Consider the following 72,089-nt stretch of genomic DNA (forward strand, 5'->3'; position numbering starts at 1 on the left):
GTCTGTAACTCCAAAGTATCCTGGAAGGCTGGACACCTACCTATGAACGTAACTCTATAACTCCAAAGTATCCTGGAAGGTTGGACACTTATCTGTGAACGTAAGTCTGTAACTCCAAAGTATCCTGGAAGGTGGAACAATTATCTGTGAACGTAAGTTTGTAACTCCAAAGTATCCTGGAAGGTTGGACACTTATCTGTGAACGTAAGTCTGTAACTCCAAAGTATCCTGGAAGGTTGGACACCTACCTGTGAACGTAAGTCTATAACTCCAAAGTATTGTGGAAGGTTGGACACTTATATGTTAACGTAAGTCTGTAACTCCAAAGTATCCTGGAAGGCTGGACACCTACCTGTGAACGTAAGTCTATAACTCCAAAGTATCCTGGAAGGTTGGACACTTATCTGTGAACGTAAGTCTGTAACTCCAAAGTATCCTGGAAGGTTGGACACCTACCTGTGAACGTAAGTCTATAACTCCAAAGTATCCTCCTGTGAACGTAAGTCTGTAACTCCAAAGTGGAAGGTTGGACACTTATATGTTAACGTAAGTCTGTAACTCCAAAGTATCCTGGAAGGCTGGACACGTACCTGTGAACGTAAGTCTATAACTCCAAAGTATCCTGGAAGACTGGGCACTTATCTGTGAACGTAAGTCTGTAACTCCAAAGTATCCTGGAAGGTTGGACACCTACCTGTGAACGTAAGTCTATAACTCCAAAGTATCGTGGAAGGCTGGGCACTTATCTGTGAACGTAAGTCTGTAACTCCAATGTATCCTGGAAGGTTGGACAATTATCTGTGAACGTAAGTCTATAACTCCAAAGTATCCTGGAAGGCTGGGCACTTATCGATGAACGTAAGTCTGTAACTCCAAAGTATCCTGGAAGGTTGGACACCTATCTGTGAACGTAAGTCTATAACTCCAAAGTATCGTGGAAGGTTGGACACTTATCTGTTAACGTAAGTCTGTAACTCCAAAGTATCCTGAAAGGTTGGACACTTATCTGTTTAACGTAAGTCTATAACTCCGAAGTATCTTGGAAGGCTGGACACTGATCTTTTAACGTAAGTCTATAACTCCAAAGTATCCTGGAAGGTTGGACACTTATCTGTGAACGTAAGTCTATAACTCCAAAGTATCCTGGAAGGCTGGACACCTACCTATGAACGTAACTCTATAACTCCAAAGTATCCTGGAAGGTTGGACACTTATCTGTGAACGTAAGTCTGTAACTCCAAAGTATCCTGGAAGGCTGGACACCTACCTGTGAACGTAAGTCTGTAACTCCAAAGTATACTGGAAGGTTGGACACTTATCTGTGAACGTAAGTCTATAACTCCAAAGTATCCTGGAAGGCTGGACACTTATCTGTTAACGTAAGTCTGTAACTCCGAAGTATCGTGGAAGGTTGGACACCTACCTGTGAACGTAAGTCTGTAACTCCAAAGTATCCTGGAAGGTTGGACACTTATCTGTGAACGTAAGTCTATAACTCCAAAGTATCCTGGAAGGTTGGACACTTATCTGTGAACGTAAGTCTGTAACTCCAAAGTATCCTGGAAGGCTGGACACCTACCTGTGAACGTAAGTCTATAACTCCAAAGTATCCTGGAAGGTTGGACACTTATCTGTGAACGTAAGTCTATAACTCCAAAGTATCCTGGAAGGTTGGACACTTATCTGTGAACGTAAGTCTATAACTCCAAAGTATCCTGGAGGGTTGGACAATTATCTGTGAACGTAAGTCTGTAACTCCAAAGTATCCTGGAAAGTTGGACACTTATCTGTGAACGTAAGTCTGTAACTCCAAAGTATCCTGGAAGGTTGGACACTTTTCTGAGAACGTAAGTCTGAAACTCAAAAGTATACTGGAAGGCTGGGCACTTATCTGTGAACGTAAGTCTGTAACTCCAATGTATCCTGGAAGGTTGGACAATTATCTGTGAACGTAAGTCTATAACTCCAAAGTATCATGGGAGGCTGGACACTTATCTGTTAACGTAAGTCTGTAACTCCAAAGTATCCTGGAAGGTTGGACACCTACCTGTGAACGTAAGTCTGTAACTCCAAAGTATCCTGAAAGGTTGGACACGTATCTGTGAACGTAAGTCTGTAACTCCAAAGTATCCTGGAAGGTTGGACACTTATCTGTGAACGTAAGTCTGTAACTCCAAAGTATCCTGGAAGGTTGGACACCTACCTGTGAACGTAAGTCTGTAACTCCAAAGTATCCTGGAAGGCTGGACACCTACCTGTGCACGTAAGTCTATAACTCCAAAGTATCCTGGAAGGTTGGACACTTATCTGAGAAAGTAAGTCTGTAACTCCAAAGTATCCTGCAAGGTTGAACAATTATCTGTGAACGTAAGTCTGTAACTCCAAAGTATCCTGGAAGGTTGGACACGTATCTGTTAACGTAAGTCTGTAACTCCAAAGTATCCTGGAAGGCTGGACACCTACCTGTGAACGTAAGTCTATAACTCCAAAGTATCCTGGAAGACTGGGCACTTTTCTGTGAACGTAAGTCTATAACTCCAAAGTATCGTGAAAGGCTGGACACCTACCTGTGAACGTAAGTCTATAACTTCAAAGTATCCTGGAAGGTTGGACAATTATCTGAGAACGTAAGTCTGTAACTCCAAAGTATCCTGGAAGGTTGGACACTTATCTGTGAACGTAAGTCTGTAACTCCAAAGTATCCTGGAAGGCTGGACACCTACCTGTGAACGTAAGTCTATAACTCCAAAGTATCCTGGAAGGTTGGACAATTATCTGTGAACGTAAGTCTGTAACTCCAAAGTATCCTGGAAGGTTGGACACTTATCTGTGAACGTAAGTCTATAACTCCAAAGTATCGTGAAAGGCTGGACACCTACCTGTGAACGTAAGTCTATAACTTCAAAGTATCTTGGAAGGTTGGACAATTATCTGAGACCGTAAGTCTGTAACTCCAAAGTATCCTGGAAGGCTGGACACCTACCTGTGAACGTAAGTCTGTAACTCCAAAGTATCCTGAAAGGTTGGACACGTATCTGTGAACGTAAGTCTGTAACTCCAAAGTATCCTGCAAGGTTGAAAAATTATCTGTTAACGTAAGTCTGTAACTCCAAAGTATCTTGGAAGGTTGGACACTTATCTGTGAACGTAAGTCTATAACTCCAAAGTATTGTGGAAGGTTGGACACTTATCTGTTAACGTAAGTCTGTAACTCCAAAGTATCCTGGAAGGCTGGACACCTACCTGTGAACGTAAGTCTATAACTCCAAAGTATCCTGGAAGGTTGGACACCTACCTGTGAACGTAAGTCTATAACTCCAAAGTATCTTGGAAGGCTGGACACTTATCTGTTAACGTAAGTCTGTAACTCCAAAGTATCCTGGAAGGCTGGACGCCTACCTGTGAACGTAAGTCTATAACTCCAAAGTATACTGGAAGGTTTGACACTGATCTGTGAACGTAAGTCTATAACTCCAAAGTATCCTGGAAGGTTGGACACCTACCTGTGAACGTAAGTCTATAACTCCAAAGTATCTTGGAAGGCTGGACACCTACCTGTGAACGTAAATCTATAACTCCAAAGTATCCTGGAAGGTTGGACACTTATCTGAGAACGTAAGTCTATAACTCCGAAGTATCCTGGAAGGCTGGACACTGATCTGTTAACGTAAGTCTATAACTCCAAAGTATCGTGGAAGGTTGGACACTTATCTGTTAACGTAAGTCTGTAACTCCAAAGTATCCTGGAAGGCTGGACACCTACCTGTGAACGTAAGTCTATAACTCCAAAGTATCCTGGAAGGTTGGACACTTATCTGAGAAAGTAAGTCTGTAACTCCAAAGTATCCAGGAAGGCTGGGCACTTATCTGTGAACGTAAGTCTGTAACTCCGAAGTATACTGGAAGGTTGGACACCTACCTGCGAACGGAAATCTATAACTCCAAAGTTTCGTGGAAGGCTGGACACCTACCTGTGAACGTAAGTCTATAACTCCAAAGTATACTGGAAGGTTGGACACCTATCTGTGAACGTAAGTCTGTAACTCCAAAGTATCCTGGAAGGTTGAACAATTATCTGAGAACGTAAGTCTGTAACTCCAAAGTATCCTGGAGGGTTGGACACTTATCTATGAACGTAAGTCTGTAACTCCAAATATCCTGGAAGGCTGGACACCTACCTGTGCACATAAGTCTATAACTCCAAAGTATCCTGGAAGGTTGGACACTTATCTGAGAACGTAAGTCTGTAACTCCAAAGTAACCTGGAAGGCTGGTTACTTATCTGTGAACGTAAGTTTGTAACTCCAAAGTATCCTGGAAGGTTGGACACTTATCTGTGAACGTAAGTCTGTAACTCCAAAGTATCCTGGAAGGTTGGACACTTAACTGTGAACGTAAGTCTGTAACTCCAAAGTATCCTGGAAGGTTGGACACTTATCTGTGAACGTAAGTCTATAACTCCAAAGTATTCTGGAGGGTTGGACAATTATCTGTGAACGTAAGTCTGTAACTCCAAAGTATCCTGGAAGGCTGGACACTTATCTGTGAACGTAAGTCTGTAACTCTAAAGTATCCTGGAAAGTTGGACATTTATCTGTGAACGTAAGTCTGTAACTCCAAAGTACCCTGCAAGGTTGAACACTTATCTGTGAACATAAGTCTGTAACTCCAAAGTATCCTGGAAGGTTGGACACTTATCTGTGAACGTAAGTCTATAACTCCAAAGTATCCTGGAAGGCTGGACACCTACCTGTGAACGTAAGTCTATAACTCCAAAGTATCCTGGAAGGTTGGACACCTACCTGTGAACGTAAGTCTATAACTCCAAAGTATTGTGGAAGGTTGGACACTTATATGTTAACGTAAGTCTGTAACTCCAAAGTATCCTGGAAGGTTGGACACTTATCTGTGAACGTAAGTCTATAACTCCAAAGTATCCTGGAAGGCTGGACACCTACCTGTGAACGTAAGTCTATAACTCCAAAGTATCCTGGAAGGTTGGACACTTATCTGAGAACGTAAGTCTGTAACTCCAAAGTATCCTGGAAGGTTGGACACTTATCTGTTAACGTAAGTCTGTAACTCCAAAGTATCCTGGAAGGCTGGCCACCTACCTCTGAACGTATCTCTATAACTCCAAAGTATCCTGGAACACTGGGCACTTATCTGTGAACGTAAGTCTATAACTCCAAAGTATCGTGAAAGGTTGGACACTTATCTGTGAACGTAAGTCTGTAACTCCAAAGTATCCTGGAAGGTTGGACACCTACCTGTGAACGTAGGTCTATAACTTCAAAGTATTGTGGAATGCTGGACACCTACCTGTTAACGTAAGTCTGTAACTCCAAAGTATCCTGGAAGGTTGGACACTTATCTGTGAACGTAAGTCTATAACTCCAAAGTATCCTGTAGGGTTGGACAATTATCTGTGAACGTAAGTCTGTAACTCCAAAGTATCCTGGAAGGTTGGACACTTATCTGAGAACCTAAGTCTGTAACTCAAAAGTATCCTGGAAGGCTGGACACTTATCTGTGAACGTAAGTCTGAAACTCAAAAGTATACTGGAAGGCTGGGCACTTATCTGTGAACGTAAGTCTATAACTCCGAAGTATCTTGGAAGGCTGGACACTGATCTGTTAACGTAAGTCTATAACTCCAAAGTATCGTGGAAGGCTGGACACCTACCTGTGAACGTAACTATATAACTCCAAAGTATCCTGGAAGATTGGACACTTATCTGAGAACGTAATTCTGTAACTCCAAAGTATCCTCGAAGGCTGACACTTATCTGTGAACGTAATTCTGTAACTCCAAAGTATCCTGGAAGGTTGGACACTTATCTGTGAACGTAAGTCTGTAACTCCAAAGTATCCTGGAAGGTTGGACACCTACCTGTGAACGTAAGTCTGTAACTCCAAAGTATCCTGGAAGGTTGGACACTTATCTGTGAACGTAAGTCTGTAACTCCAAAGTATCCTGGAAGGCTGGACACTGATCTGTTAACGTAAGTCTATAACTCCGAAGTATCTTGGAAGGCTGGACACTGATCTTTTAACGTAAGTCTATAACTCCAAAGTATCCTGGGGGGTTGGACACTTATCTGTGAACGTAAGTCTATAACTCCAAAGTATCCTGGAAGGCTGGACACCTACCTGTGAACGTAAGTCTATAACTCCAAAGTATCCTGGAAGGTTGGACACTTATCTGAGAACGTAAGTCTGTAACTCCAAAGTATCCTGGAAGGTTGGACACTTATCTGTGAACGTAAGTCTGTAACTCCAAAGTATCCTGGAAGGCTGACACTGATCTGTGAACGTAAGTCTGTAACTCCAAAGTATCCTGGAAGGTTGGACACTTATCTGTGAACGTAAGTCTTTAACTCCAAAGTATCCTGGAAGGTTGGACACTTATCTGTGAACGTAAGTCTATAACTCCAATGTATCCTGGAAGTCTGGACACTGATCTGTTAATGTAAGTCTGTAACTCCAAAGTATCCTGGAAGGCTGGACACCTACCTGTGCACGTAAGTCTATAACTCCAAAGTATCCTGGAAGGTTGGACACTTATCTGTGAACGTAAGTCTGTAACTCCAAAGTATCCTGGAAGGTTGGACACTTATCTGTGAACGTAAGTCTGTAACTCCAAAGTATCCTGGAAGGCTGGACACCTACCTGTGAACGTAAGTCTATAACTCCAAAGTATCCTGGAAGGTTGGACACTTATCTGTGAACGTAAGTCTGTAACTCCAAAGTATCCTGGAAGGCTGGGCACTTATCTGTGAACGTAAGTCTGTAACTCCAAAGTATCCTGGAAGGCTGGACACCTACCTGTGAACGTAAGTCTATAACTCCAAAGTATCCTGGAAGGCTGGACACTTATCTGTTAACGTAAGTCTGTAACTCCAAAGTATCCTGGAAGGCTGGACACCTACCTGTGAACGTAAGTCTATAACTCCAAAGTATACTAGAAGGTTTGACACTGATCTGTGAACGTAAGTCTATAACTCCAAAGTATCCTGGAAGGTTGGACACTTATCTGAGAACGTAAGTCTGTAACTCAAAAGTATCCTGGAAGGCTGGGCACTTATCTGTGAACGTAAGTCTGTAACTCCAAAGTATCCTGGAAGGCTGAACACGTACCTGTGAACGTAAGTCTATAACTCCAAAGTATCCTGGAAGGTTGGACACTTATCTGTGAACGTAAGTCTATAACTCCAAAGTATCCTGGAAGGTTGGACACTTATCTGTGAACGTAAGTCTGTAACTCCAAAGTATCCTGGAAGGCTGGACATCTACCTGTGAACGTAACTATATAACTCCAAAGTATCCTGGAAGATTGGACAATTATCTGTGAACGTAAGTCTGTAACTCCAAAGTATCCTGGAAAGTTGGACACTTATCTGTGAACGTAAGTCTGTAATTCCAAAGTATCCTGGAAGGTTGGACACCTACCTGTGAAAGGAAGTCTATAACTCCAAAGTATCCTGGAAGGTTGGACACTTATCTGTGAACGTAAGTCTGTAACTCCAAAGTATCCTGGAAGGTTGGACACCTACCTGTGAATGTAAGTCTGTAACTCCAAAGTATCCTGAAAGGTTGGACACGTATCTGTGAATGTAAGTCTGTAACTCCAAAGTATCCTGCAAGGTTGGACAATTATCTGTGAACGTAAGTCTGTAACTCCAAAGTATCCTGGAAGGTTTGTCTACACCTGTGCAGTATTGTGGAAGGCACGAGTCATACCTGTAAAGTATTCTGGAAGACGCGGCATCTACCTAAGACGGTAAGTGTGTAACTGTGAAGTATCCTATAAGGCAAGGATACAATTTGTTATCGCTGATGAATCTGAGATGACATGCAGTTTACTTTAAAAAAGTAGGTAGTGTGATTGTATCTCTGAAGGCACAAATATGTACATTTTTGGGTAACACCTCTTCAAAGCTATTTCAATAATAAAATATAGAACAAAGATGTTTCAAATTTTGCCACACTACATTCTCTTGTATGTGTAATCAAATGAAATATCTTTCACTTCCTTTTGCAGCTGTGAAGTGCATTCTTCCCGAATTGTCAGAGAACACCAGAGTTCTCACATCGAGTAGAATTTATTCTCCTGGGGATACAATTTCCTTTGGCTGCGCAGTTGGTCACAGAATGTACACAAGTCATTCCACTGTGCTCTGCCAGTCGGATGGAACATTCTCGAGAAGCATACCTTCTTGTGACCTCCAAACATGCAAGACAGCACCTCGTGTTGACATGGCGTCACCAAAAGAAGAACTAACCGAATATTCAATAGGACACATCCTAACCTATGAATGTGACTTTGCCTACGCACTCTCTGATAAAAATCCCTCTGGCACGGTCCGTTGTCTTCCTTCTGGAGAATGGGAAGAAAATCTCCCCGTTTGTAATATTTTAAAATGTCAAGATCCCCCGGATGTCATAAATGGTAATGCAATTTGGACATCTAGAACATTTCTTAGTAAAGCAGAGTATATTTGTGATCCAGGTTATACTACAATAGGATCAGATAATATCGCAGAATGTATGGAAACAAGGCTGTGGGAACCATCTCCACCAGAGTGTATACCTGTAGACTGTGGTGTACCAGACAGTGTGCTAAATAGTATAGTGAAGGCGGACAGTTATACATATCGGTCCATAATTACATACCAGTGTAAAGGTGGATTTGAAATAATTGGTAATGCTCAACGATCTTGTCTTCAGAATGGGTCTTGGAGTGAAGGGATTCCTATATGTAGTCCCGTCTCGTGTGGTACGCCAGCTGACATCGAAAATGGACGATTCATCGGCAACGAATTTAGGTATGGTAGCACAGTAAGATACTTTTGTGATGACGGTTACCTTATAAGCGGAGTGGAGGAAAGGGTGTGTGAACAAAACGGACGCTGGACTAGCCAAATGCCAAACTGTAGAAGACGTGAATGTGTCAAGCCACCTTTCATTCTAAACGGCTTCTTCGCAAATAGTGCCTTTTATTTTGGCGATGAGGTGGTGTATGACTGTAATGTCGGATATTACATTGAAGGTAATGCCACTCTTGCTTGTAAAGCTAATGGATCATGGGCACCTTCTCCGCCGTCTTGTTCTACTGTTGAATGTCCAGCATTACGAAACATACCCAATGGATTAGTCAACATGCTTGGTCGAACATTTACAAGCAAAGCAGAATATTCCTGTAATCAAGGCTACGATTTAGAAGGAGAATCCGTCAGGATATGTAAGCCAGAAGGGTTTTGGTCTGGTAATACCCCATCTTGTCAAGCAGGTAGCTGTTCTCCTCCCATCTCGATTCAGAATGGAAATGTAGATTTCAAAGAATTAAAACTAGGTTCCGTGTCGACATATGAATGCAATCTTGGCTATGAACTAGAAGGAAATGAGGTTCGTAGGTGTATGCCTACTTTATCTTGGTTTGGTACAGATCCTGTTTGTAATCCCGTTAGATGTAGTGATCCCCCGAATATTGACAACGGAGGACAATCAACCAATGGATCGACGTTTAATTCAGTGGCTTCATATTTTTGCGAGACAGGATATATATTGAAGGGTTCAGCTTCACTGCGGTGTTCAGCCTCTACAGAATGGACGGGATTAATACCTTCTTGTGATATCATACGGTGTGAATCACCCTCTACTGTTACATCCAATGGCCGCATGCATGGTACAGATTTTACTTACAACAGTACCATACATTATGAATGTGATGTCGGGTATATCTTGGTGGGTGCCGCTAATAGAACGTGTCTGTCTACCGGGGAATGGGATACATCCATACCTTTATGTGAAATAGTTAATTGTAACAGGGCTTTCCTCTCGAATGGATTTCCAAGTACATTTCAAACAGAGTATGGCTCCATTGTATCGTTTACGTGTAGATCTGGCTATGTCCTGTTCGGGTCTTCAGAAAGAACTTGTCTCGAAAGTGGAAGATGGAGCGGCCCATCTCCGGTCTGTGTTATCTGCGACCCGCCGCCAGCAGTTGACTTTGCCAATTTTACTGTTTCCAGTGATGGTGTTGTTACCTACGAGTGCAATACAGGATATGACATTACTGGGCGAAGCAAATTGGATTGTCGAATTGATGGCATATATCCTGATAGACCGCCCAGATGCACCCCCAAAATATGCTCTAGCATAGAAGAGGACGAAATATTTCAAAATGGAAGCATCAAGTTGGATGGAAAAATAGTAGGGTCGACTGCACGGTTCGAGTGTGATGAAGGATTTATATTAGTTGGGAGCGACACAAGGCTGTGTTTATCAGATGGACGATGGAGCGGAACCATGCCATTTTGTAATATTATTCGATGCGCAGGCTCTTTTTCCATACAAAATGGCGATATCGAAAATGAATTTGACAACGTTTTTGAAACGGTATTATTGTTTAGGTGTAACGAAGGCTTTGTTATGGTAGGTGATGCGGCTATCAGTTGTCTGTCAAACGGGACATGGAACGGTACACAGCCTTCATGTAGTCAGATAGAGTGTGAAACTCCAAACGATATATTGAATGGCGTAGTCGATTTTACTTCCCTTGCGTATGGCAATATTGCTACATATACATGTGAAGCAGGCTTTGAAGCCAATGGGACTTTGACTCGAATATGTGATTCGAGCGGAAATTGGTCAGGTGTTGCACCAACCTGTACCGCTATTGCCTGTCTCCCGCCACAACCAATCGAAAACGGAGAAATACTCGGCAATGTTTACAATCTTGGAAGTCAGATCCGATATCGCTGTAAATCGGGATATATTCTCGACTCGGTCTCCTTCCGACTGTGTATGTACAGCAAGATGTGGTCGGGTCCTGAACCAAACTGCAATAAAGTACGATGTATACCACCACGTACACCTGCTAATGCTAGAATCGTTAGTGCACGACAGCCAAACTATTTCTTCGGGGACACTATCCAAATAGAATGCAATGAAGGTTTCGAACTATCAAGAGGACGTCCTATTAGAAAATGTGAGGCAACAAGAAAGTGGTCACGCCCGATTCCTCGTTGTAAAATTATAATGTGTGATGATATACCAGCAAAGCCCAATACAATGACCAGTCTTTTAAATGGAACAACAACTTATAACAGTATGGTTGAAATACGATGCAACGAGGGTTTCAAAAGCATTGGCGGATCGGTCGTTACTGCCTCGTGTGGACTGAACGGCAGGTGGTCAACAATCCATATTGAATGTTCCCGAGCAGAATGTGAAGAAGCTCCAGTAATCGACAATGCAAGGGTTAATGGTGATAGTTTCCTCTATGGTGACACTCTCACTGTCGAGTGTGCGGAAGGGTATGCTATTAGTGGCGATACTCAATTGACATGCCAAGGGGACGGCTCGTGGTCGTCCTCAGCATTCCCGGTTTGTTCAATAATATCATGTGGAAATCCAGGGGAGTTCGAAAATGGACAGATAGAAGGTTCTCAATTCAACTTCAACCAAGAAATAATTTATGCATGTGGATATGGATATGAACTCGTCGGATCGGGAAGACGAATTTGTCGGCAGAACGGATCGTGGAGTGGCTCTTCACCAACATGTCGATTGATAACATGTACAGTTCCCTCTATTTGGAAAGGGTCGGCTTCCATAGCTAAAACCCAGTTTGTCGTTGATGACGTTGTATCGTATATTTGTGATGAAGGATACGTCATGGTTGGAAATACGGATCTTGTATGCACCACAGATGGATCGTGGAATGGCACACTACCCCAGTGTGATAGAATTACCTGTCCAAAGCCAAAGAGTATATTCAACGGTGAAGTGATGAACAACGCTCTTGTCTACAATAGCCGCGCAATTTACACATGCTATGAAGGATTTGAATTGAAAGGTGAACGAGATTTGACATGCGTAGAAAATGGAAAATGGAGTGATGAGTATCCTGTCTGTAATCCTGTAAACTGTGGTGAGCCCACATTTGTTGCTAATTCAGGTCGTCTTGGCGACTTGTACACGTATGGTAACCTACTGACCTATTTCTGTGAGGACGGGTACACATTAGTTGGAGATGACGTACTCGTGTGCTTGGAGGACGCCACATGGTCAAGTTTCCCTCCTCAATGCGAGCCGATATCTTGTGGCTCTCCACCGCAGATACCGGATGCTATTCGCAATGGTGACGATTTCAGCTTTAAAAATAGCGTGTACTACACATGTGAGACCGGATACGAACTACATGGGAATAATGTGCTCCGTTGTGCTGCGAACAGTTTGTGGGAGGGCAACATGCCTATCTGTTCACCTGTAGATTGTGGTCCACCGCCAGTTTTGCCACACTTTAACACCATCTTTACGACCACCACCTTCGACAGCGTCGTCACCTTCTACTGTATCTCAGGTTTCATATTGAGAGGAGATCCCATGGTGAAGTGTTCCGCAGAAGGGACATGGAATTTCGACCACCATCTTTCTTGTATCGCAGTGGATTGCGGTCCTCCTCCACAGTTTCCGAATGCAGCAGCGTCTACGTTGTCTACGAGCTATCCCTCCGAGGCAACTTATTCCTGCGATGCTGGATTTGTCATGTCCGGAAATGATGTCATGCGTTGTGATGAAACTGGAAATTGGATAGGATTGTCTCCACGTTGTGATAAAAACAGCTGCGGTCCACCGAAAATACATAGTAACGTAATCGTAGTTGGCAGTGATCATTTCTTGGGCGGGACAGTGACGTTTTCCTGTCCCGTAGGTTACCTTATAAGTGGAGAAACGAATGCAAGCTGCATGTCCTCCGGGGAATGGAGCAGCGCTTCACCGGAATGCCAAAGTAAGAATATGCAATAAAGTTGAATGTTTCCGTAAGATTATCATGTTTTATCCATGTATAGGTGTTTACTTTTCACAAAGCAACACAGTAAATACATTACCTTCTTTTGCTTTTGGATGTAATGTCCAAAGTTTTACTTCATTTGAATTGTCGTTCCGTGACGTGTTGCCATTAATGAACTAGCATAATATCTTTCAGTTATTTCATGTGGAGACTTTCCGGTGTTTGATTCCAACCTCATCATTAAGACCGGGAAGAAAGATAAATACGTGTATGGTGACAGCATTGAGTTTATTTGTAATGAGGGCTATGTAATCACTGAAACATCGTCCTCCCAGTGCATGTCCAATGGAAGATGGAGTGCAGTGAATCCAACATGTATTGTGGGTAAGGTCAAGCCTTTACATTCCTAATACAAAGTAGAAAGTAGAAAGATGTATCAATATTCTCACATTATTTTTACATGCATGCTGTAATAAATTAAAAAAAAGAATTTCTGGTAAGGTTTTGTGGTGTATTTTATACAATTGATAAATTATCCCATTACGTTTGTGAGATATCTGATACATAGTATTTTTACGATGCAGTATGTGTAAAATGATATATCCGCAGAATAACAGTCAATGAATCATCTGATGTCGAAAAATCAGCAAGAGATTTACATATGAAGTGTTGGTTCGTCCAGAACTTTATTACATCTAAATTTTCGAAACATAAAAAAATGGCTAATAGATGATTAACATTCATACAGATATATATATACACACACTGTTGTAAATATATCAAATGTAATCGTTCTTAAAAAGTATTTTATGCGTATCATATAGCAAATGAATGCCAACGTTTTTTTTTTAATTTCTATTATATATTCACGAACATTCAATAACATATCATATTCAAATGCGTCTTAACAATCATATTCTTAAGATGTTAAATGAAAATTACAGCTTTCATTTTTATACAACATATACGTGTGTAGGGTATCCTTTTGTATCTTGCTGTAGTTAGACAAGGCATTTTATTCACACCAGAGAAGCCTTTGTTTTAGGAATACTTATTTGATTTGTCACATTTATTATAAGACTTAATGAAGTGATATTTTTCTCACTGCAGTAAGTGTTGAAGCCTGTCCTGAACAAGGTAATTTGGCGAATGCACAGGTCATACCTTCCGCCTATAGAGAAGGTGAGATGTACACAGTGCAATGTAGAACGGGATACCAGGCCATTGGTAACATGGAAACCACATGTACTTCAGAAAATGTATGGTCGACCCCCAGTGGAATATGTCGAAGTAAGATTAATCACGTTTGTATATTCATCGTTCATATTGAAGAAACAAATTAGAGTGGACACATAAATTTCTATATTTCACAAAACCTATACATATCAAGATTTGCAAAACCATTCCACGTTTCATAAAATTTATAAGTTGTGACAAATGTTACCAGCATAAACGCTGCATGTCCCTAGGTATTGTCGGTGATGTATTTACTCCTAAACCCTGCCAAAGTGTCCCCATGTGAATCAGGGAAATAGTCAGGCTGCCTTTCTGTATTTTTTAAGGTTTGAAGCTTTTTGGAAAGATATTGGTTTTTTCGCTCTTCCTTTCTGCCTTTTCACGCTTTGGTTCTCTAGCCTTACTGTCGAATCTTTACATTATTTACCTCTTTTCTTGTCCCCTTCATCACTGACGAGACTGAACATTACTGTTCCTCGCTTTACTGATGAGTCTTTACTTCTGCTCCTTCTCATCGTCGTAGAATCTTATAATTTCTAGCTCCTAGCATCATGGATGAGTTTACACTTTTGAGCATCATTGTTGAGTCGTTCCATTTCTAGTTCCTAGCATCACTGTTGAGTTCACATTTTGGTCTCTAGCAGTAAAGTTAATGATATATAAATGCACCTTGGACACATTTTCCACCAACAGTCTTTACAATTGTCGATAATATAAACTTTGCCCATCATTTTTTATCAGATTGCAGTGAGTTAGTTCCTTTATTTCAATAGTAAAATGAAAACTTTATGACCAATTCTATGTTTAATGCAGGAGTGTCCTGTGGAAAGCCACGTGTTACAGACATGGTGAATGTCGTCCAAATATCAGGACGGTCGTACTTCTACGGTGACCGGGTACGATTCCGGTGTCGTCCTGGCATAGCACCAGCCAAAATACCACCGATCTTAATTTGTTTGCCAACCGGTGAATGGGACGGGGAGATCGCCTGCTCATGTGAGTCAGTTTGACACAATATTTCAAGAGTTATAAAAGCAATATACTTTTCATAGAAAGGCTATCGTAATCCCAATGCATACTAAGTGCAATATGATATTTGTAAGAAACTGGATATAGAGTGTAACATTTAAAATAAAATACGCTGTTTTGTTGTTGTTGATGTTTCTTTGCTGTTATAGTGCCCTGTAAGGGTGGATGCTTCAACGGGGGACACTGTCTTGGCTTGTATGGTTGTAAATGCCCAATTGGTTATGGCGGTAGGAGATGTGAAAAGGGTGAGTTGTCTTCTAATTCAAAAATACAAAACCTTCAAAGCAAAACCTCATCAATATTTACCTCAATTGACTCTTGACATTAAACACATATGAAACATTGTATTTTTTATAAAAGGGTACAAATGTATTAACTGTACTGAACAGTATTTCGTGAACTAACGTCCAAATCAAATAAGAAATACACGGGGGAACAAAACATTTAAGTTCCTGGTTCTTTATCAAACACTGATCTAAGACATCACAATACACTGATGTAAGATGTCACAATGCACCTGTCACCTGTTATTGTGCCAACGTGCCAGAAAAGAGGTCAGCTTCCGGAAATTCCGCGAAATTTCTGTACCTGATTTCATCAAAGACATTCAGTCATCTTCAGTCCTTCAGACTACTGAGGGTGTGTTGATTGTCTTGTTGAAGCATATAACTCTGGTATCGAAGCTCTGATCGAGAAGCATGCACCTCTTCAGACAAAGGTAATTACTGTCAGACCTAACGCGCCTTGGTACAACGAACAACTTCGTGATGCAAAACAATTGCGAAGGAGGGCAGAGAAACGTTGGCGAAAGACCAAACTAATCATCCATCGCCAGATATACAGAGAACATTGTCAGGCAGTCAGTTCACTACTCATTCAACGTAAGAAGGGTTATTATTCAGGTAAAATCACAGAATGTGGATCGGATACAATACAGATTTTTAGACTCACCAGAAACCTAATGGGACATACTGGTGAAATCGCCCTACCAAGCTGTTCATCTGAAAAAATCTTGTCCAACAAGTTCAGTGATTTTTTTCCAGGATAAAATTAACACAATCAGGCAAAAGATTGATGTGGTGAACTCAACTTCCGATCATGCCATCTCTGTCATGGATGCCGATATCCAATTCTCTGGTGAACCTTTGACGCAGCTCACTCCAACAACCAAAGAAGAATTGCGCAAGATCATTACAAACTCGCAATCGAAGTCCTGTGAGCTTGACCCGCTTCCTACAATTTTACTGAAGCAATGTCTTGATGCACTGCTATCCTTGATCACCTTAATCATGAATAAATCATTAGCAGAGTCTAGGGTTCCATTGTGTTTCGAGAAGGCTAATGTAAGACCACTGCTAAAGAAGCCTGGACTGAACAAGGAAGTATTAAAGAACTACTGTCCAGTGTCAAATCTCCCTTTCTTATCTAAGATCTTGGAGAAGATTGTGTCCCAGCGACTTGAGGCTCATCTCCATGCAAACAGTTTTCATGACAACTTGCAATCAGCCTATCGCACAGGACATTCCATTGAGACGGCCCTACTGCGTGTCTACAGTGATATTGCTGCCGCTCTGGATAACAAGTGTAGAGCGGTTCTTATCATGCTTGATCAGTCTGCTGCATTTGATGTCATTGACCATGGCACACTGTTCAAGCGTCTGGAGTACTCTTATGGAGTGACTGGTGATGCATTACGCTGGAGCCAGTCTTACTTGAATGAACGACGACAGTGCGTTGCCATTGGATCAACTGTTTCAGACAGCAAAACCTTATACTTCGGAGTTCCTCAGGGGTCCTTTCTGGGACCTAGAAAATGCTGTCTTTATTCGAAACCAATCGGGGAGATTTGTCGTCCTCATAACCTTCAGTACCATTGTTATGCCGACGACACACAAATCTACATGGTTATCAGACCTCAAGACAACTGGAACATAATAGTAGCAAGTCTTGAAGCCTGTCTAAATGACATCAGTACTTGGATGAACTCAAATATGTTCAAGCTCAATCAGGAAAAGACAGAACTGATCGTCTTTTCCCACAAGTGTCAACACGCTAAAGGTCTCCAGTTAAAGGTCGGTGCCCAAACTATTGAGGCCGTCCAAGCTGTGAGAAACCTTGGTGTACACTTTGATAGCTCTCTGAACATGGAGAAACAGATAAACTCAATTGCCAGTTCCTGTTATCACCAAATCAAAAATATTGAGTGTATCCGTCAGTTCATCACCACAGATGCATGCAAGACATTGGCACATTCTCTTGTTACTTCTAGGTTAGACTATGGTAACGCGTTACTCGTTGGTGTATCTGATACACTAATGAGCCGTCTGCAGAAGGTACAGAACACCGCAGCACGCCTAGTTATCCGTACTCGAAAGAGGGACCACATTATACTTATTGCATTGGCTGCCCGTGCGATTCCGGTCACAGTACAAGATTTTGATGTATACATACAAGGCAATAAATGGAACAGCTCCTGAATATTTGCAGGAACTTGTCACCGTTTATCAGCCGTCACGATCACTACGATCGGAGACAGAATCATTGTTGTGCGTTCCAAACTTTCGGATTGTGACTTATGGTAACCGGTGCTTTGGAAAGGTAGCGGCCACTTTGTGGAACAGCTTACCATCTGCTAACAGAAGGTCAAAATCCCTGGCCAAATTCAAGAGGGATATTAAAACCCACCTGTTCACGTCTGCATTTTAAACTCTCACGCAGACATCCTGTATATACATACTATCACCACTACTTACTTGATTTGGTCACTGTGTTACATATGTTGATTACAGTGTTACACATGTTCTATAAATTTTGTAGTAAGATTATTATGTAATTGTGAAGCGCATTAGAGTATTTTTTTCAAAATAGATAGTGCGCTATATAAATGTTGTATATTATTATTATTGATCTAGAACGTTACAATACCTAGATATCATGAAATAATCAGAAGATTACATCTACTTGAGTTTTGCCGTTTAATTACCTCTTCTTTGTTTTGGAAAGTTGTCGGAGAAAAACTTCCCTTGAAGTTGAGTCTATTTCATTTGAAATGTATCCTTGTTGGGATGTTTCAGCCCTTTGTGTTTTACCATGTCTGCACGGTGGAAGGTGTACAGCTCCATATCTCTGCTCCTGTCCTCCCACATACACTGGCGTCAGATGTCAGAAACGTAAGTCTGTGCATCAGTTTTCAGAAAATGTCTGTATCATCAAACTGAAATCTTTTGAAGTTTGATTTAGATAGGGGAAACCCGCTTTCGAGAGATCCATCCGCGATAGACAATTAGGGGCCCATAAAATATCCTATGTGTCAGGGACGTCCCTCTTAACATAAGTTCTTAGATTTTTCCCATCCCATACGTATGTATCAAATTATTGAATATTTAATAAAACTATTATTTAAACTATAAGCCCGTCGTGCTATACGCTTACACAAAAAAGATGGTCTTAGGGGATCTTATGTGTCCAAATTAAATTCCAATACATCCACCAAAAAGGTATGGGATGTGATTAAACGAATCAGTGTTAGAACATCATTCAAAACAATGGGACATCTGAAAACTAATGGTAAATTAGCCACATCGAAATTTGGTATTGCAAATGCTTTAGGATCTGCTTTTCCCAAAAAGTCATCTGCAAATAATCATTCCACAAAAAAAAAAAAAAAAAAAATTCAAGACCACACGGGAAAAAACTAAATTGAAATTCTCATCCGAAAACAATGAAACTTACCATCAATCTTTCTTAATGTTAGAACTTAGAGAATCATTGAAAAAAGCACATGGCTGCAACAGGACCTGATGATACTCAGTTCCTAAAACACCTACTAGAGTCGTCATTAGAAAAGCTTCTTGATATTTTCAATTATATTTTTAGTTCGGGTAATGTCCCAAAGTCATGGAAAATGGCAACTGTGATTCCTATCCCGAAATAGGGTAAAAACACGACAGATTCCTCCAATTACCGCCCAATATCACTCACAAGTTGCGTTTGTAAAACTCTAGAGCGGATGATAAATTCAAGATTAATTTGGTATCTGGAATCCAATCGTATAATACCACCCCTACAAAACGGTTTTAGATCTAAGCGAGGTATCAACGATCATTTGGTTAGACTTGAAACCTTTGTGCGTGAGGCTTTTCTAAAGAAGGAACACTTGATTGCTGTTTTCTTTGATTTGGAAAAGGCTTACGACATAACGTGGGAATACGGCATAATGAAAGATCTGCACGATATAGGTATTAAATGTAATCTACCAATTTTTATTTCAATTTTCTAGCAGATAGAGTATTTCAAATCCGGAATGGAACGACCCTTTTCGATGTTTATCAGCAGGTTATGGGTGTACCACAAGGCAGCATTCTTTCGGTTACACTTTTTGGACTTGAAATTAGCAGTATCGTCAAAATATTATCCCCTTCAATGGAGGGCGCTCTTTATGTCGATGACGTCATCATATGATATCGATCTAAGCATATGAATTCCATCGAAAGACAGCTTCAATTATGTTTGAATTGACTACAAATTTGGGCAGATGAAAATGGTTTTAAATATTTTCAGAATAAAAAACAGTTTGTATACATTTTTTTTTCAAATTCGGAAACAACACGACGACCCAAATCTGTATCTCTGCGGTGTACCCATTCCGGTTGTTGAACAAACCAAATTCTTAGGTGTAATGTTGGACAGGAAATTGTCGTTCCTTCCAAATATAAAGTACATTAAAGCCAAATGCCTTAAGGTACTGAATATTCTAAATATTGTGTCCCACACTGATTGATAGAAAAGTTTTGCTAAGACTCTATAGAGCTCTTATTAGATCAAAATTAGACTACGGTTCCATTGTGTATGGATCTGCTAGACCTTCATATCTCAACTTATTAGACACTGTTCAACACCAAGGTCCCAGGCTCGCCCACGGAGCTTTTAAGACCACATCTACTGTAACGTAATATAGTAGTTAACTATACATAGTGCTATAAGCAGTACCTGGCATTAATTAGTATAACGCTTTGGTTCGGTTCAGATACCATACATTACCTGTGTATAGTAGTAGGTTCGTCCATGTAACTGTATCTACTGGTGTTGAGTATATAATAAATACATGGCTCGCAGTCAACACGAGTGTGTCGTCTTTCCGGGCTGGTCCATACAAGTCTGAACCCTCACAACGTGATGAGAACACGTAACACCTACAGCAAGCCTCTATGTAGAAGCTAACGAACCATCACTATATAGCCGTCGAAATAAATTGGCTTTGTAATACACAGTTAAGCTGAAGTCAAATCCTTCAAATCCTACTTTTTCCTTTGTATTTGATCCAAAATATAAAACCTTGTTTCACAACAAAACAAAAACCCTCCCATTATTCGGTATTCGAATTTCCGCTTTTTTACAAAACACACTTGGAACGATAGAAAATACAGACTGGCTCTTGAATTCACCTAAAGTTGACTTTTCACTTCATAAAATGGTTAAATCAGGCACAGACAGTTACATCCTTCGTTCATCCTTCTCAAAATTGCAGTTGAAATATCAAACATTTCTGCATTTATATACTGATGCTGCAAAAGATAATGATAAAGTTGCTGCTGCCATGGTTACACAAGATGGTTGCCGGCTACTGAACAACGCCTCAATATTCTCGGCGGAAACGCGAGCTATTTACCTCGCCCTTGAATATATTCAAAGAAACAAAGTAATGAGAGCTGTTATCCATTCAGACCACCTTTCAGTTCTACAAAGTCTTAGCAATAGAAATATCGAAAATGTCTTCATTCCTAAGCACATGGGAATACAGCAGATTGTGTCACAAAGGAAGCTTTATCGCTACCACCTGTTGCTTTTAAACTTCATTTTACCTATTTTAAACCATTTATTAAACAAATTTTAAAAGCCCAGTGGCAGGAGGAATGGAATACGTATACCAATAACAAATTGCACTCCGAAAAACCTGTTATCGGTGAATGGTCTCCAGGCTATAGAGACAGCCACCGAAACGAAGTTGTCCTTGCCGGTCTTCGGATGGGTCATACTACCTTACGCATTCATATAAGTTGAAAGGCGAAGATAATCCTCGGTGCATAGGATGTGATGAGCCATTCACCGTTTAACTTTTTTATTGGACTGCAGTGACCGTCAGTCTACTCGAGAATGTTTTTATCGTAACATCACGTGAAAAAAAAAAAAAAAACTTTTTGATTTGATTTGTAACATTCTACATTACCCTAAAGATGTTGGACTATATAATAGACTATGACGTACCATTTTAATCTTTTGTGATAATAAACCAATTTAAGATTTTTAACATTTGTCTTTTACCTTTTGGTTTGTTTAATGTTATTTCCTTTTTGATCGCTGTGTGTTTTACCAGTTGATGGCCCTAATGACCTTTTATATATTGACGGGGCGTTAAGAATGTAATAATAATAATAATAATAATAATAATTCTCCTGCAGCCAGATACGTAGGTCATAGGAAGTTAAAGAGTCACATTTTAATAACGTTCAGCAAGTGTTAATCGATATTGTCTACATCAATTTAAGCAATCTGCAATCAGCCCTGCCAAAACGGAGGTAGATGCATCAAGCCGAACCGGTGTCGCTGTCAACATGGCTTCAAACCACCCTTTTGTGTAACCGGTAAGAATATATTCCATAAACCATTCATCCACATATAAGTTAGCAGATGTGATGTATATATTTCTAATTCTCAATACATGTAAAATTTTAATATATGCCAAAGCATCAACATAAATTCTTAACTTCAGCTGCACAAGTCAAATTCAAAGTTTAGGTGAAAGCATTAAGAAAAAAATAAAAAATAATAAAGAATCGACCGGAAGACAACAGCAAAACAGAGGTATTGCTGTGAATCATTACAATGAAATGTTTGTTTGAAGCATTTCAGAATTTCGATCTGTTTGTAATACAATAAGAAAAATTGTGACGAAATACATCAGTATATAATTGATCTGCTGTTTCATTTCAGTGAGGTGAGTTGGTTATTCCCATCAATCGGACGTTACTACTCGCATCCTATCTCTTGTCAGTGAGTGGGAAATACATACGGCTTCGCAGCATCAGACTACGACAGACTTAAACAAGACATCGACCGACCCCAAATATATCTGCTACAAAAATCCGATATCCGATAAAACTTGAAACCAATTAAACATCTTCATTAGTCCATTTAAGGAAAGAAAACGAAATACATTTTGTAACTTGTTTTAACCAGATTCTCCCATCATACGTAATATGACTGTATTTTTCTACAATGCTTACACAATTTATTCAATGTTCAAGAAGCATCTTGTAACTTACATTGAGGATTAATGTAAATATCTATTCATAATGATAAACAGTATATTCTGATAACACTGATTTTTATCAAACTACCCATCAGTTATTTGATATTATTCATTATATATAAAACGGTAAGAAAAGGGAGATAACTCCAGACATTTTGGACTGGAATTTAGATAGCCTGAAAACTTGTGCAAAGTCCTCGTGTGGTCAGATCATCTAATTGAGTAAAGATGTTCTCAGATCAGTTGTTAGTAGCTATGGTCATTATCATAAAAAATTGTGTAATCATATTAACACTTATTTAATTATTATTATTTCACTAAGCCAACAGCAGAAAATTTGTATTCGGATCAAATACACTCCTCAACATTGTTCATTCAAACTGTAATTGTTTCTCACAAAGTGTTGTTACACTTCAAAAGAATTCAAACAAAAATTATGATGATCATCTTTTTCATGTTCAAAAATAACACACTACAGTCGAAACTTGTTATCGTGAAATTCAAGGGATTGAAGTTTTGACTATAACAAAGTGTATAATAAGGTTGACAATATCAGTTTCCTGACGTTGGTTACATTTGAACAACCTAAGGCTATGATAGCTTGCAAGCAGCATTGTTTAATCGGTTTTTTGAAATGGTGGTAAATAAACACATGAACTGGATTCCACTTTCTCCTTTTTTTGTTTATTCATCCAAACAACAAAACATGTAATAAAAACTTCAATCAATTGCATTTGTAGTCACATCGTTCCATCCTGCACACGTGTACAATACTCTTACTGACCAAGCACATATACATCATATATCATTTATTATAAATAAATAAACAAATAAATAAATGAAAAATGCTGCGCTAGAAAGTTTATAAATGTTAAAGAAAATATTGTACAAATCACACACAGATATAGACTCTGTCAATGAAAAATACTTTCAGCACTTCATTGTCTAAATACTTAATCTATTAAAGTTCCCAATCACAGTCCTTTAGTAAACAAGCTTAAAATAAGTTTCTCTCGGAATCGTGGGGATCAGGTTTTGTCAAAAAGTTTGTACTGGTTTCGTTTTTATCATTCCTGAAGATGCATGCAATCAAGCTAAATGTTTTCATGTTTTGAGTAAACATACTACTTTTTAATGTACAGGTAAGTCACTGCTACAGGATGGTGACACCAATTAAGAAGCCAAACATTAATTGGATAATTAAACTGGTAATTAATCACCAGAGACCAGGTGCTGTGCGTACAATGGACCGCTGATATGCTTTAATTAGACATGGGTAACGCACAGGTGACTTTCTACTTTGTGTATTTATGGGCGCATTTCGTAAGAAGATGTGATGTTTTGAGAAAAATTAACTTCGAGACAACAAATGACTTTTACCTTGCTTTCCAGTTGAAGGGACTGAAAAATCACGTTGACTCAATCAAAATTAAGTCATCTGAACTAAAATTACAAAGATACAGAAGGAAAAATTGAAAATAATTTTGACTCAAACGGAATTTTGACTTAAGCGATATCAAGACGAGTTTCAACTTTTCATCTAGGTTTAAGAACATAAACAAAGATAAACAAAGACATGATACTGGTAAACATGTATGAAGACCATTAAAAACCTTCCACTTTTGAGTTTAAAATCTTAATAACATAAGTCTTTAAGGCGATAACATATGTTCAATAAATTAAATCGCCTTTAAGCTGACAACAGATGTTGCATATGTTAGGCAGTCTCTGAGCTGACAACTGATGTTGCATATGTTCGACAGTCTCTGAGCTGACAACTGATGTTGCATATGTTCTGCAGTCTCTGAGCTGACAACTGATGTTGCATATGTTCGGCTGATTTGTCAGGTGTCCCAATTTGATCGTCTCTGAAATTACAGATAATGTTCAAAACATTCAACAGTCTATGAACTAATAACAGATTTTGGATATGTTCTGCTGTCTCTGAGCTGACAACTGAGGTTGGATATGTTGTGCTGTCTCTGAGCTGACAACTGAGGTTGGATATGTTGTGCTGTCTCTGAGCTGACAGCTGAGGTTGGATATGTTGCGCTGTCTCTATGCTGACTACAGATGTCAGATATGTTCAGTTGATTTGTCAGATGTCCTGATTCCACTGTTTGGGAGTTGACAACTGATGTTGTATCTCTTTGGCTGCTTCCACTTGGCTAACTAAGCAATAGTCCTTAAGAAAAAGAGAAATTACAGAAAGAGATTGAGTGTGATGTCTCACAACCACATCTTTTCAAAACACATCATGATCACCAGTCAGGTATACATCAAGTGTGGAAATTTTAAGTCACAATGACCTACTAGTCATGTATTCCATACCAAAATGGTTAGATTACAGGACAAAGAGTCAGACAGACAAGTAGTTAGTATTATCAACATGTTGCAGTGACTTTATTTTCTCTTCATGCTGTGGTTCCATCCACATTTTCAAATGTTTTTTAAGAAATTTAAAAAAACTGATTTATTTCTTTCCTCTGTCAGAATTTTCTTGAAATCCATTACTGAATTGTAAATGTGTTTAAACTTAATGTCTTTCAAAGTGTCACTATTTAAAAGAATATTACACAAACATTTTCATGATGATGCAGTGCTAATAATTTTTGTTGTACAGTCCTCACTTTAAGATTTAATCCATAATGTTCTATTTTCACCTAATACTGTTTATGTCCTGTAAAATCCTACCTGCAGAAAAACCTTAGCCAGGTTACCAAGTCTCTTATTACTAGCTTCAGAAAACCTCAGCATACACTCAACAACAGGCAATGACATTATATCTGAAAAAAAGCAACATACCTAATTACCACCAACAAAATTTCAGGTACTCTTTAACTATCATGCATACATATTCTATCTTAAATGTGTCTAAATCTAATCAGTTTATTCTGCACTTTAACTGAAAATATCACAACACAGAATTCAGTTTTAGGTAAGACAATTAAACACAAAACTGAAATATACAGCACATGACATTAAAACTTCACCTAAAGCTTGGTTAGTGAAACTCGACTAGAGTACTGCAGATACCATGATAAGCATCTACTTAAAGTTTTATTTTTGACCCAGTGCTTTCTAACAAACTTTTACTGACATGATAAAAAAGAAAACATCATCATCAGTTTAGATTATCCAGGCCTTTGATTAATCCTTATCCACGGGCGAGGCCTGGCTGTCCAGTCGAGAACGAAGTCTCCCTCTCCATGTTCGGCGATCCAGTGGATTAGTGTCACCCATTCATCGGGGTGTACAGTCCTGTTTCACTAAGTCATTCCAGGTCAGTTTTGGTCTACCCGGGGCCCAATAACAAGTGACATTTAGGGTAAGGATCCTTGATATCCATCCTTCACTGCGTTCTATATCGCCAAACCATCTCAACATGCTAGTCTGGAGAATTTCTGAGATATCTTTAATGTCTAGCTGAGCAAGAACAGACTCTATGGGAACATCGTCTTCCGTTTGACAAAGCAGATCATGGCTCTATCATGGCTCTATCATTGCGCCGAAACCTCCTAAGAGTAGCAGCTGTTACTGCCCATTTTTCCGAGCCATACAGCAACACAGGTCTAATGTAGATATTTTGATTACCCACAAATATCAGAACAGAATAATGATTCATTGATATGTGTTGAAAATTTGGTATTGTTTGCCTACATTTCAACTTCAAATATTACTGTTGTGAAATTCCTTTCATTATTCATGTGTAACAATGGTGACCAGACTGATCTGTTATTGTGATAAGGATCAACTTCATTTCAAGAGCATGTTTTGATGATCCTATCAGAAATCTTTTTAAAAATAAATATCTGGCAATATAGTTTGTTTAAAAGGTCACTGGCAATGAAAATAAAAAGTCCTTTTTTCACATGAATTTGGTAGATGATTGCACAATGTAATGGCAGCATTATTTTCACATGTAAACACCTGAAGAAAGTATAATATTTAGAGTTATTTCGTAATCAAGTATTCTCATTGGTTGATCAGGCACCATTGAAGAATTTTGGTTAGTAGTGTGAACAAAAGTTTGGTTCACCTATCTTCTAAATATACAAAAAAATAAGGATATCCAGTCCATTACAAAGCAAAGGGGTTGAGTTCATGGTGCAAACTTACCAGTTTGAGCCCCAATCTTGCCATCTTATATCAAGTGACGATGATTCAAATGACAAAGCTGATGATGGTATGATTATCTTACCTTTCTTTGATTTTGGAGTAGTGAGATACTAAGAGTTGTGACAGCAGATGAATCTGAATAACTATCTTACCTTTCTTTGATTCTGGAGTAGTGAGATACATAAGAGTTGTGATAGCTGATAACACTGTCTCCTCATTAGGACTGGAAATAAAATAATCATATGATCCCATTTTAAAGATTTCTCCTCCAAAGGTTAACACTTCATAATGACACAAAAAAATAGAACAACAATGTACAAAATTATTCAAGTTAAAGTAATAGATTATACAGGTACTTCTTGTCCTGAATGAGTTGTGTTGTATGACAAATTTTCAAAACTTTGACACATAGGGTTGTTTCAAAAGACAACAATAAATGAAATATTGTTACTCATGCTATGGACTAAATTTTATTATTTTTAATTCTATCATTAATTTTTTTTAACATTTGTAACTCTTTAAAGGAGTTATCTCAAAATTAATTCATAGTATTGAACCTTCTTATCATAGTGTTACTGACTTTCCCTGAGAAATGTTCTCTAGTGAAATTCATACATGTATCATTGGACCAGAAATCTGCAATTCTGTGTCTGTGAGCACTATATTGATGTCCATTATTGTCTGATCTTCATTTAATTTATTGTTTAAAAGTTGGGGTTTTCCATTCTTTTCTCTTATCTGCTCTTAATTACATAAAATCTGATAACCTATCTCAAGATGTAACAATAAAGTCCCAAAATCAAAAGGATAAAACTAAGAACCAAGGGAACCTACACATGAAATTTGAGTAAAATCTTTCCTGTCCTTCTCAAGCAATGGAAATAACAATTTTCATGTCAAAATACTTGAAGGTTTCTTGGTAGACATTTTGCTTTTCTGATCAGTCCCAAAATTAAAAGGCACAACTAAAACCCATGGGGAGAATACATATGAAATTTGAGAAAGATCCATCCAGCCCTTCTCAAAATATAGTCATAACAAAAATATTGTGTATTGTGTAATAAGTAACAAAAAAGACACACGATGGACCCGAGATGTAGGGCAATTTGTTAACATTCCAGCATCATTGATGGTGAGCTAAAAATAAGATAGCTATGTAGACAGGGGAGATAATAAAGAAATATTTAAACACCATATCATCTTGACAGACAGATCAAAGGTAACCAATACAGAACTATTTAAATATCTCCTTACCTTAACTGGCAGAGTCAGAGGTAACAAATGTAGATAGGGGAGACAACTCAGAACTATCTACTCACCTTGACAGACAGGCAGTGACAAGCTTAACTCCATCATGTTGTATTACTTGCAGTTTAATCCTCTTATCTATCAAATAAGAAATAAAATATTTTAAAGCAGCTATTGTGAAGATCACTTTATGAAATTTAACTGGTTAGCTTCTTGTACATGATGTATAAGATGCTAAACAAAGTTTGTACATGTGCTTTAATTATAGGTCTTTCAAACATTATCCACACTTAAGTAATTATATGCTTTACATATTCTTTTTGTGTGACAGAGAAGAAAAGGTACAAATCATCAAAACTTTGCAAAGATTTTTGCTTGGTTTTCCTATAATGAATATGAACCCACCTTCTTACCTAAACAGCAGTTACACACTCCACCTATGGCATATTCTATCAACTTTTCATTAGACTCTTCTAAAGCATCTGTTCAAATAAAAAAACAAATTCAGAGAACATGTAATAAGTAACAACAAAATACAGATTTATCAAGAACAGCATGTACCTCGTAAAAAAAAAGAAATTGATGTGGGTCTCTGTTTTGAACTTACCACATGGATAACAAACAACTGAGTAATGTATGTTGATTTTCATTTGCATGTATTTTAAACTTCAGTGCTTCAGTGACCTCAACTTATATATGTCACCCCAAAAATCATCAGGTCCCTACCTCAAGAACATTAATTCTTTTCTTATTAACAACTACCCACATAAATTACATGCAAACATAATACTTGTTTGAGTAACAGTGAAAATTACTTGATCAGTTTTCTATCATCTTTTAGATATGTACTTACCAAGGAAAAGATCCACAATATTCAGCACTTGAAAATGTCCATAGTTTATAGGATCATAGGCAAAGTTTGCTAAGTTGGCAAGAACTTGCTGCTTTGACTCTGAAATAAAAAGATCATACTTTTAGAACCACTGTGCCACTGCAACCAAACAACCTCTTTCTAGAAAAATTGATGGGCCACATACAATGTATGTGATTGTATGAAGATAAGGCAATTTTCTACAGATGTAACACTAATTGCTTCCCTTGAACAATAACAAAAAGATAATACTGGCATATTAACATAACTGAGATTTTAAAAATTAATGAAAATGAGGACAGACTTTGAACAAAAGAAAGTTTCACATGCAGACTTCAAAAAAGAGACCAACTGTTTTCCAGAAATGTACCCATCATTTGAACACACAATGTAAATCTTGGTCAATCCAAGAAAGTATGAAGTTGTACTTTCAAATTCATCAAAAAAAAAATTAAATTCAGAACGCACGAGGACACTTTCTTATGAAATTATTGTGGCATCCAAAAAATTCTCCAAATTCATCAATTTGCAACCCTAGATCGCAAAACAAAGCGTTCAGTTTATTTAGTGGTCAACTACTAATTACAATGGGATCTAGAACCATTTGATATGAAAAGTTTATAAACACTATGAGCTTGGGAAAGTAGTATCTCACGATGAAGAAATGGAAAATTCACTATATCTTATCTGTATTTAGTACATCTTGTATCATAATTGAAGAAGTGAAATTTTTCCAATAAGTTCTGCAAAAATGGCAGTGCAATTTACCCAATTCTACCCAATTCTACCAAATTTCACCCAATTCTACCCAATTCCACCCAATTCCTTCACAATTCTTTTACAATTCTACCAAATTCTTAGCAATTCTCCCTAATTTCAAACACTTATATACAACTATACACCCAAGAAAAATTTATATGTAGTTCTGCACTGCACTAGCGTGTCTGAAAAAGCTAGGTGGGTAAGGCCTATGTTGACAATGTAGTTATCTCCCTTCCTTTACGGCCTGACGAGTAGACTATACAAGTAATATAAATAGATACAACTCGCATTGTAATTATTTGAATAAACTCATAAATAAAATACTTAAATCATAAAATTTATTAGCATTAAAAATATGAAATATGTTTTATTAGTAAACTGATTTTGAAAATATACTAGATGATGGTTTAATATTAGTTTACTGAAAAAAGTTGAATATTTTCAGAAATTTTCGTTTTCATATGTATATTCAGCAAATGAATTCGGTGAACAAAGAACATTGCTACAAATGTTGAATGCACTTTTTTCTTACTAGTTTAAAGTTTTTTCAGAATTGTAAACGTTCATGCATGTATTAGTTATTTTAGTTAGGATGATCTTGATTATTCATATAACCTTGAAAATTTAAATCCATATTTCAACTCTTACCCAGACTTCAAAAATTACTGGGATAGATATCTGGCAAGTAAAATTTTCAAACATGTTAACAAACCTCTCCATTCAAACCAGATACAATCTCTTTGGACAAATAATAACTCAGAATCCATGAACAACAGACTCAAACAGGTTGCAGAGTGGAAGTAGTGGGAACTAAATGAATTAATAAAAAAAATTGACGTTGGTTTCCAAAATACAACTCCTTGATGTTAGAAGGGCACTTCATGGTTCTGGAAATTTGAAACTAACAACAAACAGCTTGAATTTTTTTCATTTCTCCTGACATCTGGCAACAAAAAAGCAATATGGAAAAAGAAAAACACTACCATAAATTCCTGAAAACAAAGAAAACAATTCCTCTGTCAAACACTGCCAGAAAAAACACTGTTCATGCAACAAATCCTTCGTTTCTGTGTCCGAATCCTAAGCAAACATCAGGGAAAAAACCTGGTCAAAGAAGAAGACCTAAAGCAGGAAAAAACAACAATAAAAATGAATAAGCAGTGAATTTGTATGCAAAAAGCTTAACAGTATAATTATGTATTATAAACATTATGCAGCAAGAAAATGGTAACTTGCATTATACAAAATGCAAATTCAAAGAATTGTGGTCCCCCTATTTCTGACCCTTAATAGCAGCACCTATGGGAGCCGAGACCATTTTTTGTGGAAACTCAAGCATTTTCACATTGGACGCTTTTTGCCAAATTTAGGTAATATATTTGCATTGGTTCTCGAGTTAAAACCCAGGTTTAAGTTGATATTACAGACAGATGAGAAGTGGAACAATGTTGATCATCAGCGCAACGATTTACCCAAATATACCCAAATACACCCAAATATACCCAAATACACCCAAATAAAGCCAAATCTTACCCAAACCTACCCAAATTCGTTCCCGCTTCATTTTTGTCTGTTTTTGCCCGTTAGCCTATATGGTATTACGGAATTTATATAAATTGCCTTAGTAAATGAAAGCTAAAATTAGATAAAGATAGTCTATTTGATCATGTGTATATCGTTTATTAGTAATAAAATATAATACCAGGTACGTATATATAACAGATATACGTCCCTGATAATTAGTATTGTTCCGATTAATCGAGTTAATCGAGTATCACTTGTTTGAGATGTTTGATCAATTAATCGATTAAGAAATCTGTAATCGATCATCGTGATGTATGAAAATAGATTATTTGAACATTGAAATTATTTTCAACATTAATAAAATTATTTGAAAAAAAAAAACGACATTTGTTTATATTAAAAAGTATTCTGTGCAATAAACGAATAACAAGTACACAAAATGATGGTGTAGGTACAACATTTTTAGTAATTACGTGAATTGCTGTTAAAACATTACACAAAATATGTACTTAGACTTGAATAATATCCAAAAACAGACAATTAAGAATTAATCGATTATAATCGATCATCGATCGGTTACACAAAGTTGATGATCGATCAGGAAATCTCAACCGATTCCCAACACTACTGATAATACAGAGCCCGTTACGGCACGTTCCTGTAAATCAATTTGGCTTTATTTGAGTATATTTTGGTAAGATTTAGGTAGATTGTGGGTATATTTGGGTAAGATTTGGCTTTATTTGGGTATATTTGTGAAAGCTTTGGGTGTATTGGGGTGTATTTGGGTAAATCGTCGCGCCCGTTGTTCATTAAGTACTTTGTAACTATGTACAGTAGTTCTATAAATAATTTAATATGCATTATAGTTCATATATACTCTGGTTTCAGTCAACAGCCATTTTAAATGGTTATGAAACATTCCGCAAAATATGCTAAAAGTGTTAATGTACTTGTATTATATATTTATATATATCAACGATTAAAAAACACAAAAAAAACCAACTGTGAATCTTCAGCTTAAATTCAAGCCACAACAGTGGTGAAAGGTTTGCATAGTATGGATAATCAATTTTTTTTCTGTTTTTTTTTTTTTATTCCTGATGAATTATCAAATTGTGTATTTTTGGGAATTATAAATATCTCATTGGTTTTTTCATCTACGATTTAATAGACCAATATACATTCTTACACATATCAATATTTTATTTAATTTATCAATTATACATGTATTATGCTTAATCAGTTTATTATTTGCAAAGTGTTCTGATACATGGTTGTTATATGTTATACTAGTTTTTATTATTTAATTGGCGTGTATATATATACATTTAATATGACTACATATACATGTATTTATGATATCATTTTTATAAATAAAGTTACTAATAAATATTACCTAGTTTGTATTAGTTTTCTATTACATGTATAATCTCAGATAAATGGCAAGAACATGGAGAATGTATATATTCTTTATTTATATTATTTAAAGGGAGATAACTGCTTTCAGACACGATATGCACAAAAACAAATTTTCCCCATATATATGTTAGTTATAATTATCAACTGGAGTACAACTAGAGCAAGAGCTGTGAAGAATTTGGTAGAATTGTGAAGGAATTGGGTGGAATTGGGTGAATAGTGCTACCCATTTCGGCTCTTTATTTCCTACCAACCATTGTTATCCGTATCTTGATATTCGGTGACAAGCGATTGCAAGTAATTAAATCTGCCAATACCACATTCACCGGTCCTTTTCTTCAATTCTTCCTTGCTGCTGAACATTTTCTTTAGTGGTGTTTCCTGCAATTTTTGTGAAAGAAAAAAAATAAACCCCGCAAGCAAATGACCTTGATCTTCGCTGTTTTATTTCCGGGGTCACTTTTGAGTATTTTGATTGGTTGACAAATCGAGAGGCCCACATGACGTCCATGTTTTTGATCTGGCACATGTCACTTCATACCTTCAAGGATGAAATACAACTTTGACATCTTATCTTTGAAGATGCAGATGTGAAATGTTTAGTTAGGTATTGCTCCCACAAATAAGTGTCCTTTGTGACTGAAACGCGCAAATCCTGCGCTACGTCACTGGAAATATTTGGACTACGAACTCGCCAACCGCGAGGAAAGATAAACTCAAAACATGGCGGAGAAAAATGCACCACAGATAAAAATTGGTCACTATATCCTGGGAGATACGCTTGGCGTTGGAACTTTTGGAAAAGTGAAAAGTATGATATTTGTAATATGTATATATATATATTTTTACAATATTTAGAGATTTTCTTGGTTTAGAATGTGATAACTGATGGAAACAAGAGCAAAGACCGTGCCAGATGACTTTGTTTACGTCTGAGAGGTCACGGATAAATTGTTACAAATGTCATGACAGTGCATGGATGATTTATCATGTATTTAGAATTGCAGTGAAATGTATCATTTTCTTATGTGTAATTTTATTGAAATGTCATTTGATTACACGAGATCTAAATAACTCACAGGTTTAACTAAATTTTGTTAATTATGCATGTTTTCCTAACCCCAATGTAGCTACAATAGGAGTAATTATATGAACAGAAATGGCCAGTTCACAGGTATTATGCATTATGACAGGGTGCACCAATATACTCTTTCATTACAGAGGATTTTTATCACCCAAACTTAAGAAAAATAATTTACATGAAAGCAGAGACGTATATATCACGTATATGTCTTCTGATGAAAGTGATCAGACGAACGTTTCATTCATGTTCTCTGGCTGAGAGTGGTCAGAAAAAGAATTAGGTTTTCTATGATATATGCTCTCCTACACATAGTACAATATTTCAGTTAGGTATGCATTGTAGTGAACAGAATCAAACTTTTCCATGCAATACAGATTTAAAGATAACTCAACATGGCATGTAATCATTTTAACTCCAATGCAGTAAAATAACTATTACCTTACTTGAGTTATATTTTACACCCTTACCTTATCTGTAACAACCTTTCAAGGTTTTGTTTACTCTTCTCAAATTACTGGTCATTCTCCAATACAGCAATGGATACCTTAACTTTTGCCTTTTATGTCAAAGATAGTAAAGATTATTACGAAAAAAATTCAAAGTCATCAATATACAATCACCTAGAAATTGATGAAGAAAACTAAAAGTATTGCACGCCTTATATGTGTTATCAAATTGAGTAAGTTGTTCTATTTCTTGCCTGGTAATATCAAAATGATGAAAAAAGACATCTTTTTCAGTTGCAACCCACCATGTGACTAACCATAAAGTGGCAGTGAAGATTTTGAATCGTCAAAAGATCAAGAATCTTGACGTTGTTGGCAAAATCAAGCGTGAAATCCAAAATCTGAAACTATTCAGACATCCTCATATCATCAAGTTGTAAGTGATAATCTCTTTGTTTATGCATCACAACAAATTTTAGAACCAGACAACATTACACAATGTATAATGGAAAAGCACTGTTCTTTATTAAAAAAAAAAAAAAAAAAAAAACAGTTTAAATAGCATTATATCAACAGCAGACTGGTTCAGGTTCTAATGTATTTTTATTTTGCAGATTTCTGTATATTACAGTTTGTGATATATCTTATAAATAGAAGTGAAACAATTGGATCTCATTATCATGTGCATATGATTCAAGGGCTCGGCATTGATTATCCTCGATACTCCAGGGATTATGATCACTTTCGCTTTCTGCACCTCTGAAACAAATGACAAGATTGAAGGTTCTGTATGCAACACTTTGTGGACAAGACAGAAAGACTAGATTAATCCTTTGATGTACATCAAACAAATCTTGAGGTCGCATAACAGTATTTTGTAATGGTTTTGATGTTTGGTGTTGCTCCTTTATGATTGGTCACTTTATTTCTCCTGAAACCGATAAGATTATATCGCTTGTGTCTGCAATTTTGTCATGACCTGTTTCAGGGGTGCAGAGAACGAAAGTGATTGTGACCTCTGGAGTATCGACAATGAGCATTGGTGGGATTCATGAGTTGATCAAGGCAAAATTAGATGTTTTTGTATAAAAAGAAAATTATTGACATAACTTTATAAAAATGGTCGCTATGCCATGTAATTATTAAGTGACAAATTCAGATATTAATTTATCCATGTCTTTATTACAATTTATTTTTGGTACATTCATAAAGAACTGTTTTGACAGGTACCAAGTGATGAGCACACCCACTGATATATTTATGGTGATGGAGTATGTAGCTGGTGGAGAATTATTTGATTACATTGTTAAACATGGCAAGGTTTGTATGGAAAGAATGATATCAAACTGCTGTATTTGTTCATTTATCAGCTAATAAGCCCACCCATATCTTTTGCTTTTCACTAAAATGACCATCAGATGCTGAATTCATTCATTGTCCTTTGAACTTTTTAAGTCCATGACTTGTAGTTTGAAGTTGTTATATAAGGATTAACCTTTTATCTTGCTTAGTTTATGAAGTTGTAAATCAAATTGAGCAGGAGGTAAATTATGTAAATGGGAAGTGTTTACATGCAATTTACTGACTACATCATTGTATTTATGATCTCATAAACTAAATGAAATATAAGGTTAATTTATCTACTAACAATTACAATACTTTCTTTTTACGATTGCAATATTAATCCTTACAAAACAGCCATACACAAAAGCTGTTGGCTGATAGCTAAACCCAGGGCTAGCTCTGGGTCAAAATTCAGTTTCGCCAAACCAAATTTTTTTTGCTATAAGCGCGCGAACAGATTCCGGAACTCGCCCTCACCCTCACCCGACGAGCCCTTAATTCTCTCATATAATAATAACACATATGCTAATTATATAATTACATTATTTATTCACTGTTTTAACAACAATACATCAAACATAATACAGTATATGGTAAAAGAGTTTATAAACATGAAATTATTACAGGCCTTCTGCATCTCGGCAGTTTGCTGTTGTGTTGCCAAAGCAGCAGAGTGAGAGTTCTCATCTGTAAAATTGAAAATAAAATTTAGAATAGAATTGGACGTTTGCAGAGAGACACAGGATTACATCAAACCTTATTTTACACCATCAAAGTATTATACTTATTACAGTAACTTCCTAAGTAATATATCTCTTAAAAACACTTCAGAGATAATAAAGACATAATCATTAAACTAAAAGATTGTGTTTCTAATTCATGTGCCAAGCAGACTGTAATGAGTAACTACATTGTACCATCCTCCAGGCTGTATAGTATTTCTGAATTACTTAATCTAAATTTACATAATTTTCTGTTCATAAATGATGAATAGTTGTTTATACCTGATCCTTTCTCATGCTTAACCAAGCACTCTTTCTTACTGCAGCCATCAGTGAAACTATTTCTAACTAATAACTAGTAACCTGATCAGGGCTGTCATTTTCCTTTTCAATAGATGGTGTCTTAAAACCAAATGAAGACAATCTGGGTACTTTCCCATCCCTATCACTAAAGGGTAGTTTACGTTTTCCCATTTCATCTAACGATCTATCTTAGTGAAGGGCCAAATCTGTTGTGACCAAAATATGTACAAAAATATAAAACAAAATCGGCAACATAGTCTAAAAACAACAAAATTATATCTTGTGTTTCTTGTTACTTTAATAGTCGATCAAAAAGGTTAAGAAGCCTATTTCAGGCCCTTTCAAATACACTAGTTTACTAAGTTATGTCTGCAGAAATCACAAACTCGTGCCCAATTAACGACATCGACACACATAATGATCGACCTACCGTAAGCCAATTCCCGATAAAACAACATCTTTCCTTCAGCTAACTTACCTTATTGTTCACGGCAGAGGCTATCTCGGATTGAGACAATGGAGACATCATTGGATAATTGGCGATTTTCATTACAGGCGTGTTGCTGTTTATACAGGTAAACGTTGCTGTCAAAACACAAAAGAGTTCCGATAGCTGACCTTGCCCCAGCTGCGAGAGTCAGTCAGCCGTGACCGTGTAGTACACAATGATGTCGGAGCAAAATTTACCTGTGTCACTCGTTACAAATAAGTTAAACGCCAATGATTTTTCCCTATACAGTCATCGGTGACTGGAAATGTCTCTAATCGGCATTTTCGCCAATAGAAATTTGAAATCGCCAATCTCATTTCACTTTCGCCAATGGCGCCATTGGCGATCGCCAGCGCGAGCCCTGGCTAAACCCCACCCATTTTTTCTGTGAAAACAAAAGAAAAAAAGGTCTAGTTCTTGCATTTCAATGTTTTTTTTTTCACTTATGCATATTTTATAACCTCAGAATATTTTCTTAATTGTATTAGTAGGTAATCTGTATATATTTCTGTTTTCATTAAATTGAGTTATTAAGGCAAATTATTTTAGTAGAAAGTATTGATGGCTGCAGACACTTGAAAATGATGTGCTCAAATTGAAGGTGGGAGATAGAGAGCTCGTGACTTTGATTATGTTTTGCACTCAAGTTATTAATCACACAGTTCTCACATTTAGGTTATTGAATCAGAAACTGTTGCAGCAGTAAATACATGTATTACTTTTTATCTTGTAATGATGACCTAGCCGTAAGAATTTTTGAAATAAGTAACACTGTTCCCACCACCCACCCATTTCAATGTATTATGTAATAAGTAACACTGTTCCCCCACCCACCCATTTCTATGTATTGTGTTATAAGTAACATTGTTTCCCGCACCCACCCATTTCTATCTTGTGTAATAAATAACACCGTCCCCCCAACCCATTTCTATGTATTGTGTAATAAGTAACACTGTTCCCCCCACCCACCCATTTCTATCTATTGTGTAATAAAGAACACTGTTCCCCCACCCCCCCATTTCTAGGTATTGTGTAATAAGTAACGCTGTTCCCCCCACCCTTCCATTTCTATGTATTGTGTTATATGTAACATTGTTCCCCCACCCTCCCATTTCTATGTATTTTATAATAAGTAACGCTGTTCCCCCCACCCACTCATTTTTATATATTGTGTAATAAGTAACACTTTTCCCCCATCCACCCATTTCTATCTATTGTGTAATAAGTAACACTGTTCCCCCCTCCTCCCATTTCTATGTATTGTGTAATAAGAACACTGTTCCCCCCACCCACCCATTTCTATCTATTGTGTAATAAAGAACACTGTTCCCTCCTCCAACCCATTTCTATCTATTGTGTAATAAAGAACACTGTTCCCTCCTCCAACCCATTTCTATGTATTGTGTTATAAGTAACACTGTTCCCCCACCAACCCATTTCTATGTATTGTGTAATAAGTAACACTGTTTCCCCACCCACCCATTTCTATGTATTGTGTAATAAGTAACACTTTCCCACCCACCCATTTCTATTTATTGTGTAATAAGTAACACTGTTCCCCCACCCACCCATCTCTATGTATTGTGTAATAAGTAACACTGCCCCACCCACCCATTTCTATGTATTGTGTAATAAGTAACACTGCTCCCACCACCCACCCATTTCTTTGTATTGTGTAATAAGTAACACTGCTCCCACCACCCACCCATTTCTATGTATTGTGTAATAAGTAACACTGTTTCCCCCATCCACCCATTTCTATGTATTGTGTAATAAGTAACACTGTTTCCCCCACCCACCCATTTCTATGTATTGTGTAATAAGTAACACTGGTTCCCCCACCTGACCATTTCTATGTATTGTGTAATAAGTAACACTGTTTCCCCCACCAGACCATTTCTATGTATTTTGTAATAAGCCCACCTCCTGCCTTTTTAAGAAAAGTATGATATTGAACCTGGTTTTATTTATTACACGATGAAATTGATATGGTAACATACCATGTGTTAGACTAGAAGTTCTTATATCGTGAAGTTTGAAAGTTTGATGACAACATTAGCCCTTTCACCTTCATCAGATCAATGACCAGTGTAGCATACCAGAACTGAAATATGGAGTGAATGAGATGGTATAGAATTGACCAACTTTTTCGACTGCTATAATCTGATGTACACTAAGGTAGAAAATGGTGTGAAAAAATGGTAAAATGATTGTAGCGTTATTGTACATGTATAATAAGTCATTGACAATTGACCCAAAAAGTCATGCAGTTTCAACTTGGTGCAAATCGCATAGGTTTCACTAATACTTAATTTCGCAAACTTACCTTTTCAGACATATTCGCGATTACTTGATTTCACAAGCAGTGATCTAGAAATGACTTGCGAATGATGCCTGCTTTTAGATATATAGACTATAGATAATATCAATAAATAATTACGATGGATTTGAATGCGTGATTTAATCTCCATATGTATTGCATGAAAATAATTCCCACATGAAATATAAATGATATACAATAGTGTATATAATTGTAACCATGGTGAAATACTAGCTGCCCCCTACCAACTCCGCTCTAGGAGAATTTCTCTTTAGCTTAGTCATTTGAACCAACTTGAAGGTATCATAGAAATATTGACCTCTATTTGTACTGCTTATTGAAAATTGAGTAAGAAGAGCAATTATTTTCAGTATGAGGAGTGTTACAGACATCACATACCTGAACTGTGGCTTGAATCTTTGATTTGGTTAAAGTGTACCCTGAGAGGTCAGCTATGTTGAGCTTAAGAAATAGTTCTGCACATAAAATACACATTGCCGGAAACACAAATGCCGTGGAATGTTCGGTTACTGAGAAATTGTGACTTTTCTGAAAAACACACCTTTGGCTGAGAGGCGTTGACCTCATTTTCGGGCATCCAAACCTGTGACGTCATAAGTTCAACGCTTTTGCTGATGCAGCCATATTGGCTTTACTGTGCCACATAATAGTAGTACGAAAATTCTCAGGACGAAAATACCCGAGACGAAAATTCTTCGATACGAAAATTCCCGGGGCCAACACTAAGTTGACTAACACGGATGGGGTGTCGATGCATGCCTTCCCATTATATAGGCCAGATTTATGCAAACAATGGATTCAGTTTGTCAGGAAGAAGAGAGACATGTGGAAAGGCCCAACGAAATATTCATATTTATGTTCAAAACACTTCGACGGAACTTCATTTCCAATTCGGTATAGCGTAATGAAAGCAATGGATCGGACTCCACCGAAAAGAGTTTGACTAAATGACGGTCGATGTTATTTTCCTCCTCACTGGATACATCGTTTTGTAATTTCTGTTCAAATTGGTAGGGCTGGATTCCGTCTACAGAAATACCATCCACACCATAATCAGACTCCTCAAAACTCATGTTCAAATTGCTATCAGGTGCGGTGTCGTTGTCACTGTCAGTCATGTTGGCTGCCACTTCTGTTGAACTTATGATGTCACGAGTAGGAGCGCCTCGATTCCGCGGAAATGATGATTACGGTGATTAGGTCTGAGCGGTCAGGTGAAAATCGACAACTTTGAGTTTTAATAACTCGACACTGGGGGGACGGATTTTGACAGGGTTTTCATTATTATTTTTACGGCATTCTTAACATTATATCTAAATATAAAATTACACTCATGGTACACTTTAAGTGCACATTTGCTTGATTGGTCAGCTGTCTGATAGAAATAACAATTGCATTTGAGTGATCAGAACATTTAGAGTTTTTTCTCTGTTATATGAAATATTATATCACCCTGTATTTTTATACAGTTGAAGGAGCCTGAAGCAAGACGATTTTTCCAGCAGATCATATCTGGTGTTGATTACTGTCATCGACATATGGTAGTTCACAGGGATTTAAAACCAGAAAATCTGCTGCTAGACAGTTCTCTAAATGTCAAAATAGCTGACTTTGGTAAGTAAAACCTATTTTTTGACAGGTCTCTTAGTGGCAAAACCAACTTTGGTAAGTAAAATCTGTTTCTTGACAATTCTCTCAGTGTCAAAACAATCGACTTTGGTAAGTACCCTTACGAAATGATTATGAATATTTCATGAAAGTTCATGAATATTTCATGAATTATTCATGAACAAAATTCATGAATATTCTTAATTTCTTCATGAACATTATCATGAAATTCATGAACTTAAAACTTCATGAACTATTTCTTCAAATTATGTTCATGAACATTCATGAATTAGGTTAAAGAAGTTTTCATTCATGAAATCATCCTAGTGCATGAATGTTCATGAACTTCCCAATTCATGATAGTTCATGAATGTTATTAAGAATATTCATGAACTTAAAACCATGATGAATATTTATGAATAAAATATTCCATGAACATTCATGAATTCCCATACCCCCACCCACCCCAAAAAAAATCATTCAGTTCATAGATATTCATGAAATTTCATGAACTGAACCAGATAATTTACGAAATAGAGATTGAAACTTTCAATCTGTCAAACCAATCACTTGATTTTTAAACACGGATGCACTCTGCTAGTACCACATGTTTAACACGTAAATAGTATGAATAGATCAGGGGGCATCTTTGTTGGTTGGAAACAACCAAATGAGTGATATATTTCTAATTTTTGTCTCTTTTTACTGTTGCCAAAAAACAGTGTTTGTTACATATCAATGACTGACATATTATCAAATGCTCAATTTCTGACTGGCCTGCTTCTCAGCACTTTTTGAATATTTTGTATTTTTCGACCATTTCCTTTCGTTTAAAGTTCTGCCATTTCTTTCTCACCAATCCTTCAATTCTGTTTAATTTGAGTTGGTCGAGAGCTGGTCTTGGACCTGCTTCCGAACATTTTGAATTTCTCTTTCCTGTTATCGAATTTCTTATGAGTTCATCAGTACAGTAGAGTTTACGGGCAAGCAGTCCTGTGGCAGTTGAAGGGCTGGCCGCCTAGTTGACAAAGGCTTCAAGTTCTAGCGTTTCTGCATTTGCAACGGACATCGTATTGTCTTTTTTTAGGCCTTTCAAAATTTTCTTCATGACTCCTATTTGAGCTGTGAGGCTTTCCATTTCTTCCTCGAGTCGGCTTATTCTTTACTGTCGCTGAAAGAATCATACAAAACTTTTAACAACTAACTTTCAAAGCAACAACAACAATACAGTAAATGTATACTAACTTCAACTCTTTCCTGGTTTGTGTACACACATTATAAAATTTTAGAATTGAAATAACATTATCTATCCCTTCAAATGAAGCCCTTTAAGTCATGTTCATGTATATCCTGCAACTGTAGCAGTTGTGGGGGATTACAAATGGTGGAAGTATTTGTGAAGCATAATGACTTGTTCCAATTAAAATTTTTGAAATGAGTTTTTGATGCATACAGCTATTCAGCAATATAATTGTCAAATATTCAGAAAGTGCTGACAAGCATTATAATTAGTAAAATTTAGTGAAAATGATACAGAAAGTTTACAGTTAAAAAAAGGACAGCAAAATATATTCACCTCTTTGCCTTTTTCTTTGGATGACTCTCATGATCTATGAAATAAATAAAATTAATGGATGACTCTCATGATCTATGAAATAAATAAAATTAAGATATGTTCATGTTAATGGATTTGAAACCAACTGAAAAATAACCTAATTGGTCAGAACCATAACAGCATCATTTAACAAAAGTTTCACCTGAATTCCTCCTTTGAAACTTGGACTAGAAACAGAATGCTTGGGGTTGAACCGAGATGATGCTCTTGAACTAGAAACAGAATGCCTTTGAGTAAGCAGTAGTGTTGTCTTAGGTGCTGTTATTGTTACTGGTGAGGGCAGTTGAGCTAAAAACACAAAAAAATAATTATAATACTTCATGATAAACACTGACCTCCCACACTGTCAAAAAGAGAAAGAACTAAAACACTAACAGATGATGGAGTGGCCCCTTTGTGCCAATAAATCCCTCAAAATCATTACAACAATAACTTCTTATATGTCTGTGGTTAATGACCAAACCATGTATTGATAGTGTCATAGAATATATTACAAGGAAGAGACAGAGGCCTTTTTAAATTTTAGAAAATGAGAAGAACATTAAGATTATACTTTAATATCAAATAATATCATTGACTTATATTCTCAAAGTGAGGCAACAGCAGTTATTATGTACATAATGTATATTAGTTATTTTCTAGGATTTTGTCCTTGTTGAAGATAAATTTGGTGTTTTCTTTTTTTTTCTGTCTAAGCAGGAAGTCCTTGTCATCTGTTTTAACAACAACAAAAATTGAATTAGAACAAAATTCAATGAGATTAATTGTAAATGTTCTGTATGATCAGGAATTTTGCCAAGACTAATTTAATTCAATTCAAAAATATGTTAATGTCGAATTCATAACATGTATATATAAATAGACATTGGGTTCAAAACACAGGACATTTTTGTGTATACTTTACAGAATTTAGGATAACCTCAGCAGTCATTTGGAGAGATAATTTCTTCTATCAACAGATTAATACTATAATTTTAATCAGCTGTGCATATGCCTAAGTGATCATCAGAAGTCCATGCTGTCAACAGGTCCAGCACCCTGCCATTGACGTGTATATACATATCTGTTAAGACCTACATAGCTGTATTTACCTAAAAGTTATAGGTGTATTGAGCAATATTTGTCTAATCAATTCCAACAGCACAACATTACCGGTGCTTAAATAAACTTGCTGCCTCGACAAGTCACCTATAACCACATGTGTAGACTTTTATTTTAAATTCAGATTTCAAGCAAGCCAAAAAAATGACTACAGAAGCGAGAAATGAAAACTTCTATAATTTCAATCACCGTTTTAAAAGAAAGATTTCCCTACTAGATCTAGCAGAGACATCATACATCACTTGGCTAGAAGGTAGATCTACATAAAATGTTTTCCCAGACGGAGGCAGTGAAAAATGATCAATTAATTCATATATTTTAATATTCTACAAAAAGGTCTGCAGTTATTAACACCTCAAGGCGTTATGAATGTGGTTTTTTTTTTTAGCCCACCATCTAATAGATGGTGGGTTATTCAAATCGCCCTGCGTCCGTGGTCCGTCGTCCGTCCGTCCGTCCGTAAACAATTCTTGTTACCGCTATTTCTGGAAAAGTACTGGATGGATCTTTCTCAAATATCATATGCAGGTTCCCCTTGGTCCCTAGTTGTGCATTGTACCTTTTTTGAACTGATTCGCATTCAAGATGGCCGACAGGCAGCCATCTTGGAAGTCGACAGTAATACAGCACAAGCATATTGTCCATTATCCACCTGTAACTGACTGCTATCTAATAATACTTTGGGATCTTTTTCAAATGATATTTGCTAATCGGTGCTTAATAAAAATATCTTGTGCCATCATTGAGTACATTCAATGAAGACCAGTTCATGAACATTTACAACACCTGTAACAAACAAAAAAAAATAAACTGAAAACAGATCCTCAAATGGTGGGTGCCAAGATCCCTCTGGGATCTCTTGTTCAAAATGCAATTCTAATATGCAAGAAATCAGAAATGGATTGACTAGGCCTACCGTTTATTTCACATATCACAGCGTCATAGAGTGTTGCCCCATTCTTGTACTTCAGTTTTACATAGTCCCCTTCTTTATATGCTGCTACGTCTTTCTGTGGTTGAACAATGTTGACTAAATCTGCCACACTGAGAAAGTTGTCCTCCCAATGAAGTAAACCAAGGAGTGGCATAATTTGACATTTTTCAAATATAAAGCGGTTGACAAAATTTTATCTGCAGACAATGACGGGGAAAAATATACCTGTGTCTTCGCAGAATATAAAATGGCCCCACTGAAAAAATGGTCCCACTGAAAAAATGGCCATTGTCATAACGGCCCCAGTAGGAAATGTAATGTTATGAAGTCAGTGTCATTGAATAATATGAACACATCATTTGATTTGATACCAATAATAAATTGAATAAAAAAACCATTAATTGTTTAATTTTTATCAGAATTTGTCCGCTGAAACGTATTTTAAACCAGCAGACAACATCTAATAATTCAAGTGCAATCAACATAATGGGTAATTAATTTACAAGCAGTTTTTATTTTAACCCATAGAATATTTCTTGAACTATATATTTTATCCATTTCCATGCAACTGTATTACTTATAATAAAATAGATATGATGCTGTTTTTTTTACCGTACAGCGTCTTTGCGCATGTGCTTATGGTTTAGAGCATCGCAGCAATCGCATCGAAGACCGAGATTGACAGATCAGGCGGGGAACACAAAATTTAAAGTAAAATTAAAACAGAATGACAAGATTTTTTTTAAAAAGGATAATATTTACATGTACTTAGTAAATGATATTGGCTCTGACATTGTGGAATTATAAAATAATTTTGAAGAATTTTGATGAATATCAGCAATGCATAAAAATTCATGATTAGTTCATCATCACATGTTATAATGAAAATCATGAATGTTAATGAATTTAAGCTATGCTTGAAAGTTCATGGACATTTATAGATGAACAATCATGAATGTTAATGAATTTGTAAATAATTCATATAAGTTCATGAAGAGTTCATGAGGGGTATTTGATGAATATTCATGAACATTTTTTCATGAATCAAAAACTGTCTGTATTCTTAAAAGTTCATGAATGATTCATGAACATTTATTAACTCATGAATACCATCTCACAGTGGTAAAACCTGTTTCTTGACAGGTCTCTCAGTGTCAAAACAATCAACTTTAGTAAGTAAAACCTGTTTCTTGACAGTTCTCTCAGTGTAAAAACAATCAACTTTGGTAAGTAAAACCTGTTTCTTGACAGTTCTCTCAGTGTAAAAACAATCAACTTTGGTAAGTAAAACCTGTTTCTTGACAGGTCTCTCAGTGTCAAAACAATCAACTTTAGTAAGTAAAACCTGTTTCTTGACAGGTCTCTGTGTCAAAATAGCTGACTCTGGTAAAGTACAGCAATAGTAGATGTGAAGCAGAGAGTTGAATCACCTTCTTAAGTCATTTTGATATATCTCTGGTCATAATGACTGATGGAAAAATTTACAGCTGGCTAATAGAAGTTAAATTTTTCAGGTCTTTCCAACATGATGTATGATGGTGAGTTTCTCAGAACAAGTTGTGGGTCACCAAACTATGCAGCTCCAGAGGTTATCTCAGGAAAGTGAGTTCTGGTTTTCTTACTATATAATGATATCGTATTGTTGCTTTATATTTGATATTAATACCAGAGATTGGCTTAGAATGGGAGTAATATATATATCAGATATTAACTGGAGATAGGAGTAATATTAATACTAGAGATTGACTTGAGTTGGGAGTAATATTAATACCAGAGATTGGTTTGAGGTGGGAGTAATATTAATACCAGAGATTGACTTGAGTTGTGAGTAATATTAATACCACAGATTGGTTTGAGGTGGGAGTAATATTAATACCAGAGATTAGCTTCATGTTGGAGTAATATTAATACCAGAGATTAGCTTCATGCGGGAGTGATATTAATACCAGAGATTGGTTTGAGGTGGGAGTAATATTAATACCAGAGATTGACTTAATGTGGGAATAATATTAATACCAGAGATTGACCTAATGTGGGAGTAATATTAATACCAGAGATTGACTTGAGTTGGGAGTAATATTAATACCAGAGATTGACTTGAGTTGGGAGTAATATTAATACCAGAGATTGGATTGAGGTGGGAGTAATATTAATACCAGAGATTGACTTGAGTTGGGAGTAATATTAATACCAGAGATTGACTTGAGTTGGGAGTAATATTAATACCAGAGATTGACTTGAGTTGGGAGTGATATTAATACCAGAGATTGGTTTGAGGTGGGAGTAATATTAATACCAGAGATTGGTTTGAGGTGGGAGTAATGTTAATACAAGAGATTAGCTTCATGATTTAAACCCATAATAGTGCTGGTTATTTGATCAGGGATTGATGTTGCTGTTTCAGATTATATGCTGGACCTGAAGTTGACATTTGGAGTTGTGGTGTTATTTTATATGCTTTACTTTGTGGGACTGTAAGTATCATAGCATAGGTAAAACCATGTGTGTCACAGATAAATTGTTGATACAACCATGAACTGTCCCACCACCCACTCCCTTCCAAGTTGAATCATAAGTTTACTTTAACATATTTGTGTACAGGTTAAATTCAGTGATCATAAAAGCAGAAGTCATCTCAAAATATGGGACATTACCAAAACTCACATTATACATATATCAGAATTTTGAAGTCACCTGAGACAAAGTCTTATGGTGACCTATTGTGATCACCTTCATCTGGCATTGTGCGTATGTAAACATTTTAACATTTTCAACTTCTTCTCATTACTGTTGATCAGATTTCAATGGAATTTTTTTCAAAAATCTTCTCTGGCCTAAGATGAACCAAAATTGTGAATAATACAATCCCCACCCCACAGAGACCTGGGGTTTTGGGTGGGGGGTAACGAAAGTGATCGGTGACTATGTTTTGTGAAAAGTAACTTCAGTGCTCTATGGATTTATCAGTTGTAAATTGTTTTATGTATATAGAAAAGTAATGAATTAAATTAAAACACTCAAAATTTATTTTATTCTTTGGTGTTTTTATCCTCAATCTGTCATATTTACAGTAAATTTCAAATATATTCTTCTCAAAACCAATATATGGTAGAATCAAATACTCTTCATGACTGGGAGCATCTTGAGATGGCAACTTGATAGTATGCCCATACTGATCCTGACTGACCTCCAGGGAAGGATGGGTGGGGCAAAAAGGGGTGAAATTAGGCCAAAGGTGGTCTAGTCCAAAGGTGGTTTTCAAACAAAGGTAGTCATCAAATCAGATTTTAGTCATATCAAATTTTTTTTTGCCAAATTCAAGGTCCAAAGGCATTGACTAGGTCCAAAATTAAATGTAATATCCAAAGGTGTCATAGGTCCAAAGGTAGTCAGAGGTTAAAAAAAATAGGTCCAAAGGTAGTCATGATAATTGGTCATAGGTCCAAAGGTTAGTCATAGGTCCAAAGGTAAATTGTATTTGAATCATAGTCATAGGTCCAGTTGCCAGTCATGCATCCAAAGGTGGTCACAGACAAAGGTGTATTTTTAAAGGTAGTCATAGGAAAAATCAAAGGTAAGTCATATATGGTCCAAAGGTAGTCATAGGTTTAGGTAGTTAACTGGCAAAAAGTCATAGGTAAGGTAGTCATAGGTCCAAAAGTTGTCATAGGTCACAGTGGCATGGACTGCAGGTAGTCAAGGTCCAAAGGTTGTCATTCCAAAGGTAGTCATTATAAGGTACATAGGTCCAAAGGTAGTCATAGGTCCAAATAGTCATAGGTCCAAAACTAGTCAGGTAGTCCAAAGGTAGTCATGGTCCAAAGGTAGTCATAGGTCCAAAGGTAGTCATAGGTCCAAAGGTAGTCATGGACTGAAAGATAGTCATAGGTCCAGAGGTAGTCATAGGTCCAAAGGTTGTCATAGGTCCAAAGATAGTCATAGGTCCAAAGGTAGTCATAGGTCCAAAGGTAGTCATGGATTGGCAGGTAGTCAAAGGTCCAAAGGTGGTCATAGGTCCAAAGGTTATCATAGGTCCAATGGTAGTCATAGGTCCAAAGGTGGTCATAGGTCCAAAAGTAGCCATTGACTGGCAGGAAGTCATAGGTCCAAAGGTAGTCATAGGTCCAAAGGTAGTCATAGGTCCAAAGGTAGTCATAGGTCCAAAGGTGGTCATAGGTCCAATGGTAGTCATGGACTGGCAGGGAGTCATAGGTCCAAAGGTGGTTATCGGTCCTAAAGTTGTCAAAGGTCCAAAGGTTGTCATAGGTCCAAAGGTAGTCATAGATCCAAAGGTGGTCATAGATCCAAAGGTAGTCATAGACTGGAAGATAGTCATAGGTCCAAAGGTAGTCATAGGTCCAAAGGTAGTCATAGGTCCAAAGTTAGTCATGGACTGGCAGGTAGTCATAGGTCCAAAGGTTGTCATGGGCTGGCAGGTGGTCATAGGTCCAAAGGTGGTCATAGTTCCAAAGGTAGTCATGGACTGGCAGGTAGTCATAGGTCCAAAGGCAGTCATGCACTGGCAGGTAGTCAAAGGTACAATGGTAGTCATATGTCCATAGATAGTCATAGGTCCTAAAGTAGGCATAGGTCCAAAGGTAGTCATAGGTCCAAAGGTAGTCATAGGTCCAAAGGTAGTCATAGGTCCAAAGGTTGTCATAGGTCCTAAAGTAGGCATAGGTCCAAAGGTAGTCATAGGTCCAAAGGTAGTCATGCACTGGCAGGTAGTCAAAGGTACAAAGGTAGTCATAGGTCCAACAGTAGTTATGGACTGACAGGGAGTCATAGGTCCAAAGGTAGTCATAGGTCCTAAAGTAGGCATAGGTCCAAAGGTGGTCATAGTTCCAAAGGTGGTCATAGGTCCAAAGGTAGTCATAGGTCCAAAGGTAGTCATGGACTGGCAGGTAGTCATAGGTCCAAAGGTGGTCATAGGTCCAAAGGTAGTCATAGGTCCAAAGGTAGTCATGGACTGGAAGATAGTCATAGGTCCAAAGGTAGTCATAGGTCCAAAGGTGGTCATAGGTCCAAAGGTAGTCATAGGTCCAAAGGTAGTCATAGGTCCAAAGGTAGTCATAGGTCCAAAGGTAGTCATAGGTCCAAAGGTAGTCAGTCAGGTCCAAAGGTGGTCATAGGTCCAAAGGTAGTTGTCATAGGTCCAAAGGTAGTCATGGTTGTCATAGGTCCAAAGGTAGTCATAGGTCCAAAGGTAGTCATATGTCCAAAGGTAGTCATAGGTCCAACAGTAGTTATGGACTGACAGGGAGTCATAGGTCCAAAGGTAGTCATAGGTCCTAAAGTAGGCATAGGTCCAAAGGTGGTCATAGTTCCAAAGGTGGTCATAGGTCCAAAGGTTGTCATAGGTCCAAAGGTAGGGATGTACTGGCAGGGAGTCTTAGGTCCAAAGGTGGTCATAGGTCCAAAGGTAGTCATTGACTGGCAGGAAGTCATAGGTCCAAAGGTAGTCATAGGTCCAAAGGTAGTCATAGGTCCAAAGGTAGTCATAGGTCCAAAGGTGGTCATAGGTCCAAAGGTAGTCATTGACAGGCAGGAAGTCATAAGTCCAAAGGTAATCATGAGTCCAAAGGTGGTCATAGGTCCAAAGGTAGTCATGGACTGGCAGGTAGTCAAAGGTCCAAAGGTAGTCATAGGTCCAAAGGTAGTCATAGGTCCAAAGGTAGTCATGCACTGGCAGGTAGTCATAGGTCCAGCAGTAGTCATGGACTGACAGGGAGTCATAGGTCCAAAGGTAGTCATGGATTGGAAGATAGTCATAGGTCCAAAGGTAGTCATAGGTCCTAAGTTGGTCATAGGTCCAAAGGTTGTCATAGGTCCAAAGGTAGTCATAGTTCCAAAGGTAGTCATAGGTCCAAAGGTAGTCATAGGTCCAAAGGTAGTCATAGGTCCAAAGGTAGTCATAGGTCCAAGGGTAGTGATAGGTCCACAGGTAGTCATAGGTCCAAAGGTAGTCATTGTCTGGAAGTTAGTCATAGGTCCAAAGGTAGTCATAGGTCCAAAGGTAGTCATAGGTCCAAAGTAGTGGACTCATAGGTCCAAAGGTAGTCATAGGTCCAAAGGTAGTCATAGGTCCAAAGGTAGTCATCTAAAGGCAGAAATAGTCATAGGTCCAAAGGTAGTCATGGACTGGAAGATAGTCATAGGTCCAAAGGTAGTCATAGGTCCAAAGGTAGTCATGGACTGGCAGGTAGTCATAGGTCCAAAGGTAGTCATAGGTCCAAAGGTGGTCATAGGTCCAAAGGTAGTCATGGACTGGCAGGTAGTCATAGGTCCAAAGGTAGTCATAGGTCCAAAGGTAGTCATGGACTGGAAGATAGTCATAGGTCCAAAGGTAGTCATAGATCCAAAGGTGGTCATAGTTCCAATCTTGGTCAAAGGGCCAAAGGTAGTCATGGACTGGCAGGTAGTCAAAGGTCCAAAGGTAGTCATAGGTCCAAAGGTAGTCATAGGTCCAAGGGTAGTGAGTGACTGGCAGGTAATCATAGGTCCAAAGGTAGTCATTGACTGGCAGGAAGTCATAGGTCCAAAGGTAGTCATAGGTCCAAAGGTGGTCATAGGTCCAAAGGTAGTCATGGACTGGAAGATAGTCATAGGTCCAAAGGTAGTCATAGGTCCAAAGGTGGTCATAGGTCCAAAGGTAGTCATAGGTCCAAAGGTAGTCATAGGTCCAAAGGTAGTCATAGGTCCAAAGGTAGTCATAGGTACAAAGGTAGTCATAGGTCCAAAGGTAGTCATAGGTCCAAAGGTAGTCAAAGGTCCAAAGGTAGTCATAGGTCCAAAGGTAGTCATAGGTCCAAAGGTTGTCATATGTCCTAAGTTGGTCATAGGTCCAAAGGTAGTCATAGGTCCAAAGGTAGTCATAGGTCCAAAGGTAGTCATAGGTCCAAAGGTTGTCATAGGTCCAAAGGTAGTGATGTACTGGCAGGGAGTCTTAGGTCCAAAGGTGGTCATAGGTCCAAAGGTAGTCATAGGTCCAAAGGTAGTCATAGGTCCAAAGGTTGTCATAGGTCCAAAGGTAGTCATAGGTCCAAAGGTAGTCATAGGTCCAAAGGTAGTCATAGGTCCAAAGGTAGTCATAGGTCCTAAGGTGGTCATAGGTCCAAAGGTTGTCATAGGTCCAAAGGTAGTCATAGATCCAAAGGTGGTCATAGGTCCAAAGGTAGTCATGGACTGGAAGATAGTCATAGGTCCAAAGGTAGTCATAGGTCCAAAGGTGGTCATAGGTCCAAAGGTTGTCATACGCCCAATGGTAGTCATGGACTGGCAAGTAGTCATATGTCCAAAGGTTGTCATAGGTCCAAAGGTAGTCATAGATCCAAAGGTGGTCATAGTTCCAATCTTGGTCAAAGGGCCAAAGGTAGTCATAGGTCCAAAGGTAGTCAGGTCCAAAGGTCCAAAGGTAGTCATAGGTCCAAAGGTAGTCATAGGTCCAAAGGTAGTCATAGGTCCAAAGGTAGTCATAGGTCCAAAGGTAGTCATAGGTCCAAAGGTAGTCATGGACTGGCAGGTAGTCATAGGTCCAAAGGTAGTCATAGGTCCAAAGGTAGTCATAGGTCCAAAGGTGGTCATAGGTCCAAAGGTTGTCATAGGTCCAACAGTAGTCATGGACTGGCAGGGAGTCATAGGTCCAAAGGTAGTCATAGGTCCTAAAGTAGTCATAGGTCCAAAGGTAGTAATGGACAGGCAGGTAGTCATAGGTCCAAAGGTGGTCATAGGTCCAAAGGTAGTCATTGACTGGCAGGAAGTCATAGGTCCAAAGGTAGTTAGAGGTCCAAAGGTAGTTAGAGGTCCAAAGGTAGTCATGGACTGGCAGGTAGTCATAGGTCCAAAGGTAGTCATAGGTCCTAAAGTAGTCATAGGTCCAATTGTAGTAATGGACAGGCACATAGTCATAGGTCCAACGGTGGTCATAGGTCCAAAGGTAGTCATGGATCCAAAAGTGGTCATAGGTCCAAAGGTAGTTGTGGACTGGCAAGTAGTCATATGTCCAAAGGTGGTCATAGTTCCAATCTTGGTCAAAGGTCCAAAGGTAGTCATAGGTCCAAAGGTAGTCATGGACTGGCAGGTAGTCAAAGGTCCAAAGGTAGTCATAGGTCCAAAGGTAGTCATAGGTCCAAAGGTAGTCATGGACTGGAAGATAGTCATAGGTCCAAAGGTAGTCATAGGTCCTAAGTTGGTCATAGGTCCAAAGGTTGTCATAGGTCCAAAGGTAGTCATAGATCCAAAGGTGGTCATAGGTCCAAAGGTAGTCATAGGTCCAAAGGTGGTCATAGGTCCAAAGGTGGTCATAGATCCAAAGATAGTCATAGGTCCAAAGGTAGTCATAGGTCCAAAGGTAGTCATGGACTGGCAGGTAGTCATAGGTCCAAAGGTGGTCATAGGTCCAAAGGTGGTCATAGGTCCAATGGTAGTCATGGACTGGCAGGTAGTCATAGGTCCAAAGGTAGTCATTGACTGGCAGGAAGTCATACATCCAAAGGTAGTCATAGATCCAAAAGTGGTCATAGGTCCAAAGGTAGTCGTGGACTGGCAAGTAGTCATATGTCCAAAGGTGGTCATAGTTCCAATCTTGGTCAAAGGTCCAAAGGTAGTCATAGGTCCAAAGGTAGTCATAGGTCCAAAGGTTGTCATAGGTCCAACAGTAGTCATGGAAGGTGGTCATAGGTCCAAAGGTAGTCATAGGTCCAAAGGTAGTCATAGGTCCAAAGGTTGTCATAGGTCCTAAAGTAGGCATAGGTCCAAAGGTAGTCATAGGTCCAAAGGTAGTCATGCACTGGCAGGTAGTCATAGGTCCAACAGTAGTTATGGACTGACAGGGAGTCATAGGTCCAAAGGTAGTCATAGGTCCTAAAGTAGGCATAGGTCCAAAGGTGGTCATAGTTCCAAAGGTGCAGGTCCAAAGTCATAGGTCCAAAGTCATAGGTCCAATAGGTCCAAAGGTCCAAAGGTAGGTCATAGGTAGTCATAAAGGTAGTCATAGGTCCAAAGGTAGTCATAGGTCCAAAGGTAGTCATAGGTCCAAAGGTGGTCATAGGTCCAAAGGTAGTCATAGATCCAAAATAGGTCCAAAGTCATAGGACAAAGGTTGTCATAGGTCCAACAGTAGTCATGGACTTGCAGGGAGTCATAGGTCCAAATGTAGTCATGGACTGGAAGATAGTCATAGGTCCAAAGGTAGTCATAGGTCCAAAGGTAGTCATGGGACATAGGTCCAAAGGTAGTCATAGGTCCAAAGGTAGTCATAGGTCCAAAGGTAGTCATAGGTCCAAAGGTAGTCATAGGTCCGAAGGTAGTCATAGGTCCAAAGGTAGTCATAGGTCCAAAGGTAGTCATAGGTCCAAAGGTAGTCATAGGACCAAAGGTAGTCATAGGTCCAAAGGTCATAGGTCAAGGTAGGTCCAAAGGTAGTCATAGGTCCAAAGGTAGTCATAGGTCCAAAGGTAGTCATAGGTCCAAAGGTAGTCATAGGTCCAAAGGGTCATAGGTCCAAAGGTAGTCATCCAAAGGTAGTCATCCAAAGGTGGTCATAGGTCATAAAGGTCATAGGGTCAGGTTGTCATAGGTCCGAAGATAGTCATAGGTCCAATTGTAGTCATGGACTGGAAGATAGTCATAGGTCCAAAGGTAGTCATAGGTCCAAAGGTAGTCATAGATCCAAAGGTAGTCATAGGTCCAAAGGTAGTCATAGGTCCAAAGGTAGTCATGGACTGGCAGGTAGTCAAAGGTCCAAAGGTAGTCATAGGTCCAAAGGTAGTCATAGGTCCAAAGGTTGTCATAGGTCCTAAAGTAGGCATAGGTCCAAAGGTAGTCATAGGTCCAAAGGTAGTCATAGGTCCTAAAGTAGTCATAGGTCCAAAGGTAGTCATAGGTCCAAAGGTGGTCATAGGTCCAATGGTAGTCATGGACTGGCAGGGAGTCATAGGTCCAAAGGTAGTCATAGGTCCAAAGGTAGTCATGCACTGGCAGGTAGTCAAAGGTACAAAGGTAGTCATAGGTCCAAAGGTAGTCATAGGTCCAAAGGTGGTCATAGGTCCAAAGGTAGTCATGGACTGGCAGGTAGTCATATGTCCAAAGGTTGTCATAGGTCCAAAGGTAGTCATAGATCCAAAGGTGGTCATAGATCCAAAGGTAGTCATAGACTGGAAGATAGTCATAGGTCCAATTGTAGTCATGGACTGGAAGATAGTCATAGGTCCAAAGGTAGTCATAGGTCCAAAGGTAGTCATAGGTCCAAAGGTGGTCATAGGTCCAAAGGTAGTCATGGACTGGCAGGTAGTCATAGGTCCAAAGGTAGTCATAGGTCCAAAGGTAGTCATGGACTGGCAGGTAGTCATAGGTCCAAAGGTAGTCATAGGTCCAAAGGTAGTCATAGGTCCAAAGGTAGTCATAGGTCCAAAGGTAGTCATGGACTGGCAGGTAGTCATAGGTCCAAAGGTAGTCATAGGTCCAAAGGTAGTCATAGGTCCAAAGGTAGTCATAGGTCCAAAGGTAGTCATAGGTCCAAAGGTGGTCATAGTTCCAAAGGTAGTCATGGACTGGCAGGTAGTCATAGGTCCAAAGGTAGTCATGGACTGGAAGATAGTCATAGGTCCAAAGGTAGTCATAGGTCCAAAGGTGGTCATAGGTCCAAAGGTTGTCATAGGTCCAAAGGTAGTCATGGACTGGAAGATAGTCATAGGTCCAAAGGTAGTCATAGGTCCAAAGGTGGTCATAGGTCCAAGGGTAGTGAGTGACTGGCAGGTAATCATAGGTCCAAAGGTGGTCATAGGTCCAAAGGTAGTCATGGACTGGCAGGGAGTCATAGGTCCAAAGGTGGTCATAGGTCCAAAGGTAGTCATAAGGTAGTCATAGGTCCAAAGGTAGTCATAGGTCCAAAGGTGGTCATAGGTCCAAAGGTAGTCATGGACTGAAAGGTAGTCATAGGTCCAAAGGTGGTCATAGGTCCAAAGGTAGTCATAGGTCCAAAGGTAGTCATAGGTCCAAAGGTAGTCATAGGTCCAAAGGTAGTCATAGGTCCAAAGGTAGTCATGGACTGGCAGGTAGTCATAGGTCCAAAGGTGGTCATAGGTCCAAAGGTAGTCATGGACTGGCAGGTAGTCATAGGTCCAAAGGTAGTCATAGGTCCAAAGGTAGTCATAGGTCCAAAGGTAGTCGTAGATCAAAAGTTGGTCATAGGTCCAAAGGTAGTCATAGGTCCAAAGGTAGTCATAGATCCAAAGGTGGTCATAGGTCCAAAGGTAGTCAGGTCCAAAGGTCCAACTGGCAAGTAGTCATACTGGTCCAAAGGTAGTCATAGGTCCAAAGGTAGTCATAGGTCCAAAGGTAGTCATAGGTCCAAAGGTAGTCATAGGTCCAAAGGTAGTCATAGGTCCAAAGGTAGTCATAGGTCCAAAGGTAGTCATAGGTCCAAAGGTGGTCATAGGTCCAAAGGTAGTCATGGACTTGCAGGTAGTCATATGTCCAAAGGTGGTCATAGGTCCAAAGGTAGTCATACATCCAAAGGTAGTCATGGACTGGCAGGGAGTCATAGGTCCAAAGATGGTCATAGGTCCAAAGGTAGTCATGAGTCCAAAGGTGGTCATAGGTCCAAAGGTAGTCATACATCCAAAGGTAGTCATAGGGACAAAGGTAGTCATAGGTCCTAATGTTGGTCATAGGTCCAAAGGTAGTCATGGTCTGGCAGGTAGTCATAGGTCCAAAGGTAGTCATAGGTCCAAAGGTAGTCATAGGTCCAAAGGTAGTCATAGGCAGGTAATCATTGACTGGTCCAAAGGAAGTCATTGACTGGTCCAAAGGAAGTCATAGGTCCAAAGGTAGTCATAGGTCCAAAGGTAGTCATAGGTCCAAAGGTAGTCATAGGTCCAAAGGTAGTCATAGGTCCAAAGGTGGTCATAGGTCCAAAGGTGGTCATAGATCCAAAGATAGTCATAGGTCCAAAGGTAGTCATAGGTCCAAAGGTAGTCATGAATTGGCATGTAGTCAAAGGTCCAAAGGTGGTCATAGGTCCAAGGGTAGTGAGTGACTGGCAGGTAGTCATAGGTCCAAAGGTAGTCATGGACTGGCAGGTAGTCATAGGTCCAAAGGTGGTCATAGGTCCAAAGGTAGTCATAGGTCCAAAGTTAGTCAATGTACGAATTGAAGTCATAGGTTCAAAGGTAGTCATGGACTGGAAGATGTTCATAGGTCCAAAGGTAGTCATAGGTCCAAAGGTAGTCATAGGTCCAAAGGTGGTCATAGGTCCAAAGGTGGTCATAGGTCCAAGGGTAGTCATGGACTGGCAGGGAGTCATAGGTCCAAAGGTGGTCATAGGTCCAAAGGTGGTCATAGGTCCAAAGGTAGTCATGGACTGGCAGGGAGTCATAGGTCCAAAGGTGGTCATAGGTCCAAAGGTAGTCATAGATACAAAGGTAGTCATGGACTGGAAGATAGTCATAGGTCCAAAGGTGGTTATCGGTCCTAAAGTTGTCAAAGGTCCAAAGGTGGTCATAGGTCCAAAGGTGGTCATAGATCCAAAGATAGTCATAGGTCCAAAGGTAGTCATAGGTCCAAAGGTAGTCATGGATTGGCAGGTAGTCAAAGGTCCAAAGGTGGTCATAGGTCCAAAGGTGGTCATAGGTCCAAAGGTAGTCATAGGTCCAAAGGTAGTCATAGGTCCAAAGGTAGTCATAGATCCAAAGGTAGTCATATGTCCAAAGGTTGTCATAGGTCCAAGAGTAGTCATTGACTGGCAGGAAGTCATAGGTCCAAAGGTAGTCATAGGTCCAAAGGTAGTCATAGGTCCAAAGGTAGTCATGGATTGGCAGGTAGTCAAAGGTCCAAAGGTGGTCATAGGTCCAAGGGTAGTGAGTGACTGGCAGGTAATCATAGGTCCAAAGGTGGTCATAGGTCCAATGGTAGTCATGGACTGGCAGGGAGTCATAGGTCCAAAGGTGGTTATCGGTCCTAAAGTTGTCAAAGGTCCAAAGGTAGTCATAGGTCCAAAGGTGGTCATGGGCTGGCAGGTGGTCATAGGTCCAAAGGTGGTCATAGGTCCAAAGATGTCATGGGCTGTCAGGTAGTCATAGGTCCAAAGATGGTCATAGTTCCAAAGGTTGTCATGGACTGGCAGGTAGTCATAGGTCCAAAGGTAGTCATAGGTCCAAAGGTGGTCATAGTTCCGAAGGTAGTCATAGGTCCAAAGGTTGTCATAGGTCCTAAAGTAGGCATAGGTCCAAAGGTAGTCATAGGTCCAAAGGTAGTCATTAACTGGCAGGTAGTCATAGGTCCAAAGGTTGTCATAGGTCCAATGGTAGTCATGGACTGACAGGGAGTCATAGGTCCAAAGGTAGTCATGGACTGGAAGGTAGTCATAGGTCCAAAGGTAGTCATTGACTGGCAGGAAGTCATAGGTCCAAAGGTAGTCATAGGTCCAAAGGTAGTCATGGACTGGCAGGGAGTCATAGGTCCAAAGGTGGTCATAGGTCCAAAGGTAGTCATAGATACAAAGGTAGTCATGGACTGGAAGATAGTCATAGGTCCAAAGGTGGTCATAGGTCCAAAGGTGGTCATGGACTGGCAGGTAGTCAAAGGTCCAAAGGTAGTCATAGGTCCAAAGGTAGTCATGGACTGGCAGGTAGTCATAGTTCCAAAGGTAGTCATATGTCCAAAGGTTGTCATAGGTCCAGCAGTAGTCATGGACTGACAGGGAGTCATAGGTCCAAAGGTAGTCATGGACTGGAAGATAGTCATAGGTCCAAAGGTAGTCATAGCAAACTGGACCCCCATTCATTTTTAGCTCACCTGGCCCAAAGGTGACCCATATTAAAGGTCACTGAGGTCAAATGTGTTAAAACATTAAAACAATTTCTTCTGAAATATTGAAAAGCCTAGAATCATTATATTTGGCCAGTATGTTCCTTTTATGAAGTCCAAGAAAAGTAAAAGAAATGACCTTGACTATGGGTCAAGGCCACAGGGGTCAAATGTGTTCATCGTGGAACATATGCACAGATATAGTAGTGTTGATCATAAAGATCCAGGTGAGTGATACAGGCCCTCTGGGGTAAGGCATCATTCAGTGGATAGGCTCATTTAAAATTTCTTTTGATAAGATTGACAATATCTTTCATGAGATCTTTGGAATTCTTTAACTTTTAATTTAAAGAGAGCATGCAATGATTGTGCTCAGTGTATAATTATGTAGTTTATTATCTTTTATTACTTACCTCTTTGATCAAATCATCAATTATTTGATTATGTTGATGCATTTAGTAATCTTATGATTACTAATGTGATTCCCTATTCTCAGTGACAGTTTTATCAAAGAATGTCACTGGGTATGAAATATTGCTATAGTTATATCAATTTCATGTTGTAGAAATTTAATGTGACTGAAATGGAAGTGAATAGAGCTCTTATGAGTGGTGATCCCTATGATCAGCTCAGCATAGCATATCACTTAATCCTGGACAATAATCGCATAGCTGATGAGGGTAAGTGTTACTGTCTGGCATACAGATCCCTGTGTTTATAACTCCTGGCATACAGATTACTGTGTTAATCATTCCTGGCATACATATTACTGTGTTTATTACTCCTGGCATACCAGAGCTCTCGATCTGCCAAATTTGGGGCCGATATTTGGCTCCATTCCGAATGCAAAATAGTTTTTTTTTCTCAATTTAGACACCAAGTTTTCCCAATTCTAAGGAAAACACCATTGTTTTTCCCAATTCTAAGGGCCCCAGGCCCCAGTCCTAAAATAGGGTGTGAGAGCCCTGCATACAGAATACTGTGTTTATTACTCCTGGCAAACAGATTACTGTGTTTATTACTCCTGGCAAACAGATTACTGTGTTTATTACTCCTGGCATACATATTACTGTGTTTATTACTCCTGGCATACAGGTTACTGTGCTACTCTGGCATATAGATTACTGTTTCAATGTCTGGCATACAGATTACTGTGTTTATTACTCCTGGCATACATATTACTGTGTTTATTACTCCTGGCATATAGATTACTGTTTTTATTACTCCAGGAATACAGATTACTGTTTTTATTACTCCTGGCATACAGATTACTGTGTTACTGTCTGGCATACAGATTACTGTGTTACTGTCTGGCATACAGATTACTATGTTACTGTCTGGCATACAGATTACTGTGTTTATTACTCCTGGCAAAAAGATTACTGTGTTTATTACTCCTTGCATACAGATTACTGTGTTTATTACTCCTGGCATACAGGTTACTGTGTTAATGTCTGGCCTACAGATTACTGTTCTACTGTCTGGCATACAGATAACTGTGTTACTGTCTGGCATACAGATTACTGTGTAACTGTGTGGCATATAGATTACTGTGTTACTGTCTGGCATATAGATTACTGTGTTTATTACTCCTGGCATACAGATAACTGTATTACTGTCTGGCATACAGATTACTGTGTTAATTACTCCTGGCAAACAGATTACTGTGTTACTGTCTGGCATACAGATTACTGTGTTACTGTCTGGCATACAGATTACTGTGCTACTGTCTGGCATACAGATAACTGTGTTACTGTCTGGCATACAGATTACTGTGTTTATTACTCCTGGCATACATATTACTGTGTTTATTACTCCTGGCATACAGATGACTGTGTTACTGTCTGGCATACAGATTACTGTGTTACTGTCTGGCATACAGATTACTGTGCTACTGTCTGGCATACAGATAACTGTGTTACTGTCTGGCATACAGATTACTGTGATTATTACTCCTGGCATACAGATTACTGTGTTTATTACTCCTGGCATATAGATTACTGTGTTTGCTACTCCTTGCATACAGATTACCGTGTTTATAACTCCTGGCATACAGGTTACTGTGTTAATGTCTGGCATACAGATTACTGTTCTACTGTCTGGCATACAGATAACTGTGTTGCTGTCTGGCATACAGATTACTGTGTAACTGTGTGGCATATAGATTACTGTGTTACTGTCTGGCATATAGATTACTGTGTTTATTACTCCTGGCATACAGATTACTGTGTTAATGTGTGGCATACAGATCACTGTGTTTATTACTCCTGGCATATAGATTACTGTTTCAATGTCTGGCATACAGATTACTGTGTTACTGTCTGGCATACAGATTACTGTGTTTATTACTCCTGGCATACATATTACTGTGTTTATTACTCCTGGCATACAGATGACTGTGTTACTGTCTGGCATATAGATTACTGTGTTAATTACTCCTGGCAAACAGATTGCTGTGTTTATTACCCCTGGCATACAGATTACTGTGTTACTGTCTGGCATACAGATTACTGTGCTACTGTCTGGCATACAGATTACTGTGTTACTGTCTGGCATACAGATTACTGTGCTACTGTCTGGCATACAGATAACTGTGTTACTGTCTGGCATACAGATTACTGTGTTACTGTCTGGCATACAGATTACTGTGCTACTGTCTGGCATACAGATAACTGTGTTACTGTCTGGCATATAGATTACTGTGTTTATTACTCCTGGCATACAGATTACTGTGTTTATTACTCCTGGCATACAGATTACTGTGTTTATTACTCCTGGCATACAGATTACTGTGTTACTGTCTGGCCTACAGATTACTGTTCTACTGTCTGGCATACAGATAACTGTGTTACTGTCTGGCATATAGATTACTGTGTTTATTACTCCTGGCATACAGATTACTGTGTTACTGTCTGGCATACAGATTACTGTGTTACTGTCTGGCATACAGATTACTGTGTTACTGTCTGGCATATAGATTACTGTGTTTATTACTCCTGGCATACAGATTACTGTGTTTATTACTCCTGGCATATAGATTACTGTGTTTATTACTCCTGGCATACAGATTATTGTGTTTATTACTCCTGGCATACAGATTACTGTGTTTATTACTCCTGGCATACAGGTTACTGTGCTACTCTGGCATATAGATTACTGTTTCAATGTCTGGCATACAGATTGCTGTGTTTATTACTCCTGGCATACAGATTACTGTGTTTATTACTCCTGTCATATAGATTACTGTGTTTATTACTCCAGGCATACAGATTACTGTTTTTATTACTCCTGGCATACAGATTACTATGTTACTGTCTGGCATACAGATTACTGTGTTACTGTCTGGCATACAGATTACTGTGTTAACGTCTGGCATACAGGTTACTGTGTTAATGTCTGGCATACAGATTACTGTGTTACTGTCTGGCATACAGATAACTTTGTTTATTACTCCTGGCATAAAGATTACTGTGTTAATGTGTGGCATACAGATTACTGTGTTTATTACTCCTGGCATACAGATTACTGTGTTTATTACTCCTGGCATACAGATTACTGTGTTAATGTCTGGCATACAGATTACTTTGTTACGGTCTGGCATACAGATTACTTTATTACAGTCTGGCATACAGATTACTTTATTACAGTCTGGCATACAGATTACTGTATTTATTACTCCAGGCATACAGATTACTGTGTTTATTACTCCTGGCATACAGATTACTGTGTTTATTACTCCTGGCATATAGATTGCTGTGTTTATTACTCCAGGCATACAGATTACTGTTTTTATTACGCCTGGCATACAGATTACTGTGTTACTGTCTGGCATATAGATTACTGTGTTTATTACTCCTGGCATACAGATTACTATGTTAATGTGTGGCATACAGATTACTGTGTTTATTACTCCTGGCATACAGATTGCTGTGTTTATTACTCCTGGCATACAGATTACTGTGTTAATGTCTGGCATACAGATTACTGTGTTTATTACTCCTGACATACAGATTACTGTGCTACTCTGGCATACAGATTACTGTGTTAATGTCTGGCATACAGATTACTGTGTCTATTACTCCTGGCATATAGATTACTGTGTTTATTACTCCAGGCATACATATTACTGTTTTAATTACTCCTGGCATACAGATTACTGTGTTACGGTCTGGCATACAGATTACTGTGTTTATTACACCTGGCATACAGATTACTGTGTTACTGTGTGGCATATAGATTACTGTGTTACTGTCTGGCATACAGTTTACAGGGTAACTGTCTGGCATACAGATTACTTTGTTACTGTCTGGCATATAGATTACTGTGTTACTGTCTGGCATACAGAGGGACGAGGCCCAACAGGGAAAATCTAATCCCCAATTAGATTTAGTTTATTTTCATATCATTGCTGTGCACCATCACCAATTCATTTTGATCTTTTGTTCTTTGAAACAGTTGTGATCCCCATTGAATAGTTATAGCATTGCTGAGCATCAGGAGATAAATACAATTATGACTTATAATTTGTCCAGTGGTCCTGTCCCACCCCATGACAGATTATATCTTTGAAGCCATTGAGATTACCATCCCGTAACTTAAAAGCATTGCTAGACATCAAAAGATTAACAACTGATCTTTGTCCCTATTTCTAGAGAATTTGAAGCTGTATCTGTGGAACGAGGCTCATCAGGGGAAATATTTTCTTTCTAAAGAAATGTAAAGTTTTGTATTATTGACTCATATATCCTGAGCTATATAGGCCCCTCTGGGCCTCTTGTAGTGTGCAATAGCTATACAGTGTGTTTCTGATGATGATTATTTATTACTTGAGGTTCTACCTTTAGATTTTGTAATGCTACCTGTCTTTTTTGTGTCCTTATGAGGTATAAGAATGAATTATACAAAGAATTAAACAGAAATAGATTGTATGTAAAATCTCTATCTGGAAGTATAAGAAGGACTGATGTGTGTATTGTTGAAGATTATTGACTGTATTGGGAAGGTGAGTTGCTATGATAAATATACTTGCAGCAGCAGATTCAGAGATACAGGAGTTCTACCTGGCCTCCAGTCCTCCTGTGGATTCATTCCTTATGGTAAGTACATACTCAGACTCGTCAGATATTTCATCTGCTAACACATGCTGAAATCTTTTATTTAATAAATAATAATATACAAAGTCTGAAATATTTTATCTACTTACACATACTTAAATATTTTATCTACTTACACATACTTAAATATTTTATCTACTTACACATACTTAAATATTTTATCTACTTACACATACTTAAATATTTTATCTACTTACACATACTTAAATATTTCATCTACTTACACATACTTAAATATTTTATCTACTTACACATACTTTGATATTTTATTTACTTATACATACTTCAATATTTTATTTACTTATACATAACTCTAAAATATTTATCTACTTAAACATGCCCACAAAATATTTTGATCTACTCGTATACAAATGTAAAAATATTTTCATATCTTCTAACCACTCAGTGTAACCAATTCAATCCAGATGCTTTTCAGCTGAAAGGTAATATCTGAAAACTTTATGAAAATTGAACTAAGACATGTAAGTCAAACCAGAACATCATCAGTCTATAATGACTGGCATCTGATTATGACTAAACCAACTGTTCAAAATTGGTCTTCACCATTATACATTTTGACACATGACAGAACATATTTTTTGATCCTGCTGTTATTAGCTGATTTTTTTTACTTGGAGAATCAACATTGATCTTGTGACATCTTTGATTTTGGCCTCATGGAATATGATTCTGTGGCTGACGCCTGTATGAGCATGACTATTGCATGAATCCTTTAAGCAGTCACCAAATTCTGCAAAGTTGTTTCTTCCTTTATGAGAATTTTTTACATATCATATACTGAAGAGTTTTTAGTTTGACTTCAAATAGCTGTACATTTTTTTTCACTAAAGGCATCCATGTTTTTCAATTATTATTATTATTTTTTTTTTTTTTTTGACAAACTCAGAATATTTCAGAGGAGCTAAATACATGTAACAAAACATTAATTTTGTGCTGGAAAACTGTGTTACTTTATTGATATTTACACCTGTAAGGTATATTTTGTTTGCTCGGCATAGATATCACAAGTTGGCAATGTGGTGTTCAGAAATCATATTTGAAAATAGAAATTTGAAATAGAAAAAGACACACAACTTTAGGAGCTACAGTAAATACAGGCAGTTATAGACTGAATCTGGAAATATATTGTATTTGATGATGAAAAGAGTTATGTCCCCCACTAGTACATAGTACGCTAATAATGGACAGATTTGTACACTGTCCACTTTTTATATGTCAGTGTGTCCCCCACTAGTACATATACACTTCATATAGAAATCTCACTATTGTACATATATACACTTCATGTAGAAATCTCACTATTGTACATATATACACTTCATATAGAAATCTCACTATTGTACATATATACACTTCATGTAGAAATTTCACTATTGTACATATATACGCTTCATGTAGAAATCTCACTATTGTACATATATACACTTCATGTAGAAATTTCACTATTGTACATATATACATATATACACATATATACACTTCATGTAGAAATCTCACTATTGTACATATATACACTTCATATAGAAATCTCACTATTGTACATATACACTTCATATAGAAATCTCACTATTGTACATATATACACTTCATGTAGAAATCTCACTATTGTACATACATACACTTCATATAGAAATCTCACTATTGTACATACATACACTTCATATAGAAATCTCACTATTTTACATACATACACTTCATATAGATATCTCACTATTGTACATACATACACTTCATGTAGAAATCTCACTATTGTACATATATACACTTCATATAGAAATCTCACTATTGTACATATATACACTTCAGATAGAAATCTCAATATTGTACATATATACACTTCAGATGGAAATCTCACTATTGTACATATATACACTTCATATAGAAATCTCACTATTGTACATAAATACACTTCATATAGAAATCTCACTATTGTACATATATACGCTTCATGTAGAAATCTCACTATTGTACATATACACTTCAGATAGAAATCTCACTATTGTACATATGTACGCTTCATGTAGAAATCTCACTATTGTACATATGTACACTTCATGTAGAAATCTCACTTTTGTACATATGTACACTTCATATAGAAATCTCACTATTGTACATATACACTTCATATAGAAATCTCACTATTGTACATATGTACACTTCATATAGAAATCTCACTATTGTACATATACACTTCAGATAGAAATCTCACTATTGTACATATGTACGCTTCATGTAGAAATCTCACTATTGTACATATGTACACTTCATGTAGAAATCTCACTTTTGTACATATGTACACTTCATATAGAAATCTCACTATTGTACATATACACTTCATATAGAAATCTCACTATTGTACATATGTACACTTCATATAGAAATCTCACTATTGTACATATACACTTCATATAGAAATCTCACTATTGTACCTTCAGTTAAAAAAAGTGATGTGAATTGATTGTAAGTGATCTTAACTGATGCTTCAAGGACTGGCCAGCTTGTTTTCCTTTCCTGATCCCATGATATACCCTCTACAAGGCATATGGTTGTTTTTATATCTAAATATTAATGACATTTCATCAGGTCACACACTTTTATCAAAATTGAAATGAATGACTGATTGTATGTTTTGCTAAATATGTTTGATAAATTTACAGGGAAAAAGAAGATAGAGGCTTATATTACTGACTAATAAAGATAAATATCATGGCATTCATGACAAAAAATATTTAAGGCATACAGTACATTTTGAAAACATATCTAGTGTTGATTTACAGGATGGAGGTTTGAATGTGACATGGTTATTATGTAGTAAAGTCTATACTTTCCTGGGGTCTATGACCATTATTTTGAGAATTTTACTTAGGTACTTACTGCTCTGTATTAAAGTGTACCCTGCTTGAGTGACATACGCACACGAAATGCTAATTTTGCCTTGAAACATTTCTGTATTGTTATCGAGGGAGGATTTGATTCTAATTCTAGATTTGATCTTGCAGGCTACCAGTCCTCTGAAGCCTCACCCAGAAAGGATGCCAGGTATGGATATTTCAACACCAGTATATTACACCACCACAGGATATAATATGAAATATGTACTTCTGTAGTATATCTAGTCGCATCATTAACTTGATGGCATGCTCCCAGGTGGTTTGTGCTTCAGAGCTGAGAATATGGACCATCCTCTTCTGTCATAGTTGTGTCATTAGACGAGACATTTGACCTCAGTTATTGTGGATAGCATGAAGCAGGCCTCATGCATGGTGTTCAGTAGAGTAGCCACCAGCTTCTACAAGAAAACTCATCAAACTAACTTGTCTTGATGATATACCCAGCAAACAAACAAATAGGATGAACATTGATTTAGATTTGTTGTAAGAATATCAGAATTTTTCCTTCAAGCTTGCTTTATGTAGTAATCATTGTTACACCTTGCAGAAATGAAAAGTACAAGTCACACCTTGGAACCATTGCTGGCAACAACCAACAAGGGACTCACTCCATCTAAGAAAGCCAAGTGGCATCTAGGTAAGTTATCTCCCCTATTGGTTCTCTCTCAAAATTATCCCAATTCAGGTAAAATGGTAGAACAGTGGGACATTAATTTCTGGATACATCACATATCTGTGTCGTTTTATATCTCTGTCTTTGGCATAACAAAATATTTTCTATGTTAAGGATGACCATTTTTGAAAATGTAAAACAAGGTGAAACACAATGATGTAGATTTCACATAATAAAATTATGTGGCACCCAGACCAATAAAGGAGAAGCAATTCTGCTTTTTATAATGGAGAAAATACAGCAGTTTATGAACAGTGCCTGGATGTAACAGGACACCAAAATCTATTCCTTTGGGAATATGTTTCCTTTCAAGTAAATTTTATTGTCAAATTCATGTAAAATTACTTTCTATTTCTGTCTACTATATTGACATTAATGTTTGTTTTTTGTAAAATTTAATCAAGTAAGTTTTATTCACAAAAATAATTAGCGGATGTAACAGGACACCACTTTTGCAATCAACAAGTTTTTTGGGGTACTAGTAGATAAAAATGTTTTTTTTTTCTATATTGCAACTGAATAAATAATATCAATAAAAATTTTCAAAATGATGTTTACAGAATTTTATCTCTTGACAATGATTTTATTTACTAGTTGCAATTAAAATGTCCTGCTTTACCTCCAGTTCAGAATCTGAATCCATGTTACATCCCAGACATATTTTTTGAAAAAATAGATACACCTGTCATACACCAGAAAATTTTAAGTGTTCAGAGTATTGTCATGCAAAGTTGCTTTACATAGAGTATACTAAACAAAAAAAGAAAGGTAACATTACTTCATTCTGTGATTAATTAATTAACCCCTTCATAAATCCTTACCAATCATGTACGAATAAAGTAATTGATCAATTCTGATAAAACTGCAGTAATGGTTCATTATAAAACTGTGCGTTAAGTTGATTTTATCCGACTGTAAAAGATGTTGCGGTCAATTTTAAAGGTAACACCATTAGTAATGGGTATGGCCACCGTTTGCGAAGTAAACAGCATTGCAGCGTCATCGCATGGTACTCGTAAACTGGCGGATAATTCCAGCAGAGATGTTGTTCCATTCAGCGATCAAGGCTTGGGCCAGCTCCTGCAAGTTTGACGGCTGATTTTGACTTTCTCTCACGCGTCGCCCAAGAACGTGCCAGACATGCTCAATCGGTGACAAATCAGGTGATTTAGATGGCCAATCTAACACCTGTATGTTATTCTGCTGCAAGAAAGTTCTGCTGACGCGACTGGTGTGCACTGGTGCGTTATCCTGTTGAAAAATGGTGCCAATGCCATGGCGTCTTAAGAATGGCAGAACCACTGGTCTTAAAATTTCGTCCCGATATGGAATGCCGGTTAAATTGCCATTTAACACAACAAGCCTGGTACAAGTCCCCCCTCAAATACCACCCCAAACTATTACACTTCCGCCGCCAAAGCGGTCCCGTTCTGCGACGCAGCAGTTCGCAAAATGCTCCCCTCGTCACCTCCACACTCTGCGCCTTCCGTCACCGTGTTGCAGACAAAACCTGGACTCATCTGAAAACAGAACATTGTTCCATTGTCGTAAGGCCCAACGACGATGAACATGGGTCCAGTTACGCCAATTACTACGGTGACGTCACAACAAATTGGGTCCAGTGTAGGGATGCCGTGCTTTCATTTGGTAGGCCCTCAACCTGTTGCGGACTGTTTGGTGAGACACACGATGCCCAAACAATGTCCTTGTAGTCTCTACTGCGGTTACAAATCGATTGCGCAAGTGTATCAATCGTATACGACGGTCATCCCTGGCGGTCGTTTTACGGGGTCGGCCACTTCGGGGACGATCGGATGTTGACCCAGTTTGGTTTAAACGACTTACCAACTGACAAATTGTCTTAACTCTGCAACTCGATGGCGAGACTCCCCAGCCTGGATCCTGCCTACAGCCCTTTCTCTCTGTACTTGTGACAGCTGGGGGCATAATGATAAAGTTGATATATAGCAAGATTCGGTGATTTCTAAGTCCTAAGGATCTAAGGAACAGTTGTCAGTTCGAATGTTTATGAAATTCAAGCGAAGATACAAGTTAGTCGCAGAAAACTTTGTGCAGCTCTTTCGCTTTCATTTTATTTTCAGTTATTTACAGGTATTCGCCAAGGAAACATGTTAACCTTTCTTTTTTTGTTGAGTATATTGTCTCTGCTCATTTCTTCATGAAAGTAGTAAACCTATTGTAGAATGGAAAGACGTAACGAAGACACTAAATTGTGGTTTGTGTCCTGTGGGTTAAAGGAACAACTAGCAATATAATATGCAGCATGCTTTTTATCCACCATTTGAAAAAATGTAAAAAGGTCTTTCTTGTATATTTTGGGTTTTCTTGTGTTATATGAGGCTAAGAATCAAATATATCGGTTACATTTGAGAGTAATTCATCAGGACATAACAATGAATGTTAAACAGCATCAAACAATATAGCAAATTTCGGCTAAAATTGGTCATATTACAGCACATTATTTTGTTGTTGGTCGATTTTCAACTGTCATTTTGCAGTAAAATATATAAAATATTCAGTGACTTGTATTATTAGATTTGTTCCTGATAAATTCTGTCATTTCAACCAACATTTTCAATGGTTGACCAACATAATCATCTAATGTCATGGACGTAACCTAGGACTTTCATCACCGCCACACAAGTATATACTTCTGAGTTATAAACCACATCGGTATGTCAGCCGCAGAGCCAATTTTCAAAGATTTTTAGGTCATCTGAAAGTCTCATGATGATCTATTCTAATCATGTTCATCTGGCATAGTGCATTGTGCATTCATAAACAATTTAACATTTTGACTTCTCCAAAATCCCTGATTCGATTTCAAATTGGCTTGGATTTCAAAACTCTTCTCAAGACCCAGATATGGTAGAATAAGATATTTCATTCAAATTTTTCCATAACTTCAGAAGGGGTTGGCAAATAAACCTTAAATTCATAAGGTTGATTTGACCCCTGGGAACTTGGAGGCGGGGCCCTAAAAGGGGTTATGAGACAATATTTTGCCTCAAAACACTATTCCTTCTAAATGCATTAGTAGATTTCAACCAAATTTGGCCTCAAACATTATCAGGGAGTGGCAATGGTATCAAACACATATTAAGTGATCCTGAGATTGTATATTCAGAGTTTGATTTTTTTATAGGAAAGAAATAGATGATTTGTTACTTTTCAATCTGATTAAAACATCAACATGGTTACCATAGTAGTTATTTTGTAACATGATGGTGCAACTGTTTTTCATGCACAGAGCCTACCATTTATGAGTTTATGTTACATTATAAGAATGTTCAAAATTTAAATTCATCCATTTGTTGATTGGAGATGACCGTTAAGGGCCATGGCCCTCTTGTATATATATGGATATGGTTTGAATCTTTTTGATCAGACGTTTCTCCCCACTAGGTATCAGATCTCAGAGTAAACCACAGGATATCATGCATGAGGTATTCCGTGCCATGAAAGCATTGGACTACGTAAGTTGTTGTCTAATTTCTATTTTAAGGATACTGATAGGTATTGATTCTACTCTGTGCTTTTTCAATACACACTAAATATGGTAAGTCTAAGTCCTGATTTCTTTTTGGTGGTCATTGACTTAAATAAATGGTCATGGTTGATAGTTTTCAAAGTTAAAAATCTTTGTAGAGGATACATGGTATATTATATACTTCTCAACAGACAAAGAACTACAGCATAGTATTTTAGTATCAAGATGATTAACAGATTAATTTTTGGTTGTCATCGGTCAAGGAAAAATGGTCAGAAGTGACCAGTTTACCCACTAGAGATAATAAGATTATATTTTTTGAGCCCCTTATTCTAGAGACAAATTACCTAGAACCTTTAACAAATCTGTTTTGAATTTTGTGATATAAAATGCAGCTTATGATAACTGTATTAGATATTGAGACAATAAGTCTGTCTTTGTACAAACAGGAGTGGAAGACTGTGAACCCCTACCATGTCAAAGTAAGGAGGAAGAATCCAGGCTCAGGCAGATATGTATGTATTCTTAACTACCCATTTAGATCACGGCATTTTTACTTGGTGATATATGGTCATGAATCTGAGATTTTGTAATATACCATGCTTTTCTAGGCATGTTGAGAAAATGTTCTTGATTCAATATTTGCAAATGATATCTTACATCAATATGTAGCAATGAAGAACACTTTAAACAAGCTTCCTTGTGATATGATACGATGGTGGTATTCACAGAGTAAGATGAACCTTCAGCTGTACCAGGTCGACCAAAAGAGCTTTCTGCTTGACTTCAAGAGTCTCAGTTTGGTAGATATCTCAGAGGCATCCCCTGTTAACTCCCTGTCTGACTCCATGGGGCGGAGTATGTCTGGCTCCCCGCCATCTTCCTTATCTGACCTGGGTGAGTAACACTGATAATTCTGTGGCTAGTTCTGATCTTCACTGAATAACCACACAAAACCTACCCAGATCTAGTTGTACTCTATAATACTGACAATGTTACCATGACACATGTGACTACTGACTTTGACTATATAACCTACCCAGATCTAGTTCTACTCTAGAACACTGACATTGTTACCATGACACATGTGGCTACTGGCTTTGACTATATAACCTACCCAGATCTAGTTGTACTCTATAATACTGACAATGTTACCATGACACATGTGGCTAATGACTTTGACTGTATAACCTACCCAGATCTAGTTCTACTCTAGAACACTGACATTGTTACCATGACACATGTGGCTACTGACTTGACTATATAACCTACCCAGATCTAGTTGTACTCTATAATACTGACAATGTTACCATGACACATGTGGCTACTGACTTTGACTATATAACCTACCCTGATCTAGTTCTACTCTATAAAACTGACATTGTTACCATGACACATGTGGCTACTGACTTTGACTATATAACCTACCCAGATCTAGTTGTACTCTATAATACTGACAATGTTACCATGACACATGTGGCTACTGACTTTGACTATATAACCTACCCTGATCTAGTTGTACTCTATAATACTGACGATGTTACCATGACACATGTGGCTACTGACTTTGACTATATAACCTACCCAGATCTAGTTGTACTCTATAATACTGACAATGTTACCATGACACATGTGGCTACTGACTTTGACTATATAACCTACCTTGATCTAGTTCTACTCTAGAACACTGACATTGTTACCATGACGCATGTGGCTACTGACTTTGACTATATAACCTACCCAGATCTAGTTGTACTCTATAA

At 38.0% G+C, this 72,089-nt stretch overlaps 2 protein-coding genes and 1 long non-coding RNA gene across 3 annotated transcripts; 1 reads left to right on the forward strand and 2 right to left on the reverse strand.

Annotated features, from left to right (window-relative positions):
• Positions 1–8,044: 8,044 nt before the first annotated feature.
• On the forward strand, positions 8,045–23,038 carry LOC132557288 (sushi, von Willebrand factor type A, EGF and pentraxin domain-containing protein 1-like; the record flags this gene model as incomplete). Its single annotated transcript, XM_060221776.1, has 8 exons — positions 8,045–12,799; positions 12,998–13,186; positions 13,913–14,092; positions 14,852–15,034; positions 15,217–15,312; positions 18,142–18,237; positions 21,613–21,708; positions 22,058–23,038. Coding segments are annotated over 8 exons (5,603 nt in total), but the record flags the coding sequence as incomplete, so codon positions are not given.
• A 20-nt stretch (positions 23,039–23,058) lies between these two features.
• On the reverse strand, positions 23,059–32,730 carry LOC132557270 (armadillo repeat-containing protein 7-like). The gene is made up of 7 exons (XM_060221759.1): positions 32,577–32,730; positions 28,597–28,695; positions 28,157–28,225; positions 27,815–27,881; positions 26,648–26,718; positions 25,071–25,162; positions 23,059–24,561 (listed from the first exon to the last, which is right to left on the reverse strand). The coding sequence occupies exons 1-7, from the start codon at positions 32,683–32,685 to the stop codon at positions 24,475–24,477; spliced, it is 594 nt and encodes a 197-aa protein (XP_060077742.1). The 5' UTR covers positions 32,686–32,730; the 3' UTR covers positions 23,059–24,474.
• A 2,995-nt stretch (positions 32,731–35,725) lies between these two features.
• On the reverse strand, positions 35,726–36,839 carry LOC132557278 (uncharacterized). Its single transcript, XR_009554502.1, has 2 exons — positions 36,700–36,839; positions 35,726–35,883 (listed from the first exon to the last, which is right to left on the reverse strand). It is a non-coding gene; the product is annotated as an uncharacterized LOC132557278 (long non-coding RNA).
• Between the last annotated feature and the right edge of the window lie 35,250 nt (positions 36,840–72,089).

This window comes from Ylistrum balloti, unplaced genomic scaffold (genome assembly GCF_031769215.1).
Source record: "Ylistrum balloti isolate Yb309-2 unplaced genomic scaffold, AGI_CSIRO_Ybal_v1 Utg370654, whole genome shotgun sequence".
NCBI classification, from domain to species: Eukaryota; Metazoa; Mollusca; class Bivalvia; order Pectinida; family Pectinidae; genus Ylistrum; species Ylistrum balloti.

What these genes read in the sequence shown, in the direction of transcription:
- LOC132557270 (XM_060221759.1), bottom strand. Translation starts at nt 32,685, where the DNA reads ATGTTCAGCAGCAAGGAAGAATTGAAGAAAAGGACCGGTGAATGTGGT. An exon ending in TCAAGATACGGATAACAATG is followed by an intron (nt 28,696 to 32,576) that starts GTTGGTAGGAAA and finishes TTTTTATTTCAG; the next exon opens with AGTCAAAGCAGCAAGTTCTT. An exon ending in TACTCCAGAATCAAAGAAAG is followed by an intron (nt 25,163 to 26,647) that starts GTAAGATAGTTA and finishes GCTTTTTTTCAG; the next exon opens with ATATAATGTCATTGCCTGTT.